Source organism: Cinclus cinclus, chromosome 13 (assembly GCF_963662255.1).
Source record: "Cinclus cinclus chromosome 13, bCinCin1.1, whole genome shotgun sequence".
NCBI classification, from domain to species: Eukaryota; Metazoa; Chordata; class Aves; order Passeriformes; family Cinclidae; genus Cinclus; species Cinclus cinclus.
The window spans coordinates 2877195-2938142 of record NC_085058.1 but is presented as its reverse complement, the minus strand read 5'-3'; the positions used below and the strand labels follow the sequence as shown (position 1 = coordinate 2938142).

General features: G+C 54.1%; 4 protein-coding genes across 4 annotated transcripts; 2 read left to right on the top strand and 2 right to left on the bottom strand.

The window, feature by feature from the left end:
- Positions 1 to 3198: 3198 nt before the first annotated feature.
- Positions 3199 to 20658, bottom strand: LOXL1 (lysyl oxidase like 1; the record flags this gene model as incomplete). The annotated part of the gene is made up of 8 exons (XM_062501694.1): positions 3199 to 6035; positions 6886 to 6981; positions 8298 to 8454; positions 9044 to 9181; positions 10821 to 10929; positions 18899 to 19240; positions 19550 to 19979; positions 20623 to 20658. Coding segments are annotated over 8 exons (1512 nt in total), but the record flags the coding sequence as incomplete, so codon positions are not given.
- Positions 20659 to 29001: 8343 nt separating this feature from the next.
- LOC134049338 (immunoglobulin superfamily containing leucine-rich repeat protein 2-like) lies at positions 29002 to 31116 on the top strand. The gene has a single exon (XM_062501699.1). It carries the CDS (start codon positions 29002 to 29004, stop codon positions 31114 to 31116), a length of 2115 nt encoding a protein of 704 aa, XP_062357683.1.
- An 8362-nt stretch (positions 31117 to 39478) lies between these two features.
- ISLR (immunoglobulin superfamily containing leucine rich repeat) lies at positions 39479 to 40720 on the top strand. The gene has a single exon (XM_062501685.1). It carries the CDS (start codon positions 39479 to 39481, stop codon positions 40718 to 40720), a length of 1242 nt encoding a protein of 413 aa, XP_062357669.1.
- Positions 40721 to 43910: 3190 nt separating this feature from the next.
- Positions 43911 to 58891, bottom strand: STRA6 (signaling receptor and transporter of retinol STRA6). The gene is made up of 17 exons (XM_062501572.1): positions 58770 to 58891; positions 57108 to 57186; positions 56616 to 56701; positions 55697 to 55836; positions 54091 to 54257; positions 53681 to 53803; positions 52645 to 52712; positions 52491 to 52567; positions 51602 to 51663; positions 50562 to 50742; positions 49453 to 49528; positions 48295 to 48428; positions 47636 to 47753; positions 47000 to 47101; positions 46187 to 46350; positions 45313 to 45450; positions 43911 to 44089 (listed from the first exon to the last, which is right to left on the bottom strand). Exons 1-17 carry the CDS (start codon positions 58889 to 58891, stop codon positions 43911 to 43913), a joined length of 2016 nt encoding a protein of 671 aa, XP_062357556.1.
- Between the last annotated feature and the right edge of the window lie 2057 nt (positions 58892 to 60948).

The following is a 60948-nucleotide window of genomic DNA, read 5'->3' as shown; positions in this document are numbered from 1 at the left end:
GTTCGGGGACATTCAGGGACATCTGGGGACACTTGGGGACATTTAGGGATGTTTTGGGACATTTGGGGAAGTTCGGGGACATTCAGGAACATCTGGGGACACTTGGGGACATTTAGGGATGTTTTGGGACATTTGGGGATGTTCGGGGACATTCAGGGACATCTGGGGACACTTGGGGACATTCAGGGATGTTTTGGGACATTTGGGGATGTTTGGGGACATTCAGGGACATCTGGGGACATTCAGGGACATTTAGGGATGTTTTGGGACATTTGGGGATGTTCGGGGACATCTGGGGACATCTGGGGACATTCAGGGATGTTTTGGGACATTTGGGGATATTCGGGGAGATTCAGGGACATCTGGGGAGATTCAGGGACATTTGGGGACATTTGGGGACATTCAGGGATGTTTTGGGACATTTGGGGAAGTTCGGGGACATTCAGGAACCTTTGGGGACATTTAGGGACACGTGGGTAGATTCAGGGACATCTGGGGACATTCAGGGACGTTTGGGGACATTTGGGGATGTTTTGGGACAGGGTCAGGAGGTGGTGACACCTCACTACGCCATCATTGACTTCAACAGGTGAATTTGGGGAGTTTAGGGCCACTTGGGGACCTATGGGGACATTTGGGGGTCAGGGGGAGGGTGGCACCTCATCTCACCCCAATCATTGGCTTCAGTGGGTGCTCTGGGGACCTCTGGGGACAGTTTGGGGACTTGTGGGGACATTTGGACACAGTCGGGGTGGTGACACCTCAGTGTGCCATCAATGACCTCAATGATCCTGGGAATATCTGGGGACATTTGGGGACACTTTAAGGTCTGGGACACGGTGGTCACGCCTCATCCCTCCCCAGTGTTCCATTATTGACTTCACTGCGTGAGTTCGGGACATTTTGGGGACATTCTGGGGACATTTGGGGATCTGAGGGTCACCCTGGTGGTGCTGAACCCTTGTCACTTCCCTGGATGACCTGGGGGCACTTGGGGACACCTCGGTGCCAGCCAGGGATGTGACCCCGCTGTCCCCGCAGCTGCCTGGTGGACGGGCGCTCCGATGCCACCAGCTCGGCCTTTGTCACCCCCCGTCCCCGTCAGGACGTGCTGCGCTTCCAGATCGACGCCTTCCGCTTCGCCGGGGACCCCCGCAGCCTGGTAACACTCGGGGACGCCTCGGGGACACCCTGGTGTCCCCAGCCCCGCAGTGGCCCCAGCAGTGTCCCCTCCCCGCAGATCTACATCACGTGTCACCTGAAGGTGATGCCGGCCGAGCAGAGCCCAGACGTGCTGAACAAGGCCTGCTCCTTCAGCAAGGCGCGCAACACGTGAGTGACACCGCGGGGACATCGCCGTCGCCTCCCTGCTGAGGGTGGCACTGGGTGATCGGTGTCACCTCCCTGCTGAGGGTGGCACCGGTGACCGGTGTCACCTCCCGCCGCAGCTGGGCACCCGTGGAGGGGACGAGGGACATCTGCAGCTGCTGTGAGCTCGGCAACTGCGGCAGCGCCGCGCTGGCCCGGGGCCTGCGGCCACCGGAGCCCTGGAATGGCCACCGGTACCGGCGACACGACGGTGAGGGGACAGGGGGACACGGGGACAGGGGGAACATTGGGACAGGGGAACGTGGGGATACCAGGGACAGAGGGGACGTGGGGACAGCGGGGGTACGGTGGTCCCTCCTCGCTGTCCCCTCATTGTCCCCTCACTGTCCCCTGCTGTCTCCAGGTGCCACCTCCGAAGCCGACGTTGTCATCGGGCCAGTGCTGCTCTCCAGCGACCCGCAGGGCCAGCGCCCCCAGAGCCACCCGGGTGAGTCCCCTGAGGTGACATCGGTGACACCGGTGACGATCAGTCGGTGACACCGGTGACAACCCCGCTCACCTCTGTGCCACTTCCTGTCGCTTTGCAGGCACGGTGACACCGCTGGGCATGGGGACGGCGCTGGGCTGCGCCGTGGCCGTTGTGGCGGTGGCCGGAGCCGTGCTGGGCCTCGGCCTGAGGCACCGGAATTCCCAATAAATCCCAAAAAGATCAACGGGATTTCCCAATAGATCCCAGAAAGATCAACGGGATTCCCAATAAATCCTGGAAGGACAAACGGTGTCCGAGGGGTCACTCTGGGGAGGAATCCTGGGAATGGGGTGGGGAGGGTGACCAGTCCTGTCCCAGTGTCCCCATTCCCATTCCGGCTGTCCCCATTCCTGCTGTCCCCATCCCAGTGTTCCCATCCCTATGCCAGTGTCCCCATTCCCAGTATCCCATTCCCATTCCGGCTGTCCCCATTCCTGCTGTCCCCATCCCAGTGTTCCCATCCCTATGCCAGTGTCCCCATTCCCAGTATCCCATTCCCATTCCGGCTGTCCCCATTCCTGCTGTCCCCATCCCAGTGACCCAGTGTCCATTCCCACTGTCCCTATTCTCAGTGTCCCCATTCCCATTCCCAGTGTCCCATTTCCAATGTCGCCATTCTGTATATCCCCATTCCCAGTGTCCCCATTCCCATCCCAGTGTCCCCATTCCCATCCCAGTATCCCCATTCCTTTCCCAATGTCCCCATTCCCATTCCCAGTGTCCCCATTCCTGCTGTCCCCATTCCCATTCCATTCCCAGTGTCCCCATTCTCATTCCCAGTGTCCCATTCCTATCCCAGTGTTCCATTCCCAGTGTCCCCATTCTGAATGTCCCCATTCCCATTCCCAGTGTCCCATTCCCAGTGTCCCCATTCCCCTCCCAGTATCCCCATTCCATTCCCACTGTCCCCATTCCCAGCTCCAAAATTCTCAAATCCCAACTTCCAGTCTCTGCAGGTTTAGAAAAGGCAGGAAACCAAAAAAATTCCCTAAAAACTTTACAGGATTTCCTCCCCAAAATTCCCAGAGCTGTTTCTTTCTCACCCCACCTCGGGGACATTCCCAAAAATTCCCAAGGATTTTAAGGATCACGAGGATTTTTTTGAGCATTGGGGCGATCCCTGTTTTTATTTCAGCCTTGGATTCCCTCGGGAAATGAGATAAAAAAAAACGGGAATAATGGGGGAAAAAATTGGGATAAAAAAGATTCCAGAGAGACCTCGTGGCTTCCCTACTTTTTATTGGGAAAAGGGGGAATTTTGGGAACTCTTCGGAGCCACCTTGGGAACTTCCTGGGAAAGGGGACGGGCAACATTCCTGGGATTCAGCTGCCATCAGGATCTGCGTGGGGAAAAAATGGGAAAATCCCAGGAATTTCCATGGAAAAGGAGGAAAAAAACAACCCCAAATGGTCAAATCCCAGAAAATTCCATGGAAAATGAGGAAAATCCCAACTGGCAGCCCAAATCCTGGACAATTCCATGGAAAAGGAACAAACCCCCAAATTCCAGCAAATCCCATAGGAAAGAAAGAAAATCCCGACCTCAAATAACCAAATCCCCGAAAATTCCATGGAAGATTTGGAAAATCCCGTATTTTGATTTTTTTTCCCCTAAACTTCAGCAGTATGGAAATCTGGGAAAAAGTGGGGACAAAAGTGGGGAAAAAAGAAGGGGGGAAAAAAAAGGCAGAAAAAAAGCGGGGAAAAGTTGGGAAAATGGGAAAGAAGTGAAAAAAAATGGGGGGAAAAGTGGAGGAAAAGCAGAAGAAACAGGAAAAATTGGGGGGAAAGCAAAAAATGTGGGGAAAAACAGAAAAAATGGGAAGAAAGTAAAAAAAAAAAAAAAAAACCTGGAACAAAGTGGAGGGTAGAGGGGAAAAAAGTGGGGGAAAAAGCAGTGGAAAAATGGGACAAAAGTGGGAAAATTTGGGAAAAAGTGGGAAAAGAGCAGGAAAAAAGTGGAAAAAAGTTGGGAAAAAAAGCAAAAACTAGCGGGGAAAAATGTAAAAAAAAAGCAGGAAAATTTAGGAAAAAGGATAAAAAAAAGGAAAAGCGGGGGGAAAAAGGAAAAGCCAGGAAAAAAAGTGGGAAAAATGGAAAAAAAAAAAGGGCGAAAAGTCGGAAAAGACTGGGAATAAAAGAGGGGAAAAAGCAAAAAACAAAGTGGGGGAAAATCTAGGAAAATTTGGGGAAGAAAGGGGGAAAAAAAAGCAGGAAAATTTTGGGAAAAAGCTCTAAAAAAAGCAGGAAAAAAGCAGGAAAAGGAGGCTGTATTCCAGGATTTTTTGGGAATGGGAATTCTGTACTGGTGGTGGGAAAAGCCTGAAAAAGTGGGGGGAAAAGCAGCTGAAAAAGGAAAAAATAGTGGGAAAAATGTGAAAAAAAGCAGAAAAATTTGGGGGAAAAGTAGGAAAAAAGGGAGAAAAGGTGAGAAAATTTGGGAAAAGAGTGGGGGAAAAAGAGGAAAAAAGAAAAAATGTGGGGAAAATGCAAAAAAAAAGCAGAAAAATTTGGGGGAAAAAGCAAGGAAAAAAGCAGGAAAATGTAGGGAAAAAGCAGGAAAAATTGGGAAAAGAGCAGGAAAAAAGAAAAAAAAAAGTGGGGGAAAAAATGTGAAATAACCAAGAAAATTTGTGGAAAATAGTGGGAAAAAAAGCAGGAAAATGGGGGAAAGTGGGAAAAGAGTGAAAAATGGGGCAAAAAGTGGGAAAATTTTGGGGAAAAGTGAGAAAAAAGCAGGAAAAAAAATCTGGAAATTTTGGGGAAATGTGGGAAAATGTAGGAAAAAAGCAGGAAAAAAGTGAAAAAAAAAAAGGAGAGAAAAAAGTGGGAAAATTTAGGAAAAAAACCAGGGAAAAAGCAGGAAAATTTAGGAAAAAAGCTGGAAAAAAGCGGGAAAATTTAGGGAAAAAACAGGGAAAAAGCAGGAAAATTTAGGGAAAAAAGCTGGAAAAAGATCTGGAAAAAGGCAGGAAAATTTAGGAAAAAAGCAGGAAAAGATCAGGAAAAAGGTGGGGAAAATGGGAGAAAAAAAGGGAAAATTTAGGGAAAAAAACAGGGAAAAAAGCAGGAAAATTTATTTTAAAAAATGTGGAAATGAGCGGGAAAAAACTGGGAAAAGTAGGGGAAAAAGTTGGGAAAATTTAGGAAAAAAACTGGAAAAAAGTGGGAAAATTTAGGAAAAAAACAGGGAAAAAGTGGGAAAATTTAGGAAAAAAAGCAGGAAAAAGCAGGAAAATTTAGGAAAAAAGCTGGGAAAAGTGGGAGAAAAAAGCGGGAAAAATTAGGAAAAATAGCAGGAAAAAGCAGGAAAAAAACTGGGAAAAGTGGGAGAAAAAAGTAGGAAAATTTAGGGGAAAAAAACAGGGAAAAAAGCAGGAAAATTTAGGAAAAAAGCAGGAAAATTTATTTTAAAAAATTGTGGAAATGAGCGGGAAAAAGTGGGAAAAGTAGGGGAAAAAGTTGGGAAAATTTTGGAAAAAAACTGGAAAAAAGCAGGAAAATTTAGGAGAAAAAGCAGGAAAAAGTGGGAAAATTTAGGAAAAAAACAAGGAAAAAAGCCGGAAAATTTAGGAAAAAAAGCAGGGAAAAAGCAGGAAAATTTAGGAAAAAAAGCAGGAAAAAAGCTGGGAAAAGTGGGAGAAAAAAGCAGGAAAAATTAGGAAAAATAGCAGGAAAAAGCAGGAAAAAAACCTGGGAAAAGTGGGAGAAAAAAGTGGGAAAATTTAGGGAAAAAAACCAGGGAAAAAGCAGGAAAATTTAGGGAAAAAGCTGGAAAAAAGCAGGAAAATTTAGGAAAAAAGCTGGAAAAAAGCAGGAAAATTTAGGAAAAAAGTTGGAAAAAAGCAGGAAAATTTAGGAAAAAACGGAAAAAAGCGGGTAAAAGCAGGAAAATTTATTAAAAAAAACAGGGGAAAAGCAGGAAAATTTAGGAAAAAAAGCAGGAAAAAGATCTGGAAAAAAGCAGGAAAATTTAGGAAAAAAAAAAGGGGGAAAAGCAGGAAAAAGAGGCTGCATTTTCTTTATAGGATTTTTTTTTTTTGGGATTGGGAATTGCGTACTGGGAAATGCGGCAGTTGGAGGCGGACACGAAGCGCCCGGTGTAGTGGATGTGGCAGCGCACGACGTTGTTGGTAAAATCCGATTCCAGCACTAAATATTTGGGATTTACCTGGACCTGGGAATACGGGAAAAATCGGGAAAAGGAATTTAGAAAATCAGCAGGAAAAAAAAAAAAATCCCAAAAAGTAAAAGGGAAAATCAGGGGGAAAATCAGGGGGAAAATCCCAAAAAGTAAAAGGGAAATCGGGGGAAATCCCAAAATGGGGAAAAGGGAAAATCAGGGAAGGAAATCCCAAAAAGCAAAAGGGAAAATCGGGGGAAATCCTAAAACTGGGAAACGGGAAAATCAGGGGAGACAATCCCAAAAAATCAACAGGGAAAGGGAAAATAAACAGGGGGAAAAAAAAATCCCAACATTAATAGGGAAGGAGAAAATCAGGGAAAACCACCCAACAATAAACAGGGAAAGGGGAAAAAAAAAAATCCCAAATATAGGGAAAAGGAATGGAGAAAAATCCCAAAAATATCCAGGGAAATAGAAAAGCAAACAGCGGGAAAAAAAATCCCCAAATTATCAAGGAAATGGGAAAATCAGGGGGAAATCCCAAAAATAAACAAGGGGAAGGGAAAGGAGAAGAAAAAAAATCCCCAAATTATCAAGGAAAAGGGAAAATCAGGAAAAATCCCCAGATCTCAACAGGGCAAGGGGAAAATCAGCGGGGGGGGGGGGGGGGAATCCCAAAATTACCTGGGATATGGGAAAATCAGGGGGAAAAGCTCAAAATAGGGAATAGTGAAGGGGGACAAAAAAAATATCCCAAAAATCAAGGAAAAAAAAAAAAATGAAAAAAAGCAGGAAAAACCACCCTGGGAAACAAACAAACAAAAAAAAATCCAAGGGTGGGAAAATCCTGATGGGAGGCAAAATTTGGGATTTTTTTAAGGTCAAAATGACCCCAGGGTACCTTGAGGATGTAATTCCCGGGTGGAACGTCGGTGATGTCGATCCACTGGCAGTCGATGTCGGCGTTGTACGTGTCGTAACAGCCTGGGCTGAGACCCTGCGGAAAATGGGGTGAAAAATGGGGAAAATGGGGGGAAATGGGGAAAAAATGGGGAAAAAGGAGGAAAAATGGGGAAAAAAGGAGGAAAAATGGGGAAAAAAAGGAGGAAAAAAGGAGGAAAAATGGGGGAAAAGGAGGAAAAATGGGGGAAAAGGAAGAAAAATGGGGAAAAAGGAGGAAAATGGGAAAAATGGGGAAAAAAGGAGGAAAAAAGAGGAAAATGGGAAAAATGGGGAAAAGGAGGAAAAATGGGGGAAAAAGGAGGAAAAATGGGGAAAATGGGGAAAAAAGGAGGAAAAAGGAAGAAAAATGGAGGAAAAATGAGGAAAAATGGGGGAAAAAAGGAAGAAAAATGAGGAAAAAAAGGAGGAAAATGGAAAAAAAGAAGGAAAAACGGGGGAAAAGGAGGAAAAAGGAGGAAAAATGGGGAAAAAGGAGGAAAAATGGGGAAAAGGAGGAAAAATGGAGGAAAAATGGGGGGGAAAGGAGGAAAAATGGGGAAAAAAGAAGGAAAAAATGAGGAAAAATGGGGAAAAAAGGAGGACAAAAGGGTCCCATCGGTGTCGTAACAGCCTGGGCTGAGACCCTGTGGAAAATGGGGTGAAAAATTGGGAAAATGGGAACAAAAAATGAGGAAAAGGGACAAAAAAAAAGGGTGGAAATGGGAATAAAAGGGAGGGGAAAAAAGGAGGGGAAAAGGACAAAAAGTGGCCAAAAGTTGACAAAAAGGGACAAAAGAAGACACAGAAAAGGGGAGAAAATGAGAAAAAGGGATCAAAGGGGACAAAATGGGACAAAAAGGGACCAGAAAGGATCAAAAGGGACAAAAAAAAGGGAAGAAATGTGACAGAAGTGACAAAAGGCCGCTGTCCTTGGGTGTCACCTGAGTGCAGGCGCAGCGCCAGAAATGGGGACAAAAAGGAAAAAATGGGGACCAAAAAGTGACAGGAAGTGACCAAAAGTGACAGGAAGTGACCAAATGTAACAGGAAGTGACAGAAGTGACAAAGGCGCCGTCCCCGGGTGTCACCTGGGTGTGGGCACAGCGCCAAAAATGTGGACAAAAGGGACCAAAATGGACAGAAAGTGACAGGAAGTGACAAAAGGGGACTTAAAAATGACCAAAAGTGACAGGAAGTGACAAAGGTGCTGTCCCTGGGTGTCACCTGGGTGTAGGTGGTGCAGGCCCAGCGCCACAAATGGGGACAAAATGGGACCAAAAGTGACAAAAAGTGACAGGAAGTGACAAAAGGGGACTGAAAGGGACCAAAAGTGACCAAAGAAGTGACAAAGGAAGCTGTCCCCGTGTGTCACCTGGGTGTGGGCGGTGCAGGCGTAGCGCTTGAGGTGGCCGAAGTCGCAGGTGGTGTCCTCGAGGCAGAAGCTGGCCTTGTGTCCCTCGGCCACCCGGCGGCCCGAGGTGACATCCAGCAGGTCGTAGTGACTGAACTCTGCCATGCTGTGGTAGTGCCTGGGGACACGTTGGGGACATGCTGGGGACACTCCCTGGACACTTGGGACAATCAGGGGACAGTGGGGAGACTCGGAGGACATTCAGCGGACAGTTAAGGGACAATCAGGAGACAGTCAGGGGACACTGGGGGACACTCAGGGGACACTTGGGGACATTCAGGGGACATTCAGGGGACACTCGGGGGACAGTGACAGGACATTCAGGGGACACTTAGGACACTTGGGGGACATTTAGAGGACAGTCAGGGGACACTCGAGACACTCAGGGGACATTCAGGGGACACTCAGGGGATGTTCCCACCCTTTAGAGGGGATATGGGCGGAGGGGACATCAGTGCTGGGGCACAGCAGGTGGCAGCTCCCGCCTTGGGGACATTCACTGCGACAGCGAGGGGCCACCAACGCAGTGGCCCTGGGGACATTAACTCTGGGAGTGTGGTGGCTTTGGGGATAAAGAGCCCAAGGAAGGTGACACCACACACCGAGGTCCCAAAGCAACATCAGCAAACGTAGAAACGTCACTGAAACGCCACAAAAAGCTGCCAGCAGAGGGAGGGGACAGCTTGGGGACAGCTGGGGACACTCACTGGTGGCAGCTGTGCCACTGCCAGCTGTGCCGGGGCTGGCTGGGCAGGAAGTCGGCCGTGCCCTGGTTCTTGACGCGCTGCGGGAAGCGCAGCAGCACCCGCACGTCGTAGTCGGTGGCCTCGGCCGCGTACGCCGTGCTGGGGACAGCGGGGACACGGGGGACAGTGGGATAGTGGGGACAGTGGGATAGGGGGGACAGTGGGGATTGTGGGGATGGTGGGATAGTGGGGATAATGGGGATAGTGGGATAGTGGGGATAGTAGAATAGTGGGGATAGTGGGATGGGGGGACAGTGGGACAGTGGGATAGGGGGGACAGTGGGACAGTGGGATAGGGGGGACAGTGGGATAATGGGGATAGTGGGATAGTGGGGATAATAGGATAGTGGGGATAGTGGGGATAGTGGGGATAGTGGGATAATGGGGATAGTGGGATAGTGGGATAGTGGGGATAGTGGGGATAGTGGGGACAGTGGGATAGTGGGGATAGTGGGGACAGTGGGGATAGTGGGATAGTGGGGATAGTGGGATAGTGGGATAGTGGGGATAGTGGGATAGTGGGGATAGTGGGGACAGTGGGGATAGTGGGGATAGTGGGGACAGTGGGGTCAATGTTGATAATGGGGATAACGGGGACAGCGGGACAGTGGGACAGTGGGACAGCGGGACAGTGGGACAGTGATATTTCGTCCCCAGGAAAGGAAGGGATGGAGGAGAGGAACCGTCCGGGCTTTGCTTGGCTGCTCCCAGTGCCTTTTCCCTTTTCCCTTTTCCCTTTTCCCTTTTCCCTTTTCCCACTTTCTCTTTTCCTTTGCCATTGTCCACTTTTCATTTTCCATTTTCTATTTTGCTTTTTTCCTTCCATATTTTCCTCTTCTTCTGCCTTTTTTCTTCCCCTTTCCCCCCCACCCCTTTTTTATCCCCTTTCCCCCCCTTTACCCTTTTTCCCCTTCCCTCCCTTTTCCCTTCCCCTTTTCCTCTTTCCTTTTCCTTTCCCCTTCCCTCTCTCCTGTCCTTCCCTCTCCCCTTTGCCCCTTCCATCCCCCTCCCTCTCCTGTATCAGCCCCTCCCCCTTCTCCACCCTGTCCCTCTCTCCTTCGATGTCCCCATCTCCCCCTCATCCCAGGAACCCTCTCCCCTCACTTCATCCACATCTCCCCCTCATCCAGGCTTCCCATCCTTCCCAAAAATCCCCATTCCCATCCCAGTCCTCCCTTTATCCTCCTCTCCCCAGTCTCCCCTTCACCCCTCCCCCATCCTCCCAGCCCTTTTCCCTCCTCCCTTTTCTCCACACATCCCCCCCCCCCCCCCCCGCCCCGATCCCAAAGCATTCCCGTTCCCAGGAATCCTCCCTCTCCCCTTCCCAGGAATCCTCCTCCTCCATCACTCCCATTCCCAGCGTTCCCATCTCTCCCATTCCCAGCGATCCCATCTCTCCCATTCCCAGTTATCCCATCTCTTCCGTTCCCATCTCTCCCATCACTCCCATTCCCAGTGATCCCATCTCTCCCATTCCCAGCGATCCCATCTCTCCCATTCCCAGCGATCCCATCTCTCCCATTCCCAGCGATCCCATCTCTTCCGTTCCCATCTCTCCCATCACTCCCATTCCCAGTGATCCCATCACTCCCATTCCCAGCGATCCCATCTCTCCTATTACCAGTGATCCCATCTCTCCCGTTCCCATCTCTCCCATCACTCCCATTCCCAGTAATCCCATCTCTCCCATCTTTCCCATTCCCAGGGATCCCATCTCTCTTGTTCCCAGGAATCTCACCTGGCCAGGCACTTCTCCTCGGCGGCGCAGCGCAGCGAGTACAGGTGAGCCCTCTGCACGTACGTGGATGCCTGGACGTAGTTGGGATCTGGGACCAGATCTGGGAGACCTGCCGGGAAAACGGGGACAGGGATTGGGGACAGGGACCGGGGACATCCCCCAGGGACACAGCCCTTGGAGGCCTGGATGTATCTGGGATTTGGGATCACATCTCGGAGATGTGCTGGGAAAATGGGGACAGGGAGTGGGGACATCTGGAATTAGTTCCAGGACACCTGTGGGAAAATGGGGACATCACTGGGGACAGGGACCGGGGACATCCCCCAGGGACACATAATTTCTTGGAGGCCTGGATATAGCTGGGATTTGGGATCAGATCCGGGAGATGTGCTGGGAAAACAGGGACAGGGATTGGGAACATCTGGAATTAGTTCCAGGACACCTGTGGGAAAATGGGGACATCCACTGGGGACAGGGACTGGGGACATCTGGGATGAAATCCAAGGGACCTGCTGGGAATATGTGGACAGGGACTGGCGACATCCTGGATCAGATTTGGGGGGCCTGCGGGACCATGGAGACATCCCTGAGCATAGGGACAGCCCCTGGGGACAGGGATATGCCCTGGGTTTGGGGACACAGACCCGGGAGGCCCGGACAAATCTGGGATCTGGGACTGACCACAGAGACATTCCTGGGAACAGGGATTGGTGACATGGGATCCAGGACTGAGCATGGGGACATCCCTGGGAACAGGGATTGGGGACACAGGATCCAGGACTGAGCATGGGGACATCCCTGGGGACAGGGACTGGGGACACAGGATCCAGGACTGAGCATGGGGACATCCTTGGGGACAGGGACTGGGGACACAGGATCCAGGACTGAGCATGGGGACATCCCTGGGGACAGGGATTGGTGACACAGGATCCAGGACTGAGCATGGGGACATCCCTGGGGACAGGAATTGGTGACACAGGATCCAGGACTGAGCATGGGGACATCCCTGGGGACAGGAATTGGTGACACAGGATCCAGGACTGAGCATGGGGACATCCCTGGGGACAGGGACTGGGGACACAGGATCCAGGACTGAGCATGGGGACATCCCTGGGGACAGGGATTGGGGACACGGGATCCAGGACTGAGCATGGGGACATCCTTGGGGACAGGGATTGGGGACACAGGATCCAGGACTGAGCATGGGGACATCCCTGGGAACAGGGACTGGGGACACAGGATCCAGGACTGAGCATGGGGACATCCCTGGGAACAGGGATTGGTGACACGGGATCCAGGACTGAGCATGGGGACATCCCTGGGGACAGGGATTGGGGACACGGGATCCAGGACTGAGCATGGGGACATCCTTGGGGACAGGGATTGGGGACACAGGATCCAGGACTGAGCATGGGGACATCCTTGGGGACAGGGGACACAGGATCCAGGACTGAGCATGGGGACATCCTTGGGGACAGGGACTGGGGACACAGGATCCAGGACTGAGCATGGGGACATCCCTGGGAACAGGGATTGGGGACACAGGATCCAGGACTGAGCATGGGGACATCCTTGGGGACAGGGATTGGGGACACAGGATCCAGGACTGAGCATGGGGACATCCCTGGGAACAGGGATTGGGGACACAGGATCCAGGACTGAGCATGGGGACATCCCTGGGGACAGGGATTGGGGACACAGGATCCAGGACTGAGCATGGGGACATCCTTGGGGACAGGGACTGGGGACACGGGATCCAGGACTGAGCATGGGGACAGGGATTGGGAACGTGGATTGGTGACACGGGATCCAGGATTGAGCATGGGGACAGGGACTGGGGACAGGGACATCCCTGGGGACAGGGATCGGTCGGGACCAGGGCTCCTTCTCCCAGCAGCCCAGCGGGGAAGTTCCGGGTCCCCAGCCCGGCCAGGTTTTTCCAATTTCCAGCTGGAAAATCCGCCCTTCCCTCCCCTCCCTCCTGCCCGCGGCCCCTCTGGCACATCCAAGCCTCCATTTCCCGCTCCGGCCTCTCCCCTGGAAGCCATTCCCAGTCCTGGCCCTGGGATGGGTCCCTGTGACACGCGGGGACAACGGCGACAATCCCTGGAATAACAGGATCCCGACTCCCTGCCCCAGTCCCTGTTTTTCATCCCAAAACGGGGGAAAAGCGGCGTTATCCCTGCCTTTATCCCTCCTTTCCTGAAATTCCAGACAATTCCCTGGATCTGGAAAGAGCTGGGACGGACAGAGGGATGCGGGGGCAGGCGGGGCTGCCTCGGTTTCCCAGATTTATGGAGTCCAGCAGGAGCTGGAATTCCTCCCCCTTCTCAAAGGTGCCTCCAGCACCTGGAATTGTCCTGGAACCAGCGCCTTGGGAAGGATGGGGATGGGGGGATGCTAGCCAGGCTCTCCGTGCCTCAGTTTCCTTTCTCCGTGTCCCATCCCCATTCCCAGCCCCACCTCATCCCCATCCCACTCCTATCCCCATCCTCACCCCATTCCCATAAACTTCATCCCCACCCCTATCCCTGTTCCCATCCCATACCCACAGTCTTTATCCCCACCTCCATTCCCAAAATCCACATCCCCATTCCCATCCCTATCCCTGTTCCTATCCCAATACTCTTCAGTCCCATAATCCCCATCCTCTTCCTCTCCTCATTCCCATCATCCCCATGCCATTCCTATAATCTTTATCCCTAACCCTGTCCCCATCCCCATTCCAATCCCTATCCCTGTAGCTAACCCAAAAAATCTCCACTCCTATCCCCATCCCCATTCCTATCCCAATAATCTTCATCCCCATTCCATAACCCATATTCCCATCCCTATTCCCATCCCTATCCCATTCCCATTCCCCTCCCTATCCCTCTTCCTATCCCAAAAATCTTCATCCCCATCCCTGGTCCCATCCCCATCCCCATAATCCCCATGCCCAGCCCATTCCCAAAATCCCCATTCCCAGCCCCAGCCCCATTCCCATAATCACCACTCCCACCTCCATCCCTATCCCCATCCCATTCCTCACATTTACATCCCATTCCCAAAATCCCTATTCCCAACCCCATTCCCCATTCCCAAAATCATCATTCCCCTCCTGTCCCCGCCCCTCTCCCCATTCCCCAATCTCCATCCCACTTCCAAAATCTCCATCCCATTCCCAAAATGCCTATCCTCATTCCCAAAATCCCCATTCCCATAATCCCAATCCCTATCCCATTCCCACCCCTTCCCATTCTCAGATGATCCCCCCTTCCCTGTGGCACCACTTCCCTACCCAGTTCCCCGTTTTCCTCCCATTTCCCCTTTCCCCCCCATTTTTCCCATTTTCCCAGTTTTTCCGTGTTTCCCCATTCTTCCCTATTTTTCCCTGTTTTCCCCCATTTCCCCCTGTTTTTCTCATTTCCCCCCCATTTCCTCCTTTTTTCCATTTTCCTGGTTTTTCCTTATTTTTCTAAAGTTTTCTCCAGTTTTCTTCAGTTTTCCCACATTTTCCCATTTCACCCCCATTTCCCCCCTGTTTCCCCCATTTTTCTCAGTTTTCCCCCATTTCTCGTTTTTCCGTATTTTCCTTAATTTTCCTCCATTTCCCCCCATTTCCCCCATTTTTCCCAATTTCCCCCCATTTTCCCCATTTTTTCCCAATTTCCCCCCATTTTCCCCTATTCTTATATTTCCCCCATTTCCCCCATTTTTTCCCATTTTTCCCCATTTCCCCTGTTTTTCCCTGGAAAGGAGAACAATGCCTCCTTCTTTCTGGGCCTGTCTTCCCTGGAGGGATCACGTCATTCCTTTGGAGCTCATTTCCTGCCCCATTCCCGCTGATGTAATTCCCGGGGGGGGAGGACCCAAAAAAACAAAAAAAAAAAACCAAACCCAAAACAAATGGGAGAGCTCGGAAAAACTTCTCCCTCATCCCTTAAAAAAATTCCTCACAAAAAACCCCATGGAAAAGTACGCCGGGCCAGCCAAGGGAACGCTTTCCATCCCTTTAGAAACTTTTTCCCCTCCCTGCTGTTGTTTATAAGGAATTCTTGGAAGCTCCGGAGCGAAATCCGACTCCCGGACCAACGGGGAGTTTAATGGGATTTGGATTTTCCCCTTTCCCACTGGATTTTGCCCTGGGATAGCCCCGTGGTTTTTATAGGATCTCGCCCCTCCTTTTGGGGTCAAACCTCTGGAATTCACGGGATATCGGGATTTGGGATCCCCACCTCTGGAATTGTCCCCATCCCACCCCAAATTCCGGGGGAGTTTTGCTGAGCCAGCGATTTCCCACTTCCCAGAAATCCAGGGAAAATCATCCCTTGATTGGGATGATCCCAGCAGGAAGAGGTTTTGTTTTCCCGCCCGGCCCCTCAGCCACTCTGGGAGCTGCCAGAGGAGATTTCCGTGTCTGTTCCCGGAGAAAATTGGGATAATCAGCCCCTGTTGGTGCAGGTGTGCCGGGATCAGCAGGAAAATCCCACAGGGAGCCAAGGAAAAGCAGGAGCGGGGGAGGCTGGGAGCGAAGGAAATGGGAATGGGGACACCTGGAGTGACCAAAGGGATTCTGGCACACCATCCCTTCAATCCAAATCCAAATCCCAATCCCACTCCCAACCCCAATTCTAATTCCATTCTCAATCCCATCCCATCAATCCTATTCCCAACCCCATTTCCAATTCCATTCCCATTTCCAATCCCATCAATCCCACCCCAATCCCAAATGACTGAAGGGATTCTGGTATCCAATCCCATCAATCCCATCCAAATCCCATAATTCAATCTAATCCAATTCCAATTCCAGTTCTATTTCCATTCACAATCCCAATCTCATAAATCCAGTGCATCCAGTAAATACCATTATATCCATCCCAATCCAAATCCCATGCCACCCATCCCAATTTTAATTCCAATTCCCATTCCCATCCCATCCTCATTCCCAATCTCATTCCCATTTCCAATCCCAATTCCAATCCCAATCCCACCCCATCCCAGCAGAATCCTTCCTCCATCCCACAGAATCCTGGGATTCCCAGCTCCTGGAATTACTCCAATACCAAATCTGACCCCACCAAAGGGGGACTTTCCTGGGAATTCCGACACTTCCCAACACAGGATTACAAATGAGACCCAAATTCCCAGCACCCCATGGCATTCCCAAATCCCACTTTCTTTCCAAAACCAACCCTGGGGAACCCAATCTATGGGGTCAGGGGGAAAAACCCTCCTGGAGATGGGCTTTGTTTTGGGATTGGGGTTGGGAAACCTCTGGGGATGGGATCAGGATTGGGAAACCTCCGGGAATGGGATCTGGGCTGGAATTGGGATGAGGAACCCCTGGAAATGGGATCGGGGTGTGGGAATCCCGGGAGATGGGATCTGGGCTGGGATTGGGATGAGGAAACTCCTGGAAATGGGATCGGGGTGTGGGAATCCCTGGAGATGGGATCTGGGCTGGAATTGGGATGAGGGAACTCCTGGAAATGGGATCGGGGTGTGGGAATCCCGGGAGATGGGATCTGGGCTGGGATTGGGATGAGGAACCCCTGGAAATGAGATCGGGGTGTGGGAATCCCGGGAGATGGGATCTGGGCTGGGATTGGGATGAGGAACCTCTGGAAATGGGATTGGGGTGTGGGAATCCCTGGAGATGGGATCTGGGCTGGGATTGGGATGAGGAACCCCTGGAAATGGGATTGGGGTGTGGGAATCCCGGGAGATGGGATCTGGGCTGGGATTGGGATGAGGAACCCCTGGAAATGGGATTGGGGTGTGGGAATCCCGGGAGATGGGATCTGGGCTGGGATTGGGATGAGGAAATTCCTGGAAATGGGATCGGGGTGTGGGAATCCCGGGAGATGGGATCTGGGCTGGGATTGGGATGAAGAACCCCTGGAAATGGGATTGGGGTGTGGGAATCCCTGGAGATGGGATCTGGGCTGGGATCAGGACGAAGAAACCCACTGGAAAGAAGATTGGGGTTGGGATCCAGATAGGGAAAACTTTTGGAGTTTGGAGCCCCCTTCCCTTCCCACCCTCCAGGAGCTGCTCCTCTCCCCCCCCACCTCTGGAATCTTTTCCAACCCCTCTTCCCTGATTTCCCCACCCGGTCTGGACACCCCCTCCATGTCCCCATCCCTACAGAAACCCCGATAATTCCCCGATAAAAACAGTGGGATCGGATTCCTTCATTAACCCCCAGCCGGGGGCCGGGAATGCCGAACATTCCTGGCCGATCTGGCTGGGATTAGGAGGCTCCTGAGGAGCTTTGGCCGCTGAATTAATAATTAATAATTAACAATTAACAATTAACGCCAGATCTGGCGCTGGGAATCATTTGCTCCAATTAGGATCCCTGGGAGGTGACAGGGAGGTGACAACATTCCCAAAACACTCCGCGAGTGACCCGGAGAGAGGCCAGAATGTCATGGGATGAGCTTGATTCCTGTGAAATTTCTCCAGGAAAAGTGGGAAGCTCTGGGAACTGGGTGTCCCAAATTCCCTGGCGGAGCCACCGGCACCTCCCGGCTCCCAGGGATCCTGGAAGGACACGGATGCTGCCAAAGGGGAATTTGGCCGGAATCTTTCCCAGGGAATTTGGCCGGAATCTTTGTCAGGTCATCGGCGGGGCAGCTGTCCTCGGGTGTCCCTCTGGAGCCTTGGGAATTTTGGCACTCCCTGGACATGTCCCTGAATCCTTCACATCCTTCACCGCCCGTGCCCCGTTCCCAGCTTCTCCTGAGATCCCAAAAAAATCCCATTCCTGAGTTTTTCCTGGAGTGTTCCATGTAGGGCAGGGGTGGGCTGGGCCCTTCCCACTGCCCCAAATCCTCTGGGATGGGCTTTTCCCAGAAAACTGGGATGGGATTGGACAGGCCACGGGGTCAGGCTGGGACAGGATTCCCGAGGGATGGGCTGGGAATGGCTCCCGGGGGCTCCTCACACCCCTCCAGCTCCAGCACAGAATAAAAACCCTTGGAAAGCTCAGCCCAAATCCATGGGATTTCATTGGGATGGGGAAGGAGTGACCCCAGAGTGACCTCTGGGAATGGGGGGAGCACAGATCCATCCTTCCATCCATCCAGGACTGGAGTGTGTCCCCACCAGGATAATTGGGATCCAGCCCTGTCCCATCCCAAATATCCCTTGGATAATGGGATCCAGCCCTGTCCTGTCCCATCCCAAACACTCCATGGAAAACCGGGATCCAGCCCTGTCCCATCCCAAATATCCCTTGGATAATGGGATCCAGCCCTGTCCTATCCCATCCCAAACACTCCATGGATAATGGGATCCAGGCCTGTCCCATCCCAAACACTCCATGGAAAACTGGGATCCAGCCCTGTCCCATCCCAAATATCCCATGGATAATGGGATCCAGGCCTGTCCTATCCCAAACACCCCATGGATGACTGGGATCCAGCCCTGTCCCATCCCATCCCATCCCATCCCATCCCATCCCATCCCATCCCATCCCATCCCATCCCATCCCATCCCATCCCATCCCATCCCATCCCATCCCATTGATAACCGGGATCCAGCCCTGTCCTATCTCATCCCAAACACCCCATCGATAACCAGGACCAGCCCTGCCCCATCCCGGTGTGATCCCAATCCATGGCACAAGAACGCCCCTTGGATGCAGGATGATCTGTGCTGCGGCACATCCCTGTCCCAAAATTATGGGATGCCTTGTGACAGACCCCAGGAATGCCCTGGAACATGGCATAGCCCCATCCCACAAATTATGGGATCACCCGGGACACAGCACAACCCAATCCCAAAATTACGGAATTACCTTGGACATGGCACAGCCCCATCCCACAAGTTTGGGGTACCCTGGGACATGGCACAGCCCCATCCCAAAATTATGGGATTATCTGGGACAGACCCCAGGAATCACCTTGGACACAGCCCAGCCCCATCCCAATCTCAGCTCCCCCAGCCGGGCCCTGCTCCTCCCCTCCCTGTTCCCACCATTCCCAAAATTCCAAGAACCCCTCTGGCTTCATCCTCGCTCCGGCCTCGGAGCGAATCCCGGGAATTCCACCCATCCCAAGGAAACCAACCCCAAGGAAACCCAAACTCACCCCGCGCCCCAAGGCTGGGCCTGTAGACACTGCCCACGCTGATCCGGGCTTGACCGTCGGGCACGGCCTGTGGAATTTCGGGAATGAAGGGCTCAGGATGGGCGATCCCAAAGGATTCGGGTGCCCGGAACGGCGGCTGCCTCTCGTGGGGCGGGAATTGCGCCCCAAATCCCAGGTTTTCCATGGAGCCCATCCCGGTGTGCGGCTCGGGATCGGCGTCGTGGTACAGACTGTGGGAATAGCGGCGATCCAGCGGGAATCCCGCGGCTCCGTAGGGGTTCTGCTCCTCCCCAAAATCCTCGGGAAGCGCACGGGGTTGGAGCGGGAACGCCATCCCCGTCCCTGTCCCCATCCCCGTCCTTATCCCTGTCCCCATATTTGTCCCCATCCCTGTCCCTATCCCTGTCTCCATCACTGTCCTTATCCCTGTCTCCATCCCTGTCCCTATCCCTGCCTCCATCCCTGTCCCCATATTTGTCCCTATCCCTGTCCCCATCCCTGCCTCCATCCCTGTCCCCATCCCTGTCCCCATCCCTGTCCCTATCCCTGCCTCCATCCCTGTCCCTATATCTGTCCTCATCCCTGTCCTCATCCCTGTCCTCATCCCTGTCCCCATCCCTGTCCCCACCGCGCTCCGGGACGCGGGGACACCCTCGTGGCGCTCCCCGTGCGCCGCCACCCCTGCGGCGACAAACGGCGGCTGTCCCGCCGAGGCGAAGGCGAACGAGGACACGGCCACCCCGGAGCCTGTCGCGGTCGCCTGGCGGCCACGCGCCGCTTGTCGCCTCTGTCCCCCCGCGCTGTCGCCCAGCGGGCCGTCCCGCCAGTTGGGCGGCACCTGGCCGAAGCCGAAGGGATGTCGCGCTTGTCCCCGCACCGTCCCCGAGACGGGGGCCTGCCGGCGGACGCTGCCTGTCCCGGCTGTCCCCGCTGTCCCCGCTGTCCCCGCTGTCCCCGCTGTCCCCGCTAGCCACAGGCGGTTCCCCGCTGGCCGCTCCTGCCCGGCGGGCACGAACTCGGCGCCGCTGTTGAGCAGGCTGTAGAGCCGCCCGTTGTTCTCCCACTGGATCAGCTGCCGCCAGGGCTCCTGAGCGGCCGCCAGCAGCAGCAGCCCGGCCCAGAGCGCCCCGCGCCGCCACAGCCCCGCCGCCATCGCCGCGGGCGGCCCCGGTGTCGCTGTCACCGCCGGTGTCACCCCCCGCCCGTGTCTGTCACCCCCCGCGGCAGCGCCGCTCGGGCCCGTCCCGCTCGGAGCGCGTCGGGAGCGCGGGGATGGCAGCGCCTTCGCTTCCTCCTCCTCCTCTTTTTCCTCCTCCTCCTCCTCTTTTTTCCTTCTCCTCTTTTCCCTTCTCCTGCTCTTTTCTCTTCTCCTCTTTTCCCTTCTCCTCCTCTTTCCTTCTCCTCTTTTCCCTTCTCCTCTCTTCCCTTCTCCTTCTTCTTCTCTTCTTCCTCCTCCTCTTCTTCCTCCTCCTCTTTCCTTCTCCTCCTTCTCCTCCTCCTCTCCCTCCTCCCCCTTTTTCCTCCTCCTCTTTTCCCCTCTCTTTTTCCAAGCCTTCCTCCTCCTCCTCCTTCCCCTTGTTCCTCCTCCTCCCTTCTCTCCTCCTCCTCCTCTTTTTCCTTCTCTTCCTCCTCCTCCTCTTTTCCCTCCTCCTCTTTTCCCCTCTTCTCTTTCTCCAAGCCTTCCTCTCTCCTCTTCCTCCTTCGCCTTGTTCCTCCTCCTTCCCCCTTTTATCCTCCTCCCCCTGTCCCTCCTGCTTCTCTTCCCCCTCTTTTCCAAGCCTTCCTCCCTTCTCTTCCTCCTCCTCCGACCCCGCCTCCTCCTGGTCCCCCTTCTGCTCCCCTTCCTCCTTTTCCAAGCCTCCCTCCCTCCTCCTCTCCTTTCTCTTCCTCCTTTCTCTTCTCCTCCTTTTCCTTCTCCTCCTTTCCCAAGCCTTCCTCTCCCTCTCCCTCTCCCTCTCCCTCTCCCTCTCCCTCTCCCTCTCCCTCTCCCTCTCCCTCTCCCTCTCCCTCTCCCTCTCCCTCTCCCTCTCCCTCTCCCTCTCCCTCCTCCTGCCCGGGAGGGAGGCGAAGTTCGGGTGGAATTCCTCGGGATTTGCTCCAAGGATTCGCTCCCAGAGCAGATCCCGAACTCTAGGGGGACGCCGGAAGTGCATCCTGGCGTGAAAAAAAGAAATTAAAAATGGAATTTTCACTTTTCCTCACTTTTAAAAAACCCTGGGATGTCTACCGGAGTGAAATTTGGGTGGAATTCCTCGGGATTCGGTGCCGGGAAGCGCTTCCAAAGCGGATCCTGCCCTCCGGGAGAAGACGGGAATTGCATCCAGTCGGGATTTTAAAAAGTGCAATTTCCCTTTTCCCCGCTTTTTTAACCCTTGGAGGATCCCTTTTCCCTCGGAATTCCAGATTTTTCCGGGGTGAGGCTCTGGGAAAGGCCCTTCATTCCCTCTCCGGAGCTTCCCGAAGGAAAACTGCCCAAAAAACTGGGATTTTCTCCCAGGTTTTGCCTCTTTGGTTCCATTTGGGATTTCTCCACGGATAGTAAATCCCTAATTGTGGAGGCAAACGCTTCGAATTAATCGGGAATTTGGCTGAAGACTCCTTTTCTTTTTGGGACCTTTGAATAAAAAATGGAATTCCAGGAGGGAATCCCCCAATCCCAAATCCCGTGGCCGGTGGGACCCCAAAACCCTCTGGGTCACCCAAGAATTCCCGGTTTTCCTCCCTCTGGGGATGCTGGAGTTGATGGAGCAGGGTGAGATGGAAATCCGGGATAATCCCCAAATCCCAAATCCCCAAATCCCAAACCCCAAATTCCCAAACCCTAAATTCCCATGGCTGGAATGGGAACAGGGACACACGGGGGGTGGCACTAGGGACAGGGACAGGGGAGGTGACAGTGGGGACACATGGGACTGGCAGTGGGGACACAGGGAGGTGGCAGCCGGGACAGGTCCCAAATCCCAAACCCCAAGTTCCAAATCCCCAATCCCCGAATCCCAAATCCCGGATCCTAAATCCCAAATTTCCGTGGCCAGGATGGGAACAGGGACACAGAGGTGGCAGAGGGGACAGGGAGGGTGACAGTGGGGACTGGGACAGGGGGAGGTGGCAGAGAGGACACGGGACCGGCACTGGGGACACAGGGAGGTGGCAGCAGGGACAGGTCCCAAAACCCAAATCCCAAACCCCAAACCCTAAATCCCAAATACCAAAACGCAAATTCTGGAGTTCCCAAGACCCAAATTCCAAATCCGGAACACGAAATCCTAAATCCCAAATCCCCGGAGTTCCCAAACCCCAAACCCAGGATCCCAAATCCCAAACATCAGTTCCCGAATCCCGGTTATCACCGCCGCCAGGGGGCGCCCGCATCCCGCGCTGGACGATCCGATTTTAGGGAAAACCCGGGAATTTGGGGATTTTGAGATTTCTCGGGATGGCGAAGTCAGGGAATCCCAAAATCCCGGTTGGAATTGGGAATCCCGCCACATTCCAGATGGTTCCTCGGCTCCGGGAGTTTCCTAGGCCAACATCTGGGCAGGAGAAATTCCCAGATCCAGGGGATGGGGAGAGATCCGATCCCAACATCTGGACACAACAAATCCCAGATCCAGGGGCTCCAGAAGATCCCGATCCCACAGGATTCTTCTGTCGGATCAGCCTTTTCCTGGATGGATTCAGGCTGCAGGAAAGGCGGGAATGAGAATTAATCCCTGGGATGTTCCCAAACCTGGATATTCCAGGAATTCCTGCTGGAATCAGGGCCTGGGAAGAGTCCAAATCAATGGAATTTTTTCCACAGATCTGGGAATTTTGGGAGGGAAATTATCTGGGATGGGATTTTTTGGGAGCTCCATTCTGAGACCCCCAAGTCTTGAATTCCAGAGCTTCCCAGAATTCCTAACCCCAGCTCAGGATTTTCCAAATTCCAAACCAATCCTGATTTTTCCCATTTATTTCCATTCCCTTCTTTATTTTAATGGGAATATCAGTCACTTTCCCACATTTTCCCCATTCCTGCTTTTCCTGGGATCTTAAATCCAGAATCACCTGGATCCAAGGAAAACAGGAAAAGTGGGAAAAAGCAGGATTGGTTTGGGAATTGGAGCTGGGGGGCAGATTCCAATAAATCGTGGATGAGCCTGGAAAAATGTGGGAAAAATTCCCTGAGGGAATTTATTCCATGATAAAATTCCCACTTTTTTTTTCTTTTTCCCAGAGAAATCCCCTAACTGAAGATTTTCCCTTGAAAATTCCTGGAAAATCCAATAAAATTCAAGGTGGGAGGGTGAGGGAGGAAAACCAGGGATTGGGAATAAAATTCTTGCCATCTATCCATTGTCTTCCATGAAATTCCCATGGAAAAAGCTCCATCTGGATGGGAATCCTGGGAATGGGAAGGAAAACGGGAGTGAAGGATGAGCTTGGATTCTCCAAAGATGAGCCTTTCCCAGATTTTCTCCCTAGATCACCAAAGGATATTTTTTGGGAAGTGCTCCCTCTCTGAGCAGTTTTGAGGGATTTTTATGCACCCAAGGCCTGACTGAAATTCCTTGGATTCACCTCGGGATGCAAGATGGGAAAAGATGGATCTGGGAGGAGCTGGAAATCCTTTGGATCTCACTGTGGGGTTTCTCCTTTCCCCAAAATCATTCCATGGATTTTATCCCTGGATCGGCAGCTCCGTTCTTCCCATAAATCACTGTCCTGGGATCCCTGCGGATTTTTGGGATGAGAACATGGAATTTACTTCCCATGGTCACAAGGTGGGAATTCCAGAAGGAGATTCCCAACCCGCACCAGGCCTGATATCAGGAATAGAAAATTCAAATAAATCTCTGGAATCTGGAACGGCTCGGTGGTGTCCCTGCTGTTCCAGGGACAGGATAATTTTGGGAATCAGGAGGAGAGGGTCATGGCCTCCATCCATCCATCCATCCATCCATCCATCCATCCATCCATCATCCATCCATCCATCATCCATCCATCCATCATCCATCATCCATCCATCATCCATCATCCATCCATCCATCCATCCATCATCCATCCATCATCCATCATCCATCCATCCATCCATCCATCCATCCATCCATCATCCATCATCCATCCATCCATCCATCATCCATCATCCATCCATCCATCCATCCATCATCCATCATCCATCCATCCATCATCCATCATCCATCCATCCATCCATCCATCCATCCATCATCCATCATCCATCCATCCATCCATCATCCATCATCCATCATCCATCCATCATCCATCATCCATCCATCCATCATCCATCCATCATCCATCATCCATCCATCATCCATCCATCCATCCATCCATCCATCATCCATCCATCCATCCATCCATCCATCCATCATCCATCCATCATCCATCCATCATCCATCCATCCATCCATCCATCATCCATCATCCATCATCCATCTATCCATCATCCATCTATCCATCATCCATCCATCATCCATCCATCCATCCATCCATCCATCATCCATCATCCATCCATCCATCCATCATCCATCATCCATCCATCCATCCATCCATCCATCCATCCATCCATCATCCATCCATCCATCCATCCATCCATCCATCATCCATCATCCATCATCCATCATCCATCCATCATCCATCATCCATCATCCATCCATCATCCATCATCCATCCATCCATCATCCATCCATCATCCATCCATCATCCATCCATCATCCATCCATCCATCATCCATCCATCCATCCATCCATCCATCATCCATCATCCATCCATCCATCCATCATCCATCATCCATCCATCCATTCATCATCCATCCATCATCCATCCATCATCCATCCATCCATCCATCATCCATCCATCCATCATCCATATATTCCACGGTGGTGTCACTGGATGTCCCATGGAGGTGACTCCGGTGACAGTCGCGGGGCGCGGGCGGTGTCACCGAGCGGGGCTGGCTGTGACAAGGCAGTGCCACCACCAGGTGTCCCCTTCGCACAGCGGCTCGCGGTGACGCTGGGGACATAGCACTGTGACACTGACACGTGGGACCCTGACACGTGTGACATTGACCTGGTGACACCAAACCTGTGACACTGGGGACCCTGACCCTGTCACACTGACATTGGTCACACTGACATTGTCACACTGGCACTGTCACACTGACCCTGTTACACTGGCGTTGGTCACACTGACATTGGTCACACTGACATTGTCACACTGGCATTTGTCACACTGACATTGTCACACTGGCACTGTCACACTGATATTGTCACACTGACGTTGTCACCCTGACCCTGTTACACTGGCGTTGGTCACACTGACATTGGTCACACTGACATTGTCACACTGGCACTGTCACACTGACCCTGTTACACTGGCGTTGGTCACACTGACATTGGTCACACTGACATTGTCACACTGGCACTGTCACACTGATATTGTCACACTGACGTTGTCACCCTGACCCTGTTACACTGGCGTTGGTCACACTGACATTTGTCACACTGACACCGTCACACTGACATTTGTCACATGCCCACCCGGACCCCCCGTGTGTCCCCAAAGGTCCCTTGGTGATCCCCGGGTGGTGGCTCTGCCGTGCCTGGTGCAGGGGGAGAGGGGAGAGAAGGGAGAGGGAGAGAGAAAGGAGGGAAAAGGGAGGGACAAGTGGAGAGGGAGAGGGGACGGAAAGGAGAGAGAAGGGTGGGAGAGGGAACGACCCCAAAGGATCCAGGATATTATTCCCAGAACAGCAGAGATCCCAAAGGATCCAGGGTGTTATTCCCAGACTCGCTTGGCTGTGGGATCAGGATCAGCCGTTCCGTATCCCAAAGCTCATCCATCCCAAAAAACGGGGGTGGTACTTCGAGGTGGCATAGCAGCTCCCAAAAACCCCAAATCCTGGGAAAAGGGGTCTGAAAATTCCCACAAATCCCACTGTCCCAAATTTTCCATCCGTGCCAAGAAAAGCCTGTTCTCCAGGGGGAGCGGGAACCACTCTGGGTGTTTTTAGGGCCGTGAAGAGCTCTGCTGGAATGATACTGATGATCCCAATGGGATGTGATCAATAATTCCCATCCCATCAATCAATTCCAAAACGAAAACTGAGAAAAGGAATGGGAGGGGGAGAGGCGGAAAATGGAATGGGAAAATAACAGGATAAATCCAGTCTTGTAAGGAATATGGCTCTGTGCCCTCCGTGGATCCATGGATCCATCCATCCATCATCCATCCATCATCCATCATCCATCCATCCATCCATCCATCCATCCATCCATCCATCATCCATCCATCATCCATCCATCCATCCATCCATCCATCCACCCATTCATCATCCATCCATCCATCCATCCATCCATCCATCCATCCATCATCCATCATCCATCCATCATCCATCCATCATCCATCCATCCATCATCCATCCATCCATCCATCCACCCATTCATCATCCATCCATCCATCCATCCATCCATCCATCCATTATCCATCCATCATTCATCCATCCATCCATCATCCATCATCCATCCATCATCCATCCATCATCCATCCATCCATCCATCCATCCATCCATCCATCCATCCATTATCCATCCATCATTCATCCATCCATCCATCATCCATCCATCATCCATCCATCCATCCACCCATTCATCATCCATCCATCCATCCATCCATTATCCATCCATCATTCATCCATCCATCCATCCATCCATCATCCATCCATTATCCATCCATCCATCCATCCATCCATCCATCCATCATCCATCCATCCATCCATCCATCCATCATCCATCCATCCATCCATCCATCCATCCATCCATCATCCATCCATCCATCCATCATCCATCCATTATCCATCCATCCATCATCCATCATCCATCCAACCATGGATCCATCCATCCATCCATCATTCATCCATCATCCATCATCCATCCATCCATCCATCATCCATCCATCCATCCATCCATTATCCATCCATCCATCATCCATCCATCATCCATCCATCCATCATCCATCATCCATCCATCCATCCATCCATCCATCCATCCATCCATTATCCATCCATCCATCATCCATCCATCCATCCATCCATCCATCCATCATCCATCCATCCATCCATCCATCCATCCATCCATTATCCATCCATCCATCCATCATCCATCCATCCATCCATCCATCCATTATCCATCCATCATCCATCCATCCATCCATCCATTCATCCATCCATCATCCATCCATCATCCATCCATCCATCCATCCATCATCTATCCATCCATCCATCATCCATCCATCCATCATCCATCCATCCATTATCCATTCATCATCCATCCATCATCCATCCATCCATCCATCCATCCATCCATCCATCCATCCATCCATCCATCATCTATCCATCCATCCATCCATCCATTAACCATCCATCATCCATCCATCATCCATCCATCCATCCATCCATCCATCCATCCATCCATCCATCCATCCATCCGTCTGCAATGGATAATGAAGGCGGCAGGCAGAGCTCTGTTTGTCTGTCGTGACTCAGCCATCTCGGTGATACCGGCAGGAGTGGCTCGACCGCCCCGAATCCTCGCCGGGCCCCCCCCTCGGCATCCTCCTCGCCGCGGGGCGGAAATAGAGGGATCGGGATCGGGATCGGGAATGGGACAACACGGGCTAGAGCGAGCCGGGAATCTAACCCGCTGCGCAGATCGATGGTTCCTGCTCCGGGCTCGGGGCGAACACCGCCCGTGTCCAGCCAGTTCCTTTCCCTTTATCCCGGTTTCCCAGGGGAGGATTCCTCCGGGAGCGGGGTGTGGGAGCAGAGCCCTCTCCACTGCCGCCTCCGTGCTCCCTCCTTCCCGCTTCCAGGAGCGCCCGCACGGGCCGGCGTCGCCGCCGGAATTCCCGCACGGATGGGGAGCAGCGGCACGGAAGGTCCGAGCCTCTTTCCCTCCAACCTCCCGGGATGAGCGGGCGGGACGCCGGTGCCGCGCCCCGACGGCATCGCCGCCGCTCCGGGAGAACAGCGGGCACGGGAGAGCGGCGGGGATCGCCCGCAGGCTGAGCCGCGCTGACGGCTCGGCGTTGTTTGGGGTTATTTCTGTGTTTTCGGGGCGTAGCGGCGGTGCGGGACCGGCCGCGGGTGGGTGGGTGGTGGGCTGGGAGAAGGGGGTGGCGAGCGGGCGGAGGGGGAGGCTGGCAGAAATGCAAATCGCTGCCTCTCGCTGTGCCTCGGCAGCAGCCCGGAGCCGCTCGCAGCTCAGCCCCGGCAGGCGCGGGGGCAGCGGGCGGGGTCCCCCCGGTCCCCCCGCCCCTCGGGCGGCTGGCAGGAGGAGGATGAGGAGCGCCGGGAAGGGCTGCGAGTGGCGGAGAGGCACCTAGGAGAGGGTGAGTGGAGGGGGACAGGGGGACAGGGGCGGTCAGGAGAGCGGGGAGGAGGGCGGGGATGAAGTAGGGAGAGACGGCGGAGAGAGGGAGGGAGGCAGCGAGGGAAGGGAGAGGAAAGGAAGGCGAAAGAAATAATTGGGAAGATGAGGAATGAAAGCGGAGGATGAAGAAAAATGGAGGTTAATTAATTGATTGTTTTGAGGTGGGGGAAGTGGGGAAGGAAGAGCCTGATAAAGCCGGGGAAAAGAGAGTGAGAAAGGTGGGAAGAGCCAGCCAGAGAGGAGGAAAGGAAAACCTGATAGAGCCGGGAAGAAGAGAGTGAGAAGGGTGGGAAGAGCCGGCTGGGAAGGGGAGAAGGAGAAGCCTGATAGAGCCGGGAAAAAGAGAAGGGTGGGAAGAGCCCCCGAGTAGAGGAGGAAAGAAAAAACCTGATAGAGCCGGGAAAAACAGCGAATAGGGTGGGAAGAGCCAGGCACGGAGAAGGGAAGGGAAAGCCTGATCGAGAGGAGAAAAAGAGAGTGAGAAGGGTGGGAAGAGCCCCCGAGAACGGGAGGAAAGCGGGGGAGAGGACGAGGAGGGGATGAGCGAGCGGGCAGCAGCCGGGGGGAGCCGGGCACAGACAATGGGGCGCGGCCCCGCCGCCTCCGCCTCCCGCCGCCGGGCGGGGCCGGGGCGCGCTGGCGCTGAGCCCCGCGCTGTCCCCTGCCAGGGGGACATGGCCCCGCTGCTGGCGCTGCTGCTGGCCGCCCTGCTGGGCTCGGGCCGGGCGTGCCCGGAGCCGTGCGCTTGCGTGGACAAGTACGCGCACCAGTTCGCCGACTGCGCCTACAAGGAGCTGCAGGCCGTGCCCGCGGGGCTGCCCTCCAACGTGACCACCCTGAGCCTGTCGGCCAACAAGATCAGCTCGCTGCCGCGCGGCGCCTTCGCCGAGGTGACCCAGGTGAGCTCTCTGTGGCTGGCGCACAACGAGATCGCCGCCATCGAGCCCGGCGCGCTGGCCGTGCTGGCGCAGCTGAAGAACCTGGACATCAGCCACAACCAGATCGTGGAGTTCCCCTGGCAGGACCTGCGCAACCTCAGCGCGCTGCAGCTGCTCAAGATGAACAACAACCGCATGGCCCTGGTGCCGCCGGGCGCCTTCCGCACGCTCAAGGACCTGCGCTCGCTGCGCATCAACAACAACCGCTTCTCCACGCTGGCCGAGGGCATCTTCGACTCGCTGAGCTCTCTGTCGCACCTGCAGATCTACAACAACCCCTTCGAGTGCTCCTGCGCGCTGCAGTGGCTGAAGCGCTGGATGGAGAGCACGCTCATCTCCATCCCCGAGAAGGACTCCATCGCCTGCGCGCTGCCCGAGCGCCTGCGGGGCGTGCCGCTGGCCAGGCTGCCGGACCTGCGCTGCGCAGCGCCCACCGTGCAGCTCAGCTACTCTCCCGGCAGCCTGGACGCGGCCGAGCTGCCGGACGGGCTCACGCTGAGCCTGCACTGCGCCGTGAGCGGCTCGCCGCCGCCCGAGGTGCGCTGGAAGATCCGCACGGCCGGCCAGAGCCTGGAGCTCGGCGGGAGCGGCGCGGAGAGCGCGGCCAAGGAGGCGCCGCCGCCGCAGCGGGAGCCCGAGCGCTTCGCGGTGTTCAAGAACGGCACCCTGGTGATCCCGCGCCTGAGCAAGCGCGAGGAGGGCACCTACACCTGCGTGGCCACCAACGAGGTGGGCAGCAACCAATCCTCGGTTAACGTGGCCGTGGCGGGAGCGCAGAAACACCCGCTGGTGCCCGGCGGGGACCCGCTGGGCGGCAAGGGACAGGCGGGCGACAAGAAACCCGGCGCCAAGGGGGCCAAGAACAGCGTGCTGACCCCGGAGGAGAGGGGCAAAGGGCTGGGCCCCACCCGGCAGAGCCAGCCCTCCTCGGCGGCGGGGCCGGAGCCTGAGCGCCGGGGCCGCGTCCCTCTGGAGCCGCCAGCCCTGGGGAAGGAGTGCGGGTCCTCGCCGGGCGGCTCCAAGTACGTCTCCAACCACGCCTTCAACCAGAGCGGAGACCTGAAGCAGCACACCTTCGAGCTGGGCGTCATCGCTCTGGACGTAGCCGAGCGCGATGCCCGAGTGCAGCTCACCCCCACCCAGCCCGGCGGGGGCCACCTGGGAGTGCTCTACCTGTGCCAGCAGGGCCGCCAGGGCCACTCCCTGCTGCAGTGGTCGCAGATCGAGGCCGGCGTGAACTCGTACTGGTTCCAGGGCCTGAGCCCCGGCACCAACTACTCGGTGTGCCTGAGCTCGCCGGGCGAGGAGTGCCAGGTGCAGGTGGTGTTCACCACCAAGAAGGAGATCCCGTCGCTCATCATCATCGTGGTGGTCAGCATCTTCCTGCTGCTGCTGGCCACGCTGCCGCTGCTGGGCGCCACGTGGTGCCACCTGCTCGCCAAGCTCCAGGCCAAGCCCTACAAGCTCATCATGAAGGCGCAGAACCCAGACCAGATGGAGAAGCGCATGGCCGCCGACTTCGACCCCCGCGCGTCCTACCTGGAGTCCGAGAAGAACTTCGGCCCCGGCGAGGCCGGCGAGGCCGAGGACGACGAGGAGGAGGAGGAAGAGGAGGAGGGGGGGGATGAAGAAGGAGCGCGGTGGCGGCGCGGTGGGAGGGAGGGGGAAGGCGCGGCGGAGCTGGAGCGGGAGGAGAGCGTGGCCGCCAGCTCCATGGCGGAGTCGCAGTCCAAGGGCGGCGCCGAGGAGTTTGAGGTGCGCTCCGAGTACAGCGACAAGCTGCCGCTGGGCGCCGAGGCCGTCACCATCTCCCCGGAGATCAACGGCAATTACCGGCAGCGGCCCCGCTGAGCCCCCCGATCTCCCCGAGCCCCCCGGCCCCGCCGCCCCACACCCCCCGCTTCTCCCGGGGAAAAACCTCCAGGAACAACCGGAGCCATCCCCGCCTTTCCTCCTCCTCCTCCTCCTCCTCCTCCTGCTGCTCTCCCCTCGGTCCCCGGGCACGCTCGCTGCCGCCGGGATGAGCCTCCCACCATTTCGTTTCCATTTCGGGCGCCGCCGCCAACAACGATTCCCGCTCCCCCGCCTCCCTCCGCCGCCCGCCAGCCCCGGGCTCGCTTTCCCCTCCGAGGAAAAAAACGAAAAAATACCCCAGAAAAAAACCTCTAAAAGCAAAAACCCCGATAGCCCCAAATTCTCTTTGCTGGAATCTGTTCAGTTCCCGGCGGCTCCCAGCCGCTCCTCGGTGCTCGGTGAGTCCCCTCCGCTCCCCAGTTCTCTCCTGCCGAGCCCGGAGCTGTCCCCACCGAGCCTGGAGCTGTCCCCGTTCATCCCGGAGCTGTCCCCGTTCATCCCGGAGCTGTTCCTGCTCATCCCAGAGCTGTCCCCGCCGCACCCCGGCGCATCCCGATTTTCCCCGGCTGGTGCCGACATTCCCGTTCCCCGCCGCTCCGGGGCGATTTTCCCCGCTCCCCGGTGGATCTCGGGGTTCCTTGCTTCCCTCCGCTCCCGGGAAATGCTCCACGCTCCCCGGTGGGTGCCGACATTCCCGGTCCTCGCCATTCCCGGGAGATGCTCCGCGTTCCGCCGTGGGTGCCGACATTCCCGATCCCCGCCGCTCGCGGGCGGTTCTCTCCATACCCCGATGGATATTGGTGCTCTCCTTTCCCCGCTACTCCCGGTGCTCCCCGGTGCTCCCCGGTGCTCCCTCTCCCCGCACTCCCCTTCCCCGCTGGCTCCTGCCGCTCTCCCCTTTCAGCACCGGCAGCGCCGGGACAGCTCCGCGCCCCCCGAGGCTCCCGGGGGGCTCTCGGGGCTCCTCAATCCCAAATCCCCTCTCCTCAATCCCCAGCCCCCAGTCCCCGGTCCCCGCTCCTCAACCCCCTCTCCCGCGCTCCCCGATCCTCAATCCCCTCACCCCTGTCCCAATTCCCTCTCCCCGTCCCTGCTCCTCAATCCCCTCTCCCCTTTCCCCAATCCCCTCTTCCCAACCCCCCCTCTCGTCTCCCCAATCCTCTCCCCACAATCCCCCAATCCCTCAATCCCCTCTCCCTTCTCCCAATCCCCTCTCCCTGATCCTCAAACCCCTCTCCCCTCTCCCCCGTTCCCTCTGCCCTCTCCCCCATCCCCTCTCCCTTCTCCCCTCTCCCAATCCCCTCTCCCCTCTCCCCTCTCCCCGGTCCCGGCGGGGCCCCTCGATGTGTTTTGGGTAGAGTAGCCTTGTAGCCAAGTGTTTGTGCCCGCAGCCACCAGCCCAGGTGGCCACGGTGGCCACGGGGGAGCTCAGCCCGCTCGCCCCGGCCCCGGCCCCGCTCGCCCCGGGCAGAGCCGCGGGCGCTCTCCGTGCGCGTTCCTGTGTGTGCAGAGTCAATAAAAGGATTGAAAGCGGAGCCGCTCCGTGCTTTTGGGGTGAAAAACCGGGATTTCTGTCCCCCGGGGCGGGGAGGGGACAGCGAGGGGGTGGCACCGTCCTAAAAATAGAAATTCATTTTCCCGGCCGTAAATCGCGTTCCGTGCGCGCGGGGGGAAAATGGAATATCCCGAATCCATTAAATGTTCCTTCCCTATAAATTCACCCCCGGAGGAGGGAAAAATTCATTCGGATTTCCCCCGGCGCGCATCGCGATGCATTGGAGCAAGGAAACATCCCACGGATATGTGTTTTCTATCATTTTACAGATAATTTCCTATCATTTTATAGATCGTTCCCTGCGATTTCGGTTATAATTTCTATCATTTTTATATCATTTCTATGATTTGAGGTATGCTTCCTATCGTTTTAGAGAAAATTTTTGTCATTTCAGGGATCATTTCTGCAATTTTATCTATAATTTTTTATCGTTTCAGAGATAATTTCTATCGTTTTAGGTATATTTTATCTGCCATTTCTATCACTTTATCCATAATTTCTGTCATTTCATCTACAATTTCTACCGTTTTATCTGTAGTTTATTTCATTTTAGATAGAATTTCTATAGTTTTATCTAGAATTCATTTCATTTTACTTAGAATTTCTACAGTCTTGATATCTGTTAAAAAATCCACGCTAAACCTCCCTTTTTTATTTTTATTTTTTTAATTTAATTTTTTTTTCATTTTTTTTTCTCCCCAGTCTCCTCTCCCTGCCAGTGTCACCTCGGTTCCCCAGCGCTTATCCCAAAATTCCCTCTGGATTTCATTCCCAAAAAAATCTTCCCCTGGGAATCCAACATTTCTTTTCCCAGAGGAAAAAAAAATTACCATTTTAATCTCCGGAGCCCATATTCCCCGGAAATTCCCCCAAATTTCCCCCCAAATCCCCCAAACCTCCCCCCAAAATCCCCCCTCAAATCCTCCCAAAATTTCCCCAGATCCTCAAAAATCCTCCCAAAATTCCCCAAAATTTCCCCCCCTGAAATCTCCCCAATCTCCCCAAAAATCCCTCAAAATCGCCCCCCAAAAGCCCCAAAATCTCCCGAATTCCCCCAATCCCCCCAATTCTGCCCAAAATTCCCACAATCCCTCCCTAAAATCTCCCCAAAAATCCCCCCCCCCCAATCCTCCAAAATCCCCATAAAAATCTCCTCCAAATCCCGCGAAATCCCCCAAATGATCCCAAAATCCGCTAAAATCCCTGTAAAAATCCCCCCAAATCCCCCACAAATTCCCCCAAACCCCCAAAATTCCCCAAAAAATTCTCCAATCCCCCCTGAAGTCTCTCAAATCCCCCTGAAAAGTCCCCAAAATTCTCCAAAATCCCCTCAAAAATCCCCCCAAATCTCCCCAAAACCTCCCAAAATCCACCAAAATCCCCACAAAAATCTCCCCAAAATTCAAAAACCCCCCCCCCTGAAGTCCCTCCAAATCCCCCCTGGAAACCCTCAAAATTCCTACAAAATTCCCACAAAAATCCCCACAAATTCCCCAAATCCCCCCAAAAGTTCCTCAAATCCAGGGAACTTGAGGCTGCTCCGGGTGTTGGGACCCACCACCCCATCAGAGCCTGGATGTTCCCATAAATAATTGGGGATTTTCTCATAAATAATTGAGGATATTCCCATAAATATGAATATTCCCATCATTGTGGATATTCCCATAAATAATTGTGCAGGGGATTGGCATTTTTTCTGGGAAAAAATTCCTGCTGGGAATTGTTAAAACATTCGGGAAGGTGAGGATGAGGATGGAGTTCTTCATCCAGAGCAGGATTTTCCTGGAAAAATTCCTGCTGGGAATGGTTAGAACATCCCAGAAAGTGAGGATGAGGACGGAGCTCTGCATCAAGAGTGGAATTTTCCTAGGAAAAGAAATCCTTTGGGAATGGTTAAAATATGCAGGAAGGTTATGGAGGATGAGGATGAAGAACTTCCTGGCAAAATTCCAGATGGGAATGGTTAAAGCATCCATGGAGTGGGTGGAATTCCCAAAAATCCCAGCTGGCCTGGCTCGGCTCTGCTTTTATCCCCAAGGTTGGAAAAGAGAAGTGTTCCCAGGGAATTCTGGCATTCCCAATGAAATTCTGGCATTCCTGAGAGAATTCTGGCATTCCCAATGGAATTCCAGCATTCCCAATGGAATTCCAGCATTCCCAATGAAATTGCAGCATTCCCAATGAAATTCCGGCACTCCCAGGGAATTCCAGCATTCCCAATGGAATTCCAGCATTCCAAATGGAATTCCAGAATTCCCAATGGAATTCCAGCATTCCTAAGAGTATTCCTGCATTCCCAGGGAATTCCAGCATTTCAATGGAATTCCCACATTCCCAATGGAATTCCGGCATTCCCAATGGAATTCCCGCATTCCCAATGGAATTCCAGAATTTCCAATGGAATTCCTGCATTCCCAATGGAATTCTGGCACTCCCAATGAATTCCAGCATTCCCAATGAAATTGCGGCATTCCCAATGAAATTGCAGCATTCCCAATGGAATTCCTGCATTCCCAATGGAATTCCCGCATTCCCAATGGAATTCCTGCATTCCCAATGGAATTCCAGCATTCCCAATGAAATTCCAGCATTCCCAGGGAATTCCAGCATTCCCAATGGAATTCTGGCATTCCCAATGAAATTGCAGCATTCCCAATGAAATTCCGGCATTCCCAGGGAATTCCGGCATTCCCAATGGAATTTCCACATTCCCCATGGAATTCTGGCACTCCCAATGGAATTCCAGCATTCCCAATGGAATTTCAGCTCCTCATGGCTCCTCTCTCAGGATCTGGATGCATTCCAGAGTGGGAATTTCCCAGTTTGACCAATTGGAATTTCCCAGTTTGACCAGTCCAGAATTCCCAGTTTGACCAATTGGAATTTCCCAGTTTGACCAGTCCAGAATTTCCAGTTTGACCGGACTGGTGTTCCCAGTTTGACCAGTCTCACATTCCCAGTTTGACCAGTGTGGAATTCCCAGACTGGCCAATTGGAAATACCCAGTTTGACCAGTGGAGAATTCCCAGTTTGACCAGTTGGGAATTCCCAGTTTGACCAGTGGGGAACTCCCAGTTTGACCAATCAGGAATTTTCCAGTTTGACCAACTGAGAATTCCCAGTTTCCCAGTCGCACATTCCCAGTTTGACCAGTTGGAAATTCCCAGTTTGCCCAGCGGGGATTTCCCACTTTGACCATTTGGGATTTCCCAGTTTGACCAGTTAGAATTCCCAGACTGACCAATTGGAAATACCCAGTTTGACCAGTGGAGAATTCCTAGTTTGACCAGTGTGGAATTTCCCAGTTTGACCAGATTGGTGTTCCCAGTTTGACCAACTGGGAATTCCCAGTTTGAGCAGTGGGGAGCTCCCAGTTTGACCAGTCAGGAATTTTTATAGTTTGACCAACTGAGAATTCCCAGTTTCCCAGTCACACATTCCCAGTTTGACCAGTTGGGAATTCCCAGTTTGACCAGTTGGCAATTCCCTGTTTGACCAGCTTGGAATTCCCAGTTTGACCAGATTGGTGTTCCCAGTTTCACCAGTCTCGCATTCCCAGTTTGACCAGTGTAGAATTCCCCAATTTGACCAGTCCAGAATTCCCAGTTTCACCAGCTGGGAATTCCCAGTTTCCCAGTCACACATTCCCAATTTGACCAGTTGGGAATTCCCAATTTGACCAACCGGGAATTCCCAGTTGGACCAGTTGGGATTTCCCAGTTTGAACAATTGGGAATTCCCAGTTTAACCAGATTGGAGTTCCCAGTTTCACCAACTGAGAATTCCCAATTTCCCAGTCACACATTCCCAATTTGACCAGTTGGAAATTCCCAGTTTGACCAGTGGAGAATTCCCAGTCAGACCAGTGGGGAACTCCCAGTTTGACGAAACGGGATTTCCCAGTTTGACCAGTTGGGAATTCCCAGTCTGACCAATTGAGCCGGCGCCCCTAAACCCTGTCCCAATCCTTGACCCTACAATCCAATTGTGGGGCACGGGGGAAGGTGGGATGAGGATTTTGGGGTTTGGGGGATTTGGGGAGAGAGGAGCAGTGTGAGGGGTTTGGGGGATTTGGGGTGAGGGGAACGGTGTGAGGGGTTTGGGGGATTTGGGGTGAGGGGAGCAGTGTGAGGGGTTTGGGGGATTTGGGGTCAGAGGAGCAGTGTGACGGGGTTTGGGGGATTTGGGGTGAGGGGAGCAGTGTGACGGGGTTTGGGGGATTTGGGGTGAGGGGAGCAGTGTGAGGGGTTTGGGGGATTTGGGGTGAGAGGAGCAGTGTGAGGGGTTTGGGGGATTTGGGGTCAGAGGAGCAGTGTGAGGGGTTTGGGGGATTTGGGGTGAGGGGAGCAGTGTGAGGGGTTTGGGGGATTTGGGGTCAGAGGAGCAGTGTGAGGGGTTTGGGGGATTTGGGGTCAGAGGAGCAGTGTGACGGGGTTTGGGGCATTTGGGGTGTGAGGAGCAGTGTGACGGGGTTTGGGGGATTTGGGGTGAGGGGAGCAGTGTGAGGGGTTTGGGGGATTTGGGGTGAGGGGAGCAGTGTGAGGGGTTTGGGGGATTTGGGGTGAGGGGAGCAGTGTGAGGGGTTTGGGGGATTTGGGGTGAGGGGAACGGTGTGACGGGGTTTGGGGGATTTGGGGTCAGAGGAGCAGTGTGACGGGGTTTGGGGGTTTGAGGGGAACGGTGTGACGGGGTTTGGGGGATTTGGGGTGAGAGGAGCAATGTGAGGGGTTTGGGGGATTTGGGGTGAGGGGAGCAGTGTGACGGGGTTTGGGGGATTTGGGGTGAGGGGAGCAGTGTGAGGGGTTTGGGGGATTTGGGGTGAGGGGAGCAGTGTGAGGGGGCTTGGGGGATTTGGGGTCAGGGGAGCAGTGTGAGGGGTTTGGGGGATTTGGGGTGAGAGGAGCAGTGTGAGGGGTTTGGGGGATTTGGGGTCAGAGGAGCAGTGTGAGGGGTTTGGGGGATTTGGGGTGAGGGGAGCAGTGTGAGGGGGTTTGGGGGATTTGGGGTGAGAGGAGCAGTGTGACGGGGTTTGGGGAATTTTGTGGGGCACGGATATGGGATGAAAGGTTTTTATGGTGTTTGGGGTGCAGAAGCGTGGGGTGACGGGGTTTGGGGGATTTGGCAGCACGGAGGTGTGGGCTGACAGGGTTTTGGGATTTTGTAGGGCATGGATGTGGGGTTGTGGGGTTATAGGGGATTTTGAGGTGCAGGCATGCAGTGTCACAGGTTTTCAGGGGATTTTGGGGTGCAGGGAGATGGGGTGATGGGATTTTTGGGAATTTTGGGGGGCAGAAGTGTGGGCTGACGGAAGTTTTAAGGGATTTTGGGGGTCAGGGATGTGGGGTAATGGGATTTTGGGGCATTTGGGGGTCAGAGGAGCTATATGATGGGGTTTTGGGGCGATTTTGTGGGGCAGGGGTGCAGTGTCACTGGGTTTAGGGGATTCTGGGGTGCAGGGATGTGAGGTGATGGGGTTTTAAGGGATTTTGAGGTTCAGAAGTGTAGAGTGACGGGAGTTTTAAGGGATTTTGGGGCGCAGGGATGTGGGGCGATGAGGTTTTAGGGAATTCTGGGGGGCAGAAGTAGGGGGTGGTGAGGTTTAGGGGATTTTGTGTGGCAGGGATGTGGGCTGGAGAGGTGATAGGGAATTTTGGGGTCAGAGATGGGGTGGGTTTTGGGGGATTTAGGGGGGCAGGGGAGGAGGAAGGCACGAACCCGGCTGGCCCGGGGGACGGGGAGGGGACGAGCGGAGGAGGAGAATCCCGGGAAGGGAGCGAGGAGCGGAGGGGCCGAGTTCGGGAGAGGCGGCGGCGACATCGGGACTGCACCGGCGGTGACGGGACAGGGGCGGAGGGGGCCGGGAGAGGGGGAAAACCGGGCAAAAAAAAATAGGCTGGGGGGGAAAAAAAAATAGCGGGAAAGGAGGGAAGGAAGGAGGCAGGGCGGGTGTTCACGGCTCTGGAATGCGCCCCCGGGGGGGACTCTGGAAAAAAAAAAAAAAAAAGTGGGATGGGACAGGAGCCAGGGATGGGAGAACCAGGAGGGAAAACGTTCCAGGATCCCCCTCCCCAACGCCTGCGAGATGGGTCCTGTCCTTTCCCGGCCATCCCAAAATGTCACCGAGACGTCGGGGCGCCTTTGTCACTCCTGCAATCGCCATCCGAGCCGGGTTAATTCCGCCTCGGCATTCCCAAAAAATCGGCTCCGGCCGGGAAGGAGCTGGGGGGAGCCGGGAAATTCTCCTGCGAGGCTCGGACAAAGGGGTCTGAGCTGCTGCCCGAGCGGGAATTCACCTCCTCTTCCCGCTGGGACACGGCCTGGAAAAGCTCCAGAGAGTGGAATAAGGAGTTAGCTGGGAAAAATCCCCTCTCAGAATTCCAGCACCCGCTGGCTGAGGGTTTTGCTGTTTGTTTTTTTTTGGATTCTTTTTTTTTTTTTTTCCATGACATGAGGAAAGCTGGAGCCACGGCTCGGGCTGAGCTCTGCCCAAGAGAAACGCCAAAAATCCCATGATTTTAGGGCAAGGCCGGTTGGGAAAGAGCTGCAGAATCCGGAATCCCCCGGCTCCCGCTTCTCATCCCAAACAACATTTCATCCCAAACCCGGAAAAGGCGTTTTCCAGAGAGAGAAGGAGAAGCTCGAGGGGGAGCTCCCCTGCTCGGGCCGGGTTTTGGGAATATCCCAAACCGCCTTTTCCAGCTGGAATTCTTCCTCCTCGCGCTGTTTGGCGAGGCGTGGGGGGGAAAGCGGCCTCATGTCGCGGCCAGGCTCATTCCCGGTCTCTGTTCCCGGCAGGACGGAAGGATGGAGCTGCTGCTCGGTGTCCTGGCACTGGTGACGCTGCTGTCCCCAGGCCTGGCCTGTCCCAGCCCCTGCTCCTGCTCCACCAAGAAGAACGGGCGCCTGCTGGCCGAGTGCGCCTACCGGGAGCTCCGGGACGTGCCTCGGGGCCTGTCCCCAAATGTCACCATCCTCACGCTCTCCGCCAACCGCCTGGGCCGCCTGGGCCGCGCCTCTCTGGCCGAGGTGCCCGAGCTGCAGTCGCTGTGGTTGGGCTACAACCACATCTCGGTGGTGGAGCCCGGCACCTTCGCGGCGCTGCCTCACCTCAAGAACCTGGACCTGAGCCACAACCGGCTGGCGGAGTTCCCGTGGCAGGACCTGCGCAACCTCAGCGCGCTGCAGATCCTCAAGCTGAGCAACAACCGGCTGGCAGCGCTGCCCGGCGGGGCCCTGGCCGGCCTGCGGGAGCTGCGCTCGCTCTGGCTCAACGACAACGAGCTCACCACGCTTGCCCGCGGCACCTTCGAGTCGCTGCCGGCGCTGGCGCAGCTCCAGCTCTTCCACAACCCCTTCAACTGCTCCTGCAAGCTCTTCTGGCTCAAGGAGTGGGCCGACAGCACCTCGGTGGTCATCTCCAGGGCCGGCTCTACGCTGTGCGCGGCCCCGGCACGGCTGCGGGGCCGCGCCGTCACCGACGTGCCGGGCTCGCTGTGCGTGGCGCCTTCTGCCCAGCTGACCTATCTGTCCAGCCCGGCCAAGGCCGGGCCTAGGGACGGCCTCACGCTGACCCTGCACTGCAGCGTGGCCGGCAGCCCCCCGCCCGAGATCCGCTGGCAGATCCGCACGGCCGGCGGCCGCGTGGACATCCACGGGCCCACGGTGGCGCGGGACGGCGGAGCCAAGGCGGGCCGGCGGCGCTTCCTGGCCTTCAAGAACGGCACCATGGCCATCCCCGACTTCGGCAAGGAGGACGAGGGCACCTACACGTGCGTGGCGGTCAACGACGTGGGCACGCGCGACGTGTCGGTCAGCGTGGCGCTGGCCGGCTCCGAGATCCCGGCCGAGGAGCTGCCCCGCGATGATCCCCAGGTCGGGCAGCCCGGCGGGCACAGCTGCTCCAAGGGCGACGAGCTGGATCCCTCCGGCATGGGCGAGAAGCTGCTCATCGTCTACCACGTGCCCAGGGAGGTCAGGAGTGGCGCGGGGGCCCGAGAATTTCGCTTGGGAATTCTGCCCGTGGCTCTGGGGTTGCTGCTCTGGTGAAGGGGGATTCCCATTTCTTCGTAGTATTTTTTTGTTTCCTCTCGTAGCGCCTTTGCTGAGCTTCTGGCATCCGGCAGCGCTCCGGAACCCGACGGGGCCACCGCGGGCCCAGGGTGGGTGGTCCGGCCCCTGGTGTTCCTGGAGGAGCTCAGGGAACGTGGGGCAGATCCAGCCCGGATCCGGCCGGGATCCCAAGGTGCCACATCCCTCTTCTCTCCCTGCCCAGATCCGTGGGTGGCCGCGGGAAGTGACAATGGTGACAATCCCACACCAGAGCCACCAGGGAGGGATCCGAGGACAAATCCCTTCCCCTGGAGCAGGAAAACCACCTGGGAATGGGGTCCTGGGGGACAGGGCTGTGGCAGAGGATTGGGATGGAGCCACGGCCTTGGAGCGGGAAGGAATTCCCAGGTTCTATCCCCATAGGAGCCCCTGGAATGCTGCAGAAATTTCAATCCCAAAAACCCGTCTGGGCTGGACCCACTGGGCTGCCCCGCTTGAGCCAAAGATTCCCAAACCATTCCCAGTGGGAATGGGGGAAAGACTGGGATGTTCCCAAATCCCTCAGGCAGGATTTGGGAAGGTCCATCGCCCCCGGACTGGGACACAGCTCCGGAATTCCCGGTGGGATCTGGGTACGTCCTGCAACCCCCTGGCCTTGTAGAGCCCTGTAGGGACAGCAATAAATGCCTTTAATTAATGCCTTTAATTAACGCCTTCAATTAAGAAATACCTGTAATAAACACCTTTTATAAAAAAACCATTTTAATAAATACCTTTAATTAATAAACACCTTGAATTAATAATTACTTTTTATAAACACCTTGAATAAGCTCCTTTTTTTTTTTTTTTCCCCTAAACCAGCTTGGCTCCGCTTGGTCTGTGCATCCCAAAATCCCAAATTTCCCCTGAGCTGGTGGCTCCTGGGGTCCCCCAGATTGTCCCCAACCCTCCTGGTTCAGGGGATGCTTCTGTCACTCACAGCTTTCCCAAATCCTTCCCTGTCCCAGAGAATCCCCCCAGTTTCCCATATCCTTCCCAGGTCTGGAGAATCCCCTCAAATCCTTCTGAGTACCAGAGCATCCTCCCAGCTTTCCCAAATCCTCCAATGCTGGAGAATCCCCAAATCCTTCCCATTTCTGGAGCGTCCCTGTAGCTCCCCGAGATCCTTCCTAGTCCCAGAGAATCCTTCCATCTTTCCCAAACCCTTCCCAGTACCAGAGCATCCCAAGATTCCCCAAATTTTCTACTTCCCCCCCAAGTCCTGGAATGAAACTCCAAAATCCTGGGATATCCCAAAATCCCCACCCTGAAGCGACCCCAAAATCAGCTGGGAAAGCAGAGCCTGGAGCTCTCCAGCACCAAAATTCCAAATCCCGCCAGATTTTAGGGAAAAGTGGCAGCCGAGGTCTTTATGGGGAGCTCCTGGATTCCCATAAATTTCATGGGATAAAAAAGCGTGGCCCCGATGAAAGTTTTCACTCAGGATCTGTTTTATCCCTGGGAACAGCAGGATGATGGGATTTATTCCCAGAATTCCAGGTGGGATGGGAGGGATGAGGGTGTGGATCTGGGGTTTCCAAGCTAGCCAGGAACCACCGGGAAGGGGAAGAAAATCCTAAATCCCGCTCAGGGCACTGCTGCTATCCCAGAAACCCGGCAAATTCCATGGATCTCCAGGGAGCCTTGGGTGGGGCTATGGAAACAGATCCCAAAATTCAGCCCCACCCATGGAACTGCCGCAGATTTTCGGGATTTTTAAAGGGATTTTAGGGACTTTTAAAGGTATTTTTAAAGGGAATTTAGAGATTTTAAAGGGATTTTTAAAAGGGATTTTTAAAGGGATTTGTTTTTATTTTTAAAGTGATTTTGAAAAGGAATTTTAAAAGGGATTTTTAAAAGGATATTTTAAGATATTTTGGGGATTTTAGAGGGATTTTTAAAGGGATTATTAAAAGGAATTTTTTGGGATTTTGAAAGGGATTTTTTAAAGGGATTTTAGGCTGCCTTTGGAGCCACAGGGCTTGGGATGGGCTGGGAGGGAATCCTGGGAAAAGGGAGGGGATGCTCCAAGGAAATCTCAAAGCACGGGAATCACTGAGGGTGCTGGGAACATTCCAGAGGGAGGGAATGGTGCCTTTGGGATCCTGTGGAGAGCAGCTCTGGTCACTTCCAAGGAAATCCCAGGATGATCCAGCAGCTCTGCAGGGGGTGAGAGGAGAATTCCCACTGGAAGGAATCTTGGGGTTTGGGATGGAAGGAGCCACCAGGAGACTGCTCGTTCCATCCCAAAAAGTCGGGAATTGTTGGATTTAGGAGCAGGAAGAGGTGATCCAGCATCACCTCATTCCCATCCTGTTGATGTTTTATTCCCGAAATTCCCCGTTCCTGTTCCTGCCCTTCCCAAATCTGCGGTTTCGGGCCTTCCCCAAACCAAGGGAATGTGAAGGGAGCAGTTTTCCCTTAAAACTGCCCTGAAGTGGGATCATGGATTGGATCCCGACATTCCCAGGTGGAGCAGATCCCCAAAATCTCTGCTGGGCGAGGTCATCTCAACCATTCGCTGGATTCAGGGCTGAGATTGTCCCGAATATCCAAGGAAAATGTTCATGTCAGGAGTAGGGATGAGGTATCCATTTATTCCCCTTCCCTCACACTTCCCAGAGAGGCTTTCCACAGATCCCAGCCCCAGAAAACCGCGGGATTGCCACAAAACCGGGAATGGTAGAGGACAGGGGAGGGGGGGGGTTTGATCCTTCAAAAACTGGGAGAAAAAAACATCCCGGGAGCAGATGGGATGGGGAAGGGAGAAGCTGTGAATGGGAATTTTGTCCCACGTGGAGCTCCAGGGGTAATTCCTGGTGGTTGAGAATTCCTTCAGCTGGCTGAGGATTCCCCCATGCTCCTCTCCCAGTTCTTTGGGAATTAGGGCTGTGTTGGAAAAGCTGCTGAGAACCGGGCTCATTGCAGGAGTGAATCCCAAAATATTTTCAGGATGCCCAGAGTGTTTTCCTTGGCTCGGCTCCAGGCCAGTGTCACCTTGGGAGTGGCTCAGCACGGATTTCGGGATAAACCCTTGGAGAGAGTCCAGAGGCCAGAAAAGGGGGCAGGAAGGGCCCAAAATTCCTGCTGGGGCAGGATGGCATCCAGACGGGGATGGGATGGGGGATGGGATGGGATTCCCGGGAATTCAGGGCCTGGGAACACCGAGCTGGGCACCGTTGACTGCAGGATCAGCCAGCGCGGTTTTTCGGGAAGCGGTCAGCGAGGGGTTGTGCAGGAGCGTGTAGGCCACCCACCAGCGAGCCCGGATCCGCCGGATCCGCGCTTTCCCTGGAGCCGGATGCTTGGGATGCATCAGCTGGAGGCCTGGAAGGAGATGGGAGCAGCAAGGAAAGTATTCAGGTCCTGGAGAAGCACCAGGAGAGCGGGAGAGGGACTGGGATGAGGTGCAGAGGGATTGATTCCTGCCTGGAAAGGGGAGAATCAGGGGAGGTTAGGAAGGAATTCCTGGCTGGGTTGGAACTTCCAGAGGATCTGTGGCTGTCTCTGGATGCTTGGGAGTGTTCAAGGAAAGATTGGAACAGCCTAGGAGGGGTTCCGGGGTGGGCTTTATGGTCCCTCCCAACCCAAAGTATTCCAGGATTCCCAGATTCCAGCCCCAGCCCCATTTCCCTGGAGCCACCAAGATCGCACCACACCCCAAAGAGCCCCATCCCAACCCTGGCATGGGACTAGCCCTTGGATGGATGGATGGATGATGGATGATGGATGATGGATGATGGATGGATGGATGGATGGATGGATGATGGATGGATGGATGGATGGATGGATGGATGGATGATGAATGGGTGGATGGATGGATGGATGGATGGATGGATGATGGATGGATGGATGGATGGATGATGGATGGATGATGGATGATGGATGGATGATGGATGGATGGATGATGGATGGATGATGGATGGATGGATGGATGGATGGATGTTGGATGGATGGATGATGGATGGATGATGGATGGATGGATGGATGGATGGATGGATGATGGATGGATGGATGTTGGATGGATGGATGATGGATGGATGATGGATGGATGATGGATGATGGATGGATGATGGATGGATGGATGGATGGATGGATGGATGGATGGATGATGGATGGATGATGTATGATGGATGGATGGATGGATGATGGATGGATGGATGTTGGATGGATGGATGATGGATGGATGATGGATGGATGGATGGATGGATGGATGGATGGATGGATGATGGATGGATGATGTATGATGGATGGATGGATGGATGATGGATGGATGATGGATGATGGATGGATGATGGATGGATGGATGTTGGATGGATGGATGATGGATGGATGATGGATGATGGATGGATGGATGGATGATGGATGGATGGATGATGGATGGATGGATGATGGATGGATGATGGATGATGGATGGATGATGGATGGATGGATGGATGGATGGATGGATGGATGGATGGATGGATGTGTTCCCACACCAACCAGCAGTCCCATCATGAGTTCCCCAATGAGTCCCTTCCCCTGATCCCTATGGTGTCCCCAGGTCCCACCTTCCTCTAGGTGTGTGTCCCGGGGTGGTGCCGGCGGCTCCGGCCTGCCGTGCTGGAGCAGCAGGAAGCAGAAGGCTTTCAGCATTGGGTGGCACTGGCTGACCTCCACCTTCAGGTAGTGGCAGTAGGTGTGGTACCCTGCAGGGACACCGTGCGCTCAGCGGGGACAGCATTCCCCGTTCCCGGAGCCCAGGGAAGGACTTGGCTCTGCTTTCCATGCTCCCACAATCCCAGCAGGAAAAGCAGGGGCAAGCTTGAGCTCCCCAGAGGTCCCCTCCCCTGTACCCTGGGACCTGAGGTGAAACCCCAAAGGTCATCCCACTATTTTGAGATAAAAATAGGACCCAGGCAACACCACCTGCTCCAGGTGTTCCATTTCCAAGGGTTTGAAGCCACCACTCATCCGGGCAGGAAAAATGGAGGAAGGCCTGAGATACCCTGAGGTCCCCTCCCGTTTCTCCCAAGTAACCAGTGGTGAAACCCCAAAGGTCATCCCACATATTTTAGGATAAAAAAGCCAGACCAAGTAGGAGTTTGGGGAAGCCACCTGCTCCCATTGTCCCATTTCCAAGCCACCCTCAATCCCAGCAGGAAAAACAGCGGAAGGCCTGAGGTCCCTTGAGGTCCCCTGAGGTCCCCGAGGTCCTTTTTTCTTTCCCCAGGACACGAGGTGACCACTGATGAAGCTCTGAAGCTCAAAGGTCACCCCTCTTTGGTTTTCTGGGATCAAAAAGAAGAAACCAGGAGAAACCACCTGCTCCAGGTATCCCATTCCCAGCATTTGAGGCCACCCTCCATCCCAGAAGCTCCAGGCCCCCCATCCCAACCCCACCACGGTGGGACAAGGACCCTGCTGGTGGCCTGGCCGCCCCACCTGGGTCGAAGGTCTCCACGCCGCGGTGCAGCAGACTGATGTCCAGCCGGCACAAGTGGACGGCGTTGTAGAGGCCAGAGATGACCACACGCCACACTCCGGCCAGGACACCCACCAGGACGTTGGTGGGGAAGAGCAGGAAGGTGACGATGTACAGGGCGCGCCTGCAAGAACCACAAATTTGCGGGATGACCCTTCCCGGGAAAACTCCGGCCGATCCCAGCCTCCTGGCCCCGCCCATGTCTGGCTGAGGTGGCTCCATCTCACTGGGAGAAGCCACCGCCCTCCCAGGCCACTGGAGAAGTGTCAGGAGCTCCTTTTCTCCTCAGACATCTAGGAACCGGCCAAAATGTGGGCTTGGGATGTTGGGATGGAGGCCACCGGCTCCAGGAGAGTCGCTGCCACACCAGGAGGACATCTGGGTCCCTCTGTCACCTGGTCTTGGGTGGTGGCACCATCTCTGAGTGAGGGACGACTCTTGGTGGCCTGGGATGGACACTGGCTCCAGGAGAGCCTGGCTGTCCTGCCAGGGGGTGGCACAGGACACTTGGGTTCCTCTGTCACCCCGGTCTCAGGTGGTGACATCATGTGGGAATGAGGGACATCTTCCAGCAGTGACTGACCCCACCCGGCCTATCCTGAGGGATCTGGGCTTGCCCAGCCTTGGTGGAGCAGGCCCACCCTCACCAGTGTCACCCCACCAAAATCCAGGCCAGAACATCTGGAGAAACCTCTGTGGGAGCCTGGGATTCCCGCCAAACCCTCACTGGGGACAACTGGGGACAATCGGGGACGATCGCGGTGTTCCTGTACCTGTTGGTGAGCTCCTTCTGCAGGGAATGCTGCTCCAAGAACTGGGAACGAGCCAGGAGATGCTGCACGAGCACGGCCACCACCAGAGTCAGCCAGAAGGGCCTGGAAGAGCAGGATGGACACAGGGAATGTCCCAAAACACCAGGAACATCCCAAAACACTGTCCCAGGCAGGAACAGCCAGTGGTGTTGGAAAAACCCCAGATGGAACCTCCCAAACCCATCCAGGAGCATCCCTTGGGGTTTCCAGCTCACTGCATCTTCTGGATGATCCCAAAGAGTGTCATGGACACCAGAAATATCCACAAATACCAGAAATGTCCCAAAATACTCTGAATGTCCCAAAACACCACCCCAGGCAGAAACTTCCAGCCGTGTTGGAAAAATTCTAAATGGAGCATCCCAAACCCATCCAGGAGCATCCTTTGGGGTTTCCAGCCCTTTCCAAGGGCTCACCACATGTTCCAGATGATCCTGAAGAGTGGGATAGACACTGGGAATGTCCTAAAACACTGGGAATGTCCCACAACATCACCCCAGGTAGAAGCTCCAGCTGTGCTGGAAAAATCCCAAATGGAGCATCCCAAACCCATCCGGGAGCATCCTTTGGGGTTTCCAGCCCTTTCTGAGGGCTCACCACATGTTCCGGATGATCCCGAAGAGCGGGGAGCCGGTGCCGGCCTGGAGCGGGATCACCACCAGGAAGGTGAAGGCCACGGAGCAGAGGAAGAAAATCACCTGCTGGATCAGGAGACCTGGGAATGGGGACACAGAGCGGGAATCCGGGATGGGAAAATGGCTCTTCTTCCCCAAATCCCGTAAAAACCCTGCCAGTCCCCAAAACAACTCTGCATTCCCAAGGGATTGTCCTCACAATTCCTGGGGTTGAAATGAAGATTTTCCTTCTTCTTGGGGTCCCCACCCCATTCCCAGGATGATCCAGGCTAGGATGGGGACGAGGAGCCCCTGGAAGGTGCTGAGGACCTGGAGGCTTCCACAGCTTTTCCCATCCAAATATTTGGGATCCAGTCAAATGCAGACGTCATCCCATCCCTTCCTCTTCTTTGAATTCCCAACCCAATTTTTTCATATTTTCCAATTTTTTACAACTTTCCAAATTAATTTTCCAGTTTTTCCTACTTCCCAAACATCCTGCGTTCCCAAAATTCCCGCCAGATCCCGTTTGAGGAAATGGGGATAAAAAAACCTCCTGAAGACAGGCTGAAAATGTGGAATTGCTGCTTAATCCTTAAGAAAAGCAGGATTCCTCCACCCCATGATCCCGAAATTCTGTACCCAGGCAGGCGAAGGCTGCCTGGAAGCTGGAGAAAGCGATCCAGCAGACGACGGCTTCCCGGGAAGGCCGCAGGATGTGGGCCTTGGAAAACACATCCAGCACGGCGCCCTGGTACAGCGCCCGCAGGTTGGACCTGGGAAAAATTCCAGCTTTGTCCCGATCTGGGATGGGGACATCAGGAATGGATATGGGGACATCGGGATTGGGGCTGGGAATGTCGGGAATGGAACCAGGAATGTCTGGAATGGAGCTGGGAATGTCTGGAATGGGGCCAGGGACATCAGAAATGGGGACCGGGACATTGGGAATGGGGATTGGAATATTGGGAATGGGGACCAGGAATAGAAGGAATGGGGCTGGGAATGTCAGGACTGGGGATGGGAATAGCAGGAATGGGGCTGGGAATATCAGGATTGTGGATGGGAATAGCAGGAATGGGGCTGGGAATGTCTGGAATGGGGCCAGGGACATCAGAAATGGGGACCGGCACATTGGGAATGGGGATTGGAATATTGGGAATGGGGACCGGGAATAGAAGGAATGGGGCTGGGAATGCCGGGATTGGGGATGGGAATAGCAGGAATGAGGCTGGGAATATCGGGATTGGGGATGGGAATAGCAGGAATGAGGCTGGGAATGCCGGGATTGGGGACCAGGAATAGCAGGAATGGGGCTGGGAATGTCGGGATTTGGGATGGGAATATCGGGAATGGGGATGGGAATGTCGGGAATGGGGCTGGGAATGTCGGGAAGGGGGCAAGTAATGTCAGTAATGCAAGTAATTTCTGAATGGGGGCAGGGACATTGGGAAAGGGGAGTGGAATCTTGGGAATGCAGATGGGAACATAAGGAATGAGGCTGGGAATGTCAGGAATGGGGATGGGAACATCAGGAATAGGGCTGAGAATGTCTGGAATGGGGGTGGGAACATTGGGAATGGTGCTAGGGATATCGGGAATGGGCAGGATAACATCATGAACAGGGCTGTGAAAGTCAGGAATGGGGCTGGGGATGCTGGGAATGGGGATGGTAACATTGGGAATGGGGACAGGAGCAATGGGAATGGGGATGGGAACATTGGGAATGGGGCTGGGGATGCTGGGAATGGGAACATTGGGAATGGGGCTGGGAATTCTGGGAATGGGGCCCGGTCTGACCTGTGCATGCCGAGGCTCCTGAGCAACATGGCGCAGGTGAGCAGGCAGCACAGCGCCAGAGAACAGATGTAGCAGACTGTGGAAAAACAGGAAAACATTCCTGGATTTGGGCTCGGGAATAACTCCGGGAATTGGGTTTTTACGGGAATTTGACCTCGGGATTGCAGCCCTGCCTCAGTTTCCCACCTTTTGTCACTCTCTCCTTCAGGTCCCAAGGGGGGGTGGATGGGAGGGAAAAGGGGAAGGGAAATCTGGGAAAATCCCTGGAGCTTGCTGGGATGGGCAGGGATGGGGGCCTTGGGAAAAGGGGATCGGCAGCAAAGCAGGATGGAGGGGAAAAAACGGGATGAGAGAGGTTTGGGGATCCAGGAAAACTCACAGAATTCTCCCAGGAGTTGGTGGGATCCCAGGGAAGGAGGGGACATCCCTGCTGGTCCTTCACCCTGGAATTCCCTCATCCCTGCTGTTTATTTAGCCCTGGAATTTCTTCATCCCTGGAATTCCTTGATCCCTGGAATTCCCTCATCCCAGCTATCCCTTTATCCCAAAAATTCCCTCATTCCTGGAATTCCCTCATTCCTGCTATTCCTTCATCCCTATTCCCTGATCCCTGCTATCCCCCATCCCTGCTATTCCCTCTTCCCTGCTCTTCCCTCATCCCCCCATCCAAGGATTTCCACTCTCCAGGGATCCAAGGCCCATCTGTTCACTTCCAGCAGATTTCCAAGCCTGCAGCATCTGCTGCCTCTTCCCTCCAGCTCTTCCCTCTGGCTCTTCCCAACGGCTTTTCCCGGAGTCTCTTCCCGCCTTGGCACGCACCAGCCTGGCACAGCCCCATCCCTGCCAGCCGCTCCCGAAATCCCTCTGGAATCTGTCCCATCCCATCCTCCGGGGCAGGAATCCTCCAGAAATCCCTCTGGAATCTGCCACATCCCTGCCACCAACTCCCCAAATCCCCCTGGAATCGGCCCCATCCCATCCTCCAGGCAAGGAATCCTCCAGAAATCCCCCAGTCCTGGAGTCCTCCCAGTCCCATTTTTCAGACCAGGAATCCCCTGGAATTCCAGCCCAAATTCCCCTCTGGAATGGCGATCCAGCTAGGATCCCACCTTCCAGTGACCACAGGTAGTGGCGGACAGTGCCGAGCTCCTTTTCCATGTCCCCCGGAACAGCCGGATTGTCCGAGGGCACCAATCCGAACTGGACCAGCAGCACCACCACGTCCTTGGTCATTCCCGCCCGGACAATCTGGATCGTGGGGACAACGGCCACCAGGAGAAGCAGGGCCACCTGGGAGGATGCGGGATTTTAGGATTTATGATTGGGATCTGGTGGAATTGCGGGATTTATGGCTGGGATCCCGTGGGATTGAGGGATTTACAGCACGGATCCAACAGGACCGCGGGATTTACAGCTTGGATCCTGTGGCATTGTGGGATTCACAGCTGGGATCCTGTGGGATTTACCGCATGGGTACTGTGGGACTTATAGGTGAGATCCCACAGGATTTTGGGATTTATAGCCGGGATCCTGCGGGATTGTGGGATTTATAGCTGGGATCCCACAGGATTTCGGGATTTACAGCTCGGATCCCGTGGGATTGCGGGATTCATGGCTGGGATACGGTGAGATTGTGAGATTTACGGCATGGATCCTGCGGGATTTGCAACCCAGATCCCACGGGATTTTGGATTTTTACGGTATGGGTCCCATGGTATTGCGGGATTTATGGCTGGGATCCCACAGGATTTTGGGATTTATGGCTGGGATCCCGCAGGATTGAGGGATTTTCCGCTTAGATTCCTGCAGGTTTGTGGGATTTACAGCATGGATCCTGCAGGATTGCCAGATTTTCAGCTGGGATCCAGTGGGATTTATGCCTGGGGTCCCTTGGGATTTTGGCATTTATAGCTGGCATCCCACATGATTTTGGGATTTATGTCTTGGATCCCATGGAATTGCAGGATTTACAGCTGAGATCCTGCAGGATTGTGGGATTTATGGCTGGGATCCCACCAGATTTCAGGATTTACAGCACGGATCCTGCAGGAAGGTGGGATTTACGGCTCGGCAGAGCCTTGGGAGTGTGGAATTCCAGAAGAATTTTAGTGGCGTGCCCGGGACGCTCCAGGAATGTCCCCAGTGTCACCTGGTAGACGGCGATGACGGCCACAGTGAGGGACACCACCAGCTTCAGCGGAATCCGGAATCCTGGATGGAAAAGTGGGAGAGGAACCAGGATTTGGGATGGCGCAGGGAGAGCGGGGAAGGCTCAGACTCCTGGGGAACACCTGGAATGGGATTCCCACTGGGGATTCCTGCCAGGAATGGATGGATGACTCCACCCTGCTTTTCCATGGAAACTCAGGTGCCACCTCCAGGACATTCCCTGCACCCTCCATGGATGGGAAGAGCCAGAAGTGGCTCCACATTCCCGGGATTTGGTCCCCTCAGCGCAGGAAATTTCCATTCTCCAGCCCCAGCTGCTCCCATCCTTCCCTGGCCAAGCTTTCCCGGGAAAACTGAGGCTGCCCCAAACTTCCTGGAATTGTCCCAGAACCATGTCCAGGACCCTGTTTCCATGGATTTATGGGGTCTCCATGAGGTTCCCATAATTCCCATCATTCCCAGGACTCCACTTTCATGGATTTCTGGGGTCTCCATGGCATTCCCATCACTCCCACAACCCCTTTTCCATGGATTTATGGGATCTCCATGGGGTTCCCATCATTCTCGTTTTCCATGGATATATGGGGTTTCTGTGGAATTCCCATCGTTCCCAGGGCCCCTATTTCCATGGATCTGTGAGGTCTCCATGGAGTTCCCACCATTCTTGTTATCTATGGATATATGGGGTCTCCGTGGGATTCCCATCATTCCCAGGGCCCCTATTTCCATGGATCTGTGAGGTCTCCATGGAGTTCCCCACCTCTCTCAGGACCCCTTTTCCATGGATTTGCAAACTGGGGTCTAGGGAATGATCCATAAATCCCAACCCCAACCGTCCCCTGCTTCCATGGGATTTTGCCAGTGCCCACCTTCCTCGGGAACGTAGATGTAGGAGCGCAGGTAGGAGCGGACCCGGGACCAGAGGCTCTCCTCGATCTTGGCCGAGCTGCGGGAGACAGGAGAGAGTGACATTCCTGAATTTCAGGAATAGGATTTACCAGGAATGGGAATTGCCGTCCTTACCTCTCCTTCCAGCCCCGCTTGGACAGCACAGCCTGGAGGTACTTGCTGTAATAGCCTTTCCCAGGCATCTAGGGAAAAATGGATGGATTTGGGGAGGCAGAGCTTCCCTGGCAAGGCCTCATCCCAGCTGTATCCCAACAGGAATTTCCCAGCCCAGGATGGGGTATGGAAAAGTGAGAATAATCCCTTCCCAAAGCCCTCTGGAATTCCTCCAGGGTCAGGAGGGCAAGGCGTGAATATCTCAATCCCAATCCTGATCCCAAAAGCAATCCTGGGATAGCAAGGGAGAAACCCCAGCACCAGGGCTGGGAGGGGAACATATGAAGCTCCCACTCCTGATCCCAAACCCAATCCCAATCCTGGGATAGCAATGGAGAACCCTCAGGGGGAGAGCTGAGAGGGAATGTGCAGACATCCCCATCCCCATCCCCATCCTGAACTCAATCCCAAATCCAGTCCCGGGATAGCAATGGAGAAACCCCAGTGCTGGGGCCAGGAGGGGAATGCGTAGAGATCCCAATCTTAATCTCAATCCTAATCACAGGTCCCAATCCCAGTCCTGATCCTGGTTCCCATCCCGGACCCCATCCCAATCCTGATCCAATCCCAATCCCGATTCCAGTCAGGCTCTCAATCCCCATCCCAATCCCATTCCCATTCACTTTCCTAATCCCCGTCCTGTTTCTGTTCCTGTTTCCGTTCCCATTCCCATTCCCATTCCCATTCCCATTCCCATTCCCTTTCCCGTTCCCGTTCCCGTTCCCTTCCCCATTCCCATTCCCATTACCATTCCCATTCTCATTCCCGTTCCCCTTCCTGTTCCTGTTCCCATTCCCATCCCCATTCCCATTCCCTTTCCCGTCCCCATTCCCATTCCCGTTCCCCTTCCTGTTCCTGTTCCCATTCCCGTCCCCATTCCCATTCCCGTTCCCGTTCCCGTTCCCAGTCCTGTTCCCTTTCCCATTCCCATTCCCATTCCCATTCCCTTTCCCGCTCCTGTTCCCACAGGACAATCCCGACTTCCCGGTGTCCGTACCTCTGGCTCCGGGCTGTCCCCGTGGCGCAGGCTGCGCACGAGCAGTGCCGGGTACCAGAGACTGAGCAGGGACAGGGACAGCAGGATGGGGACATGGGACAGCAGGGAGTACAGCCTGTGGATCTGGGATGGGGACACGGGGTCACTGCCACCACCTTGGTGACATGGGGACACTGCCACCACCCTGGGGACATGGGGACAATGCCATTATCCCTGGGGACACGGGGTCACTGCCACCACTCCAGGGGACACGGGGTCAGTTCCACCACTCCAGCCAAGGGACACTGCAGGGACAATGGGAGCTGGCCCGGGAGCCACAGCCCCTCAGGGCCACTCAGCGAGGTGACAAGGAAGCCACGGCCCCTGAGGGCCACCCCAGGAAGCCTCAGTGACACCTCAGAGCCACCCACCTTGGTGGCCAGGGGACACTGGAGGCGGTGGCCCAGGTGGGCGGCGCAGTGAGCCCAGGCCAGCAGCGCTCCGGCTGCGTAGCCCAGGCGGTGCCGGGGAACAGCGCAGGCCAGCAGGGGAGAGTAGAAGGCCGGGTAGTAGAACAGGGCCAGGATCTTCCAGAACTCTGGAAAAGAGGGAAAAGGATTGGGATCAGGGTTGGCATGGGGACCGGGATGGGAATCAGGATCGGGATCGGGACCAGGATTGGGACCAGGATGGGAATCGGGATCAGGATCGGGACCAGGATTGGGTTTGAGACACTGATTGGGATCAGGATCGGGATCGGGACCAGGACTGGGACCAGGATGGGAATCGGGATTAGGATCGGGATTGGGACCAGGATGGGAATCAGGATCAGGATCAGGGTTGGCATGGGGACCAGGATGGGAATCAAGATCAGGATCAGGATTGGGACCAGGATGGGAATTAGGATCAGGATCGGGATCGGGACCAGAATGGGAATTGGGATCAGGATCAGGGTTGGCATGGGGACCAGGATGGGAATCAGGATCGGGATCGGGACCAGGATTGGGACCAGGATGGGAATCGGGATCAGGATCGGGATTGGGACCAGGATGGGAATTAGGATCAGGATCAGGGTTGGGACCAGGATTGGGTTTGAGACACTGATTTGGATCAGGATTGGGATTGAGATTGGGATTTAGAGCCTGATTGTGATCACGATTGGGATCAGGGTTGGCATGGGGACCAGGATGGGAATCAGGATCGGGATTGGGACCAGGATGGGAATCGGGATCGGGACCAGGGTTGGCATGGGGACCAGGATGGGAATCGGGATCGGGACCAGGATTGGGACCAGGACGGGAATCGGGATCAGGATCGGGACCAGGATTGGGTTTGAGGCACTGATTGGGATCAGGATCAGGATCGGGACCAGAATGGGAATTAGGATCAGGATCAGGGTTGGCATGGGGACCAGGATGGGAATCAGGATTGGGATCGGGACCAGGATGGGAATCAGGATCAGGATCGGGATCGGTACCAAGATTGGGTTTGAGACACTGATTGTGATCAGGATTGGGATCAGGGTTGGCATGGGGACCCAGACAGGAATCAGGATTGGGATCGGGATTGGGACCAGGATTGGGTTTGAGACACTGACTGGGATCAGGATTGGGATCAGGGATGGCATGGGGACCCAGACAGGAATCAGGATTGGGATCGGGATTGGGACCAGGATTGGGTTTGAGACACTGACTGGGATCAGGATTGGGATTGAGATTGGGATTTAGAGCCTGATTGGGATCAGGATTGGGATCAGGGTTGACACAAGGACCAGGATGGGAATTAGGATCGGTATCAGGATTGGGATCGAGACACCGACTGGGATCAGAATTGGGATCAGGGATGACATGGGGACCAGGGTGGGAATCGGGATCAGGATTGGGATCACGATGGGAATCAGGATCAGAATAGGGATGGAGAGCTTGATCGGGATTGGGATGGGAACACCACGCGTTCCCCTCCCGTCTCCAGCGCTGGAGGTTCTCCGTTGCTATCCCAGGACCGGGTTTGGGATGGGGATGAGCGCGGTGGGCTCACCGCGGGCGCCGGGGGACGACGGAGACGCGAGCGGCAGCGGATCCTTGTCCAGCACCAGCTGGCACAGCGACGAGAACACGATCCCGAACACGGCGGCCGCTGTGCCGCGGTTCCCGTCCTCTTCCAGGAAATTCCCGGGGCTGCAAGGATTCCCGGCGGGGATCAGAGGGGTTCAGGAATTCCAAACTCTTCCCAAGGAGGGATCGACGGGGTTTTGGGAATTCTGAGATGTTTCCAGCTAGGAATCAGCAGGATCTGGGAATTCTGGGATGTTTCCAAGGAGGGATCAGGAGGATTTTTGGAATACTGAGCTCTTTCCAGGTAGAGATCATCAGAATTTGGGAATTCTGAGACGTTTTCAGGGATGGATCAGAGATGCTTCCGGAGAGGGATTAGCGGGATTTTGGGAATTCCAGACTCATTCCAAGGAGGGATCAGTGGGATTTTGGGAATTCTGAGCCCTTTCCAAGGAGGAATCAGTGGGATTTTAGGAATTTGGAGATGTTTCCAGTGAGGGATGAGTGGAATTTTGGGAATTCTGAGCCCCTTCCAGGTAGGGATCAGCAGGATTTTGGGAATTCTGAGCCCTCTCCAATGAGGGACCAACAGAATTTGGGAATTCTGAGATATTTTCAGGGATGGATCAGGGCATTTGGGAATTCTGAGCTAATTCCAATGAGGGATCAGCGGGGTTTGGGAATTCTGAGATGTTTCCAGAGAGGGATTAGTGGGATTTTGGGAATTCCAGGGTGTTTCCAAAGAGGCATCAGTGGGATTTTAGGAATTTGGAGGTGTTTCAAATGAAAGATGAGTGGGATTTTGGGAATTCCAAGCCCCTTCCAGGGAGGAATCAGCTGGATTTTGGGAATTCTGAGTTCTTTCCAGGGAAGGATCAGTGGGATTTTGGGAATTCCCATACCTGAGCAATCCCGGGACACCGTTCCAGCAGTTCTGGTAAAGCCGGCGGCGCTTGACCAGGAATGACAAGGCCAGGATCACGGCCAGCTGGGAAAGGGATGGGAAATCCATGGAAAAGGGTCCTGGGAATGGTGGGAATTCCATGGACACCCCATAAATCCATGGAAAAGGGGAACGGTGGGAACCCCATGGAGACCCCATAAATCCATGGAAAATGGGAACGGTGGGAACCCCATGGAGACCCCATAAATCCATGAAAAAGGAGTCCTGGGAATGATTTGGGAGGAATTTTGGAGTTCTCATCCCACAGGGAACTAAAATCCAGGAAATCAGGGAATTCTGGGATGGTTTAGGCAGAAAAATTCATCCAAGATGGAACCCGGCCTGAAATTCAATCCGTGGATTCCAGGTGGAGAACGGAATGTGGGAATTTTTTGTTTGTTTTATCCCAGAATTTTGGGATGGGAATGGGGATTTTGGGGCGGATACTCACGGAAATGGGAGCCATGATGGTGTGGTACATCTGAGGGGAAATCGTGGGGTGGCATTCTGGGATGGCGTCGGGAAAAAGGCTGGAAAAATGGGAAAAATCCCAGATTTTGATGGGGTTTTAACCCTGAAAGAGCCTGGAAAAATGATGGAAAACAGGAAAAAAATCCCAAATTTGGGGTTAACCCTAAAGGGACTGAGAAAAAATATGAAAAATGGGGAAAATCCCAGATTTTGGTGCATTTTTTAACCCTAAAAGGGTTGGGAAAAATGATTGGAAAAAATGGGAAAATGGGAAAAAAATCCCAGATTTCAGATTAAATCCAAAAGGGCCAGGAAAAATGATAGAAAAATGGGAAAAATCCCAGATTTTTATGGGTTAACCCCAGAAGAGCCAGGTAAAATGATGGAAAACAGGGAAAATCCCAGATTTTGGTGGGGTTTTAAGCCTAAAAAGCTGGTGAAAGTATGGAAAAGGGGGAGAAATCCCATATTTGGGGTTAACCCTAAAAGGGCCAGGGAAAATGATGGAAAAATTGGAAAAAATCCCAGATTTTGGTGGGGGTTTATCCCTAAAAGGTCTAGGAAGAGTGATGGGACAACTGGAAAAATCCCAGATTTTGGTGGGTTGAACTATAAAGGGACTGAGAAAAATGATGGAAAAATGGGAAAAATCCCAGATTTTGGTGGGTTAACCCTAAAAGAGCTGGAAAAAACCCCACATAAACCCCCTGTTGGAATTCCTGAATCCCATAATTCCTAGGGAAAACCCCTGAATCCCATAAATCCCTGTGGAAAGCCCCTAAATCCCATAATTTATAGGGAAGACACCATCCAAGCCCCTCCCAAACCTCACAGATCCAATGGGATTGGAGCAGGGAAGGGTCCCAGAGGAAAACTGGGATTTTCCAGGCATCCTAAAAATTCCTCCTGTCCCCTAATCTTTATAGGATCAGGATTTTCCTTATGGGAATTCGTTCATACTTGGGAGAGGGAATTTAGCTAGGATACAAAATCCCAGGATTTTCAAAGGGCCAAAAATCTGGGAATAAAATTGGGAATGATGGGAATAAATCTGGGAATGATGGGGCCAGCCCCAAAAAATCTGGGAATGATGAAATTGATGCCCCCCAAAGTCCCAGGATTTTCAGAGGCATCAAAAATCTGGGAATAAATCTGGGAATGATGGGAATAAATCTGGGAGTGATGGGGTTGGCCTGAAAAATTCCAGCTCCAAAAAATCTGGGAATAAATCTTGGAATGAAGGGGGAAGACCCAAAAGTTCCAGGCCCAAATAATCTGAGAATAAATCAGGGAATGAAGGGAATAAAACAGGGAATGATGGAGCCAGCCCCAAAAATTCCAGGATTTTTTAGAGGGTCAATAATCTGGTAATAAATTTGGGAATGACTGGGCCAGCCCCAAAAATTCCAGGATTTTTAAAATCCAGGGATAAATCAGGGAATGAAGGGGAAGACCCCAAAAATTCCAGCTCCAAAAAATCTGGGAATAAATCATGGAATGATGGGATTGATGCCCCAAAAATTCCAGGCTCCAAAAGATCTGGGAATAAATCAGGGAATGAAGGGAAGAAAACAGGGAATGATGGAGCCAGCCCCAAAAATTCCAGGATTTTCTCCGTGGGGACACTTTTGGGGACACTCACTCATCCCGGGGCGCGGCTTCTGTGGATTCATAGATGTACCAGTCAGATCCCAGATCCTCATCCAGGAAAATTCCCGGTTCCAGGGGGAAATCCCGAATTCCAGAGGAGCCGTTGGAGGCCATGGATGCCCCCTCCCCCTCCAGGATCCCCGAGTCGCCTGGAAAAGTGGGAAAAAACGTCAGGAAAAGTGGGGAAAATGCCAGGAAAAGTGGAAAAAAAGCCAGGAAAAGTGGGAAAAATGCCAGGAAAAGTGGAAAAAATGCCGGGGAAAGTGGGAAAATGCTGCCTGGAAAAGTGGGAAAAACGCCAGGAAAAGTGGAAAAAAAGCCGGGAAAAGTGGGAAAAATGCCAGGAAAAGTGGAAAAAATGCCGGGAAAAGTGGAAAAAATTCCAGGAAAAGTGGGGAACACACCAGGAAACGTGGGGAAAATGCCGGGAAAAGTCAGGAAAACACCAGGAAAAGTGGGGAAAATGCCGGGAAAAGTGGGAAAAATGCTGGGAAAAGTGGGAAAAACGCCGGAAAAAGTGGGGAACACACCAAGAAAAGTGGGGAAAAAACGTTGGGGAAAGTGGGAAAAAACGTCGGGAAAAGTGGGGAAATGCTGGGAAAAGTGGGGAAAACACCTGGAAAAGTCAGGGAAACACCAGGAAAAGAGGGGAACACACCAGGAAAAGTTGGGAAAATGCTGGGAAAAATGGGAAAACGCTACCTGGAAAAGTGGGAAAAACACTGGGAAAAGTGGGAAAAACACCGGGAAAAGTGGGAAAAACACTGGGAAAAGTGGGGAAAATACTGGGAAACGTGGGGAAAATGCTGGGGAAAGTGGGGAAAACGCCAGGAAATGTGGGGATGGGGGGTGGAAAAGTGGGGGAAATGCTGGAAAAAGTCGGATGTGGGTTGGAAAAGTGGGAAAAACGCCGGGTAAAGCGAGATGGAGCTGCCGCTCCTGGCACATTTGATCCCAAAATTCAGGCAGAATTCCAACTTTTCCATGGAGCTGGGGGAGGGACGATCCCGAGGGACGATCCCGTGGACCCCGGAGCCGCTCCCAGCCTTTGTTTGGGTTTTCCAAGGATTTTTTAGGGCTGGAGAAGCGGAGCAAAGGTCGCGGTTAGGGAGGGGCGGGAGCGGCGCTGTCCCCAAAGTGCCACCAGAGAGGACAGCCCCAGCCTGGGAATTGTCCCCAGCCCCAGGCCGGGAATTCCGTCACAAGCCCCAAAATGTCCCCAAATGTCACCTGTGGGGATTGGGGACAGCTCAGGACTTAGGGACACCGCAGGAGATGGGGACATCCTGGGATTTGGGGACACGCCAGGAGCGGCTCTGGGATATCCCCCGTGTCCCCAGGACTGTGAGGGGACAGTGGCAGCAGCCCCAGGATTTAGGGACAGCGGAATGTCCCCAAGGGACAGCGGGAGCAGTCCCGGGGTGTCCCCAGGGATGGCTCAGGGGCGTCCCCAAGGGACAGTGGCAGCAGCTCCAGGATTTGGGGACACCCCGGGAGCAGCCATGGGGACACCCCAGGATTTGGGGACACAGCTCCGGGATGTCCCCAAAGGACAGCGGGAGCAGCCCCGGGGGCATCCCGGGACTTGGGGACGTGGCTCAGGAATGTCCCCGATGTCCCAAGAGACGCCAGGGGACAGCCAGGGATGGTTTTGCTGCAGGGCTGGAATTCCTTCGGGATTAGGATTGGGACTGGGATTGATCCAAGGGATCCCCACAGCCGCCACACACCAGTGGCACTGTCACTGCTTGTCACCACAGCCACCAGATCCCGTCCCAAATCCCATCCCAAATCCCATCCCAGATCCCATCCCAAATCCCATCCCAAATCCCATTCCAGATCCCATCCCAAATCCCATCCCAGATCCCATTCCAGATCCCATCCCAAATCCCATTCCAGATCCCATTCCAGATCCCATCCCAGATCCCATCCCAAATCCCATTCCAGATCCCATCCCAGATCCCATCCCAAATCCCATTCCAGATCCCATTTTGGGAACCCAGCCATCCCAAATCCCACAAATCTCAGATCCCTTCCCAAATCCCATCCCAAATCCCAGCAATTCCAAATCCCAGTTTGGGATCCCAGCAATCCTAAACCCTATTCCAAATCCGAGAAATCCAAAATACCCAAATCTCAGTGATCCCAAAATCCAGTTTGGCATCCTAGCA

Excerpts from the sequence above, each read along its gene's own strand:
- LOC134049338 (XM_062501699.1), top strand. The coding sequence starts at position 29,002 with ATGGCCCCGCTGCTGGCGCTGCTGCTGGCCGCCCTGCTGGGCTCGGGC.
- ISLR (XM_062501685.1), top strand. The coding sequence starts at position 39,479 with ATGGAGCTGCTGCTCGGTGTCCTGGCACTGGTGACGCTGCTGTCCCCA.
- STRA6 (XM_062501572.1), bottom strand. The coding sequence starts at position 58,891 with ATGGCCTCCAACGGCTCCTCTGGAATTCGGGATTTCCCCCTGGAACCG. Across the intron at positions 54,258-55,696 it reads GTCGTCCCCCGGCGCCCGCG|AGTTCTGGAAGATCCTGGCC; the intron begins GTGAGCCCACCG and ends CCTCTTTTCCAG. Across the intron at positions 47,754-48,294 it reads GGCAGCCTTCGCCTGCCTGG|GTCTCCTGATCCAGCAGGTG; the intron begins GTACAGAATTTC and ends CCCCATTCCCAG.